The sequence below is a fragment of the Miscanthus floridulus genome, chromosome 6 (assembly GCF_019320115.1).
Source record: "Miscanthus floridulus cultivar M001 chromosome 6, ASM1932011v1, whole genome shotgun sequence".
NCBI lineage: Eukaryota > Viridiplantae > Streptophyta > Magnoliopsida > Poales > Poaceae > Miscanthus > Miscanthus floridulus.
Window position 1 is genome coordinate 105,965,702 of NC_089585.1, and position 71,147 is coordinate 106,036,848.

Sequence of the window (71,147 nt, forward strand, 5' to 3'; positions counted from 1 at the left end):
ACTATAAATATTTATGTGTTGATCACTTTCTGCACCGACAGTTGGCGCCGTCCGTGGGGAAGACACCGTATGTTCACAACTTTGGTCATCGGATGGCCCACTTGTCCACCGTCTTAGGCATGGCAGGCTCAAGCGATATGACTCGCTTCGGCTCGCTAGAGTTTTCTGAGCTCCCACCTATTGGGATGTGGGTTCCTCACATCTTCGAGCCTTCCTAGGCCTTTCTCTTTGGAAGCCTAGACTTCGTCGCCAATCGACTTGACGTGCTTCGCCTTCACGAAAAGGCGCTTGTTCTGGTGCCCATCGGAGGGGCGCCCTCCATCGGCTCTGGGCCACCTAGTGACCTCAACGACGAGGCGCCTACGCTTCACTCCAAGCCTACGCTAGGCTCAAACCCCACTGTAAGTAACGTACATGCTGTTATTTACCGACTATTTACTATTTTCCGCCGATTCTCCGGAGGAACCCTGTTGTCCCTACTGTGACCGCCATATGATCGGTTCCCCTATGACCTCGTGTCCCCCATGGATGCGTATGCATGAGGGCTCCGAAGGATGCTGGCGTTGCCCCCTCTCACATCCAAATTTGTGGGGATGGCAAGCTATGCACTCGCCTCTTTCCATGACCTCATGGATGATGATGTTGAGAGCGATGGCTCTAGCATCGGTGATGTCGTGGCACCTAGCCACCCTCTATCCCATGAGTGCGCTATGGAGGATGCTCTGGGACAGCTGCCGGTGGTGGCAGAGTCTCTTTAGACCCATACCCCTCTGGACCCTCGTGCGAATGCCCTCACGTGTGCCTAGGAGCACGATGAGGAGCTACGACAAAGGCAGTAGAATCAGCAGCCACCTGCGCCGGCGTGCTCGGCACAGCACACCATGACGCGCGCACGTGACCTAGCGAGTGGCGCCCAAGGTCGCGCCCACCAGGTCTAGCACGGCATCATGGAAGGGGGGAACAATCCTCCATAGTTCGCTCAGGCCAGCCAGAACATCACCGCAGTGGCAATGCTTCTGCGCGGCCTTCCCAAGCCTATTGACCCATAGGACGAGGTGGTCCACTGGAACCTCTGGGCGCCGGTGGAAACCACCACCATTCAACAGGCGGAGAGCTTCGCATCACGACATCGACTCGCAGCCTCTCTCCCTACCAGGGAAGTGGGGACACACTAGACGCATCACTCCATCCGCTCGCCTCTACACTCAACGAGCACGAAACAGGAGGCCGCAACTGTGCCATGACCTGACCCGGCGCCTGCTCCATGCCAGGCCAAACCGAGACGATCGTAGCGTCATCAACAACCGACGTCAGGCCTAGTATGATGATGACGTCCACCGGGCGACGGTGAGAACAGGCAGCACGGGCTCTGGCCGAACCATCGAGGGGACTGGTGAGATGCACCCTAGGCGTGGTCACCGACTCAACGACCAAAGTCCTATCTCGGATGGCCTGGGACCCTAGGCCATTGGTCGACACATCCAGAGAGCATCGTTCCCATAGCGCTTCTGACCGCCTACCAACATCGCCAAGTATACCGGGGAGACGAATCCTGACATATGGCTCGAAGACTTCCAGCTCGCCTACCGAGCCAGAGTGGATGATGACCACTTCATCATTCTATACCTCTCCATCTACGTGGGGGAGCATGTTCGGGCGTGGCTCAAATTCCTCTCGCATGACAGCATCCATGACTGGACGAACCTCAAAAGGATCTTCGTTGGGAACTTCCAGGGGACATACGTCTGCCCTGGGAATTCCTAGGACCCCAAGAGCTGCCAACAGGAGCCTAACAAGTCCCTACGGGACTACATCCATAGGTTCTCAAAGTGGTGCAACTTCCTTCCTGATGTTGTTGACGTGGACATCATCAGCACATTTCTCTTTGAGACAACCTGTGAGTCCCTAATCCACAAGCTTGGCTGCCTGAAGCCCCATACCACCCACGACCTGCTCGACGTCGCCACAAACCACACCTCTGATGAGGAGGCGGTCGGAGTGGTCTTCAACAGAGGCTGAGACAAGGGCAAGGCCAAGTGCGAGGACCAAGATGAGGGCCCCACCACGCAGAGGGGCAAAAAAAAAGAAGGATCGACGCTGACTGACCGACTCTGTGTTGGTCGCCGTGGCCGATCACGTGGGCAAGTAGCCCCAGTAGGGCCAGCCTGACCACTTCAACAAGCTTATGCATAGCCTATGCACCAACCACGCCTACCCCATCAAGCACCTCTACAAGGACTGCGAGCTCCTCAAACGTCTCCTACGATAGGCCAGCAGACCAAAAGAAGGAAAGGGCAAGGAGGCAGCAGCCAAGAAAGGAGACGTGGCGGGCAAGGATGGGGATGGCTTTCCTGACCTCGACTGAAGGATGACAACGGCGATGTTCTCACCAACACTTGGAACATGGAATAGTTCTTCCCCTAAAATTCGGTCTTTATCAGTTTCTTTCATTCAATGTTTGCTCCTATGAAGCACCCTGGCCCAAACACTTTTGGCCTAGGTCGCTTGGGAGCTCCATAAGGGTGCGATATCACCTCTCTTTTTTACTATCTTATGGTACATACTTTTCTACTCAAATGAAAGGATAGTCCATTCCTTTAATTACCTTACGTAACTTTTCTTTTAACATTCCGATCGATCGCACCCCACCACTACCTATGGTTACAAGCAGCTGAGCCTTGTGGGCCATGCCTAGGCTCTTAAGGTTGCAGCCTACGGGATAAACGGGCAGGTGTGAAAAAGAAAGAATAAAAAATAAAGCTATGCTAGGGTAAAAATAAGGAACGGATGGGACAAACTTCCCTGAACGAAGTGATTCATCACAAAAACGAAGTTGTTGTGTTTATGGATACACAAAAACATTTACATGAGGGCTCCCCCACAAACTTATCACTTGCATATGCTAAGTACTTCTACTCTATTTTCTACTACGGCTGCCCAGCGGCATCGGCTACTGGCTCTACTAGCGAAGGTAGGGGCTGCTCGCTCTCTGGCTGGATGACGTTTGGCTCAGTCGGAGTTGGGGCGACGTTCGCTTCCAACCCAGGCTCTACTCCATCCATAGGCTGGGCGACGTCCTCCTGGCCTGCACCTTCAGCCATGTTCATAGAACGAGCCTCCATCACCCATTGCACGGATACTTGCTCTGACACCAACTGTGCGTGTGGCAGCAAGCTCTCCCCATGCGCATGGATGGCGTCTGGGCTCTAGCCATCGGTGTACCCACTGTAGATGGTGGCGAAATGTAGCTCCGAGTGGTGCGTCGCCATCAAAGTCAGCACCCTCGATGTTCCATAGAACATCCTATCAGAGATGAGGGCCCAAACCTCATCTGGGACCTCCGCCAGTGGGATGGGGGGCATGCTGGTGCTTGGCGCTGACCCAAACACCTCCGAGATGATGACCTAGGCAACGTTGTGGAGCAGGTCAAGCTCCCCCTTGAGAGCACGTCGCTCCTCAAGAGACTTGGCCAGCGCCTCCGTGCTCTGGTCGATCATCGCCTTGGCTGTCTCCAGGTCCTGCTTCAGCGAACCAACCTTTCCACCCAGTTCTAGAAGAAGGACGACAAGCTCAGAAGCAAGCTAAAGGAAAAAACAAGACATCAAAGATGGAACAAGTACATACCAAGGTGGGTGTTCTCGAGGATGGAGAGTCCCTCCTCCTACCGAGTCACCTGCTCGCGTAACTGGGCGTTCAACTCTTCTGTCCCAAGCACCTGGCCCCGGAGCACGAGCACGTCCTGGTCGACCTCCGACCGGGCCTTCCGCTTTGACTCTAGGGCCTCTAGGAAACTCTAGAGCGCTGCCTCGGTCTCCGCCATGGACTTCTAGAGCACCCCCTCGGTCTCCACCTGGCGGACCTTCGCCGCCTCAAGTCCCCGCTCAGCGGCGGTCGCCCGCTCCACCGTGAGTAGCTCCACCACCTGCGCCTCCGTCCCCTTGGCCGCCTGGCCTTGAGACTCACGACGAGTGAACTCCATCTTGCGCTCGAGCTCGGTGACCCACCGTGACATCGTGGCCTCCCGGGCATGCTCCTCCCGGAGAAAGTGTGTAACACCTCTGGTGTTATGAGCTTGTTTAGCATCGAGATTTAGACATAAGAGGATTTATTGAAATAATTTTCTTGGATTTTAAAATTTAACTTATGTTTAAAAGTGTCAATTTTGGTGAATTATACTGAATAATGGGTTAATTAGTTCCTAGATGTTTTGTTTCTACGAGTTAGTATGACGTATGGACTAGTGCTTAAAAATGTCTCATAGCAAATAAAAGGGCGAATAGCTTGTTTATTTGATTAAGCATGAAAAATATTTTTTATAAACAAAAATAGTTGAAAGTAAAATTTGCTAAATAATAAAAGCTTAGAGCTTTAGTTATGCTTGTAAATGCATAAAGTTGTTTTAGAAAATGAATTTGTGGAAATTAAAATAATATAAAATGTAAGCAGGAAAAATCGTATCATCACTAAGATGTGAACATCGTGAATATGTTGGTATGCTTGTTCGAGAGCCAATGTGATGTTGTTAGTTTTAAAATAATAATGAAAGTGCCGCTGGCCACTCAGCTCACCTACCTCACCGGTACGACACGCGCGTTATGAGATAGGACTGAGCTTACTGGCCTTGCCGGCTGCTTGCTTCCCCTCCCGCTGCTGGTCTTGGTTGTCTCGTGCATCCACATGCCTCATCTCAGCTCGGTTGGCACATGTCCTTCTTTGTCCTTGGGGCCACAGTTTGTGGAGAAGAGATTTTGGTATTGCAGTGGAGCCCATGTTTTGAACGGGTCCATTGCACAGGGGTGTTAGAAAGGGGGCACGTGGTTCTCCTCCTACCCACGTTGTGTCCACTCCCATGTTTGTGCGCGCACAGGCGTGCCTTTGCTGGCCACGCTGTGCCATCCTGCCCTGTCCCCTCGTCGTGCTTGAAATTGGTGGTGAGCTCGCACAAGTTTCCTTGCTTTTCCTATTGCGCCAGTTCGGTCTACCTTTGCTGGCCTCTGTCTCTACTTGCCCTGTCGAACCAAACAACCGTGTGTGGCTACCATGCCCTCCCTGGTCCACACCCCTCGACGCTGCCCCTCCCAACAGTTGCCTTGCCGTCGTCCGCTCCAGCGCCTGCTCCTTCTCCCTCCACTCCGCCGCCGCACCGTGCCTCATGCCCGCGTTGCCTAGAGCCGCCCGGCTAGTGCCGCTGCTGTCGATGTTGCTGAGCCGCTGCTTGCTCATTTCGCTCCCTCTGCTTGCCTCTGCCAAGTCAGCGTACGTCATGCTCGCTACCCCACAACGCTGCCCCTCCTTTTCCCTTTCTGCGTCGTGCGCCCGTACCGCAGCACCACGCTGTCTCCAATCGTGCCATGGCTATGCCCTCCACCATCGGTCTCCCTATGAGCGTGACCCCTCGGCCACGCTAGGCCTGCTGCTCCATGGCGCCATCACTCTCAAGCGCCTCCTCCGCCTCCGACCTGCTCCCATCGCCTGCCGCCGTGCGCGCTGCGCACCCGAGCTGTGTGGACCCACGCCACTCCACCTCCATTGCCTAGCGCCCAAGCCACGCTGCGCCCCCAATGCCACAGCCACAGTTGCCACCTCACCTTCACGCTATGAACGCTTTGGATGCCATAGCCTCACCATCACGTCGTCACCATCGGTGGGAGCCGCCGTGGCCCCTGCTCGGGTCTTCGCCGTGCTGCGTGTGTGGCCAGGCTGCTGTGCCCTGCCTCGACATGTGCAGGGCCTAGCCGGGGGCGTGCCATGTCCGCACGATGCTGAGGAGCCTACCCTCGCCAGCCACCATGCCCTGCGGCATCACCACCGCTGCTACCGCCGGCCGCCGGTCGTTGCACCCACCGCTGCGCGCGGTCGTGTCTCTACGGGCCATGACAGGGAATGCTTTGGCCACACCCATGCGCATCTAGGTCCGCTGGTGTTCCACGGCCGTTCCTCCACCACCGTCGTGCCTTCCCCAGCCAGAAATCGATAGCCAGCCAGATTTCCCTATCCGTGCTCTGCTTGTCTAGAGGACGAGAGGGACCGTGTGGTAAGAACAAATTTTTTCTAGGGTCCCTAGTGTAAATTCCATGACTTGGAGGAATAGTGTTTATGTCCTGCGGGTTGTTTTTGAGAAAACTCAGGGGTGTCTTCGTGAGTGTACCGCCACCGCTGGGTTTTCCATTCATGGGCTGGCCTGCTCGCACTGGGCCGCCCATGCCCATTACTACGTCGCATGTGGGTTTGCTGTTGGGCCGCCACGCACGTTCTCGCTGCTACTGGGCCGCTGCCTACGTGCCTGGGCCGCCGCGCCCCGCTAAGCCGGCCTGTCGCCGTGCGCGCGCCGTGGCCCGCCTAGGCGGCTTGGCTGCTGGACCTAGCCGAGCGGACCGTTGAGCCGATAGGGGGTTGTTGCCGGCCTTTACATTTTCTAAATGTTTTTCTAATAAAGGTTTCTTGTTAACTTGTAAAATCAATATAAAATTGTATAGGAATCCAAAAATTATGAAACTAATTTTCTTGGGTTCCTAAAATCAGGATCTATTTGTTAGTATAATTTGTTCACCTAGTTTTAAGATATTTCTAGGGTTGCTCTAATTGATTTAGAATGCTTAATATTATGAAAATGTAAACTTGTAGTAATTTTTGTGGTAAAATGATGATAGTGTTGACTATGAAAATTTTACAGTAAATTACTAATATTGTTAGTTGCTCACTATAATTATTGTAGCACAATAATAATTAGTTTGCTAGGTTAACTATTGAGCCCTAGTTTAGATATATATATTAAATCAATGAAATGGATAAAGAAATGCCTTGGGGTTTCATGACTAAAGCAATTGTTGGGGAGTAACGCCTTATTCGACGACATGGATACGTAGTCTAGGTATGGTCATCGTTAGAATTGGCTCGTTAACCTGAAAGGCGTAAATCATATTTTATGAGTCACGGTTGTAGTTGATTAATTACGTCTTTGCATTGCATCGCATTGCATATCATAATAGGGACGTCGATGGATCATGGAGTCATCGGGAGTTGCTGGAGAAATGGTGCTTTTGGAGATCATGTCGCCATGATGGAAAGCTAATTTCTGATTATATTTTACCCAGACAAGCCCCGGTGCATAACTCCTACTTTTCTGCACTTTAAAGTATATTTGTGCATTAAGTTTTAAGGAGTTGAATGAAACCCACTTGCATATATATATATATATCTTTATCCTATGAGTCTTACTAGTATGATAGGATCGTGTAGATTGCTATGCTATAGGACTTTGGTAGAAGTCGAGTGGTTGCGTGTCACTCGCGAGAGATAGGAAATATATTACTGTATTATTATCACTTGGAATATATAAAATGGTGAAAAGGAAAATAGAGACTGAACAGGGACATGATTTGGGTATTGGTGGATGTTAGAGGTTGTGTCCTACGGCCAACAGGGCATAGCTTGGTTACACTATTTTCCTATCTGTATCGGTTAAGGACCGGCCATTGTATTGGACGATAGGCAAGTCACAGACTTATTATCCTGAGCACATACTTGGGTATGGACGCAGGGAAGACTAGTTACTCTTTTATCATGGGTTCTGGCTCTTTCTGGACTGACTGTCAGGGTGGTTTCTGGGTATTAGAGGTCCTTGCACCGCACTGAGTCTAGGACTCAGAGGCAGGGGCTTGGAGTCCTAGTTTGGATGGGGATCTGGACCCCATGACAGGAGGGTAGTGGGTTGGTCCTGCTTGTGCTTGGGGTATAAGCGGGGCGTATATTTTTGGGGTACCCAGTTTGGGGCATTGATTCGTGAATCACCGGTGTTCGGGTACGACTTGTCTAAACTCTAGCATCATAGTACGAACCGGAAGATAAAAGATGGTAAAAGGAAATCTGATTGCTTACCACATGCTTGAAAGTAGCACATGTGCTTACATACAATGGTTAGTTAATGAACTAATGCACTGCTAATAATCGAATATAAGGACGCACTTTTAGTAATGCTCCTGCAGATGCAATTAACCCACAAGCCAGATAGCCTTGTATATCCTTGGAGTCTTTTCTTTCCTCCTATTGGGTAAGTCTTGATGAGAACAATTGAGTACTCAGGGTTTTATTTCTCTCGGTTGCAGGTGATAGGTAGATGCTAAAGCTAACTCTTATGTGTGGATACCTCCAGGTGAGCTCAGCGAGGATTCCTTTACGCTGCGATCGTAGTTTTTATTTATAACTCTCACTAATTATTTTTATAAATGAAAGTTTTATAATATGTTGTCATAGTTTATATACCAATGCTTCATCATGTCATGAATAGATATTTATTTCCGCTGTAATTCTGATCACATGTTTATATTCTACTGTTAAATTAAATTATTAAAAACTCTGATAACATGATCATAGTCCGCTATTAAAATCAATAAATACTATACTCTGATGTTGTATTAAAAGTGATATAAGAAATGGTTAATAATGATGTAAGCTTTATTCTCTCATTTGTGATTCTGATGGAAAAATATGAATTTTCGGGTTCTCCCTTGGGGTGTGCCCGACGGAACTATGTAATTTACTGTTCTCCCTTGAGTGCTTTGTGTCTAATGAAAGACAAGCACTCCTAGGAGGCATTAGATTAGGCGTTTCTGCCACAAAGTGAGACTTGCGGCTCGACATCTCCTCCAAGCCCTATAAAGCAAGAGGCAGGCGTGCTGAGACAACCGATGGAAAACCAAGGAGCCAAGGACGAACGTAGAAAACTTACCTCTGCGACCCAGGGTAGGTCGACCATGACCACCTGTTGGACGACCTTGACCCGCTCTAGGGCCTCCTCCAGCTTCACCCTAGTTTGGGCGAGATCAGACTCCATGGTGAGTCCTCTCCCCCTAAGTATGTCCCAGAGCTGCACCTCCTGCTCATCCCGAAGGATGAACCGCACCTTCTTCGGGTCACCGGGGCAGGGCCACACTAGGTCGGTGATCGTCCCTAACCCACTGGAAGGACCGACCTCCGATCGGACCACCGCCAGCTCCTACGACGGTTGAATGACCGGCGGATCCACCCTTGTGCCTACTTCATTGGGACAGGGGATCTCTGCCTCCTCAACCCCGCGGCCCACCGCCGGATGCTCTGCCTCTGGCCTAGCCGCGTCGTCTCTCGACATCGACAGCTTCGACCAGGAGGGTGAGCCGTGCGTCTCTCCGCCAGGCGAGGCAGGGAGCCCAGTCTCCTCCCTCTCTTTCGCTGCTACCAGTGCGGGAGGGATCGTGAGGGTCACCTCCAACCCCGCCTCCGCCGTCGGCGCCAAGATCACCGCCATCACCTCCGCTGCCGCTGCCGGCATACTTGCGACCGGCCGAGAAGGCACCACCCCCGGAAGGGAAGGACGCACCGCCGCCACCCTGCTCTTGCCGCCGCTCATCACGACGCGCTGCAAAGTGGGTGTCCACTCCTCCCGCACGGGAGGCGGGGCGATGCTCAACCCCGGCAGTATCTGGCCACTGTCGAAAAAATATAGGTCAGCCGCACTCCAAAAACTCAACTTTGAGATCGAGAAAAGAAACGAAGAATACAGACCGGGACGCAAGCGGCAGGGCTCTGAAGCCCCGACCCGTTGGCAACGGGCCCGCCGGACGAAGGTCGCTTGCAGGTAACCAGACCTCTTGCACCCCTATCTTACTCCCTCTCATTTGTAACCCCACAACAAACTTCGAGCGCCTGGGCTTGGGAATAAAGTCTTCGACCGACTCAAACTGGACGTAAGACATGTTGCCTGAACCAGTATAAACCCCCACGTCATTGAGTGCTAGGCCACATCCGATCACAACGTACGACAAAACTACAAATATTTACGTGTTGGTCACTTTCTACACCGACAATACTACTCTAATTATCATACAAACATGCGCTAATTAACATGTGGATATCCCCATCCGCTAGATTTTTTAGGGCCACGATATCCAATATCTACCCTGAATATTCCCTATTATGGATATCCAAGTTCAGCTTGTCCATCTAACCAAACACCCTGTATCCATGGATATCCATATCCCATCCATTGATATTCATCGAACCAAACACATCCTTACATGTTCAATTCATTTTTTCTTTATAAAAAAAAGTTCGATTTGTTTTTCAATTGGAAAGGGTCATTTTTTATTTTAACATTATTTTTTTCTCAAATACGCATGAGATCTGTGTCGCATTTAAGAAGGAAAAGAGTTTAAGTTACAAGATTAGCCGGCCAAGCCGGTGGCAGGAACAAAATACATTTTCATTAAAGCAACAACAGACATAAAGGCGAGGCGCTGCTAGCCTGCTTCGTCTTCGATCCACGATCAGCCTGCATCTTGATGATATGGAGCATTTCCGCGATTGTAGCAGCGGATTTCCGGAAACATCTTGCATTCCGTTCTTTCCGTACTTGCCAAGACACAAGCGCAAACAAAGAGTCGAGCCCCTTACGCTTCTGCCCATCGGAGAGCTTCCGCAACTTCCGCCACCAGCTGATTGTAGATTGTGCTACTTGGGGAACTTGGAAGCCGAGCGCCTGCAAGATGAAGTACCAGAGCTCCCAAGTGAAACAACAGTAGGCGATGACGTGGTCAATTGTTTCCGGGGCTTGGTCGCAGAGGTAGCATTGGTCTCTCGAATCGAGCCCGTGGCGAGCCCGCCGGTCTGCTGTCCAGTGCCTGCGGCGCAAAGTCAACCAAAGGAAGATCTTAACTCGTAGCAGGGCCCAAGTCTTCCAAATCAGCTGGTGTCCTCGGAACGTAATTGCGCCGCTGCGAAGCATGGTGTATGCCGACTTGGCCGAGTAGACACCATCAGGTGTCCATCGCCGCACCAGCTTGTCCGGTTGATCGGTCAGGTTGATCTGTTGCATGATGTTCCAGATTTCTAGGTATTCTTCAAGAGCCGTTTGGGAGAGGCCGCCGGAGATGGCACGCACCCACTGTCTGTTCTGCAGCGCCTACCTTACTGATTGCCGTTGGCGAACTTGGTTTGGGATTAGCTGGTAAATGCATGGTGCCAGGTCACTGATGCATTCCCCCTGGATCCATCTGTCTTCCCAGAACAGGGCCGTACGTCCATCACCGATGGTGAAGTAAGTTGAAGCACGGAAGAAAGCCTGTACCTTAGGAGCTGTTTTGATCGGCAGCGCGCACCACGCGCGATCATGACCCTTCTTTTGCAACCATAGCCATCAAGCCTGGAGGGCGAACCCCAGGAGTTTTTAGTTCGCTGATGAATTTTAACATTCTATAGTAATCGAAGTTTAATTTACCTCTGCAATTGAATGCCGGATTTGTTTATAGTTACTTTCGTCCTGTTCGCTTGGCTTATAAACCGTATTTTTTCAGCCAACTAACAGTATTTTAATCTCATAACAAATCAGCCAATAATATTTTTAACCATGGCTTATCATTCAAACAAACAGCACATTTAACTTTGAAACCAGTCGAAATTGCTCCGTAGGCGGTTACAATAACTGTTTTGTCCGACGTGATGTAATGTCAGCCATCCTTTCTTGGTTACGTCAGCTAAAAAAAACGATATTACGATAAATCAGACTAGGCCTTTTTTAACTAGGGTTAGGAATCAGTATTTGGCACTGCAGTACTTTCGTTTGTATTTGATAATTATTGTCCAATCATGGTCTAACTAGGTTCAAAAGATTCATCTCGTAATTTACAATCAAACTGTGTAATTAGTTATTTTTTATCTACATTTAATACTCCATGCATGTGTTCAAAGATTTGATGTGATGGAGAGAGAGCGAAAAAAACTTGCAATCTAAACAATGCCTACATTTATAATTTAAGAGTCAGATGATTTTATCAAAAAAATTATAGAAATATTTTTTCTCTTAAAATTGTCTAAATATCCTTTTTTACAAAAAGTTGTGCAAAAAAATCAATAATGATATGGCTCGTCCGTCCCGTGACTTCCTGTCCGGACGTGGGTCATCCTATCCACTCGCCCGTGTCGCTCGCGTGACTTCCTCTCCGGACCTCATGGCTCATTCTCATCCATTCGCCCACGTCGCTCGCGCCGCTCTGTGCTGTGCACCCTTGCTTGCGGTAGTAGGACAGGTTCTACCCGCGCAGCTCGCCGGCGCCGCCCCGTCCGAGCCGCACGCCCCCCGCCCATACTCGCGCCTCCCATCGCGGCTGCTCTTCATCCACCTGTCGCGGCCACTGCCGAGGTCCATACCGTCGACGAGCTCCGCACTGGCGACCTCCGCGCACGTCGTGGCATCGAGATCCACGCCGGTGTCGAGTCCACAACAACGAGCTCCATTCGTCCAAGCCGCAAGGTACATTATGCTTGTGCTAAAAGCGCATGTTGCAAGCGTATGTTTTAAGTTTTTCTTATGTCTCAGAGGTATATTGCAAGGGTTTCGTATGGATGCTGCATATGTTGCAATGGTTGTACACGTATGTTGTGAACGTCTGTTCTCAATGTTTCATCTCTTTTTTCAGACGTATGTTGCAAGTGTGTTTATCTGGATGTTGCATATAGTCACACATATGTTGCAAGCATTTTATCTAGATGTTGTGCATGTGTTGCACTTGTTTTCAAGTGTTTTTCAAACGTTTTAGACTCATGTTTTAAATGTTTCATTGTTTTCAGACGTATATTGCAAGGGTTGTATCTGAATGTTTTAACAGTAGATCGGGTGTAGCATTTCTCTCCTCGCTTTCTACTGCCTCGTCTTGGTGTCTTCTCCTCGCCTTCTGCTGCCTTGCATCCTTCTTAGGCCGCGAAGGGGGCACAGGGAGGGCTGGCGAAGGGGGTGCGCTTGGGGATTGTGGCGTGGATGCGAGCGCACACTGTCCCCTTCTGTTATGCGGGCAAGTAGCTCTTCTTTCCCCTTTAGTTTTCTATTTTACGCAGGATGCTGAGATGGTCCCGTTGGTGGGCCATGATGCCAGCCCATGGTTCCGTTGGCTGGCGTTGGGAATTGATATTAGGGATACCCAAAGCAAGAAAGTTAGCGCCCACGCTGACTTTCTCGGATGGATCAAGATGTATTAAAAGGTCTCGCCCGACCTCGAGGCCACAGGCTCCGTCTCGCCCGACCCCTTGGGTGCGGGCTCTAACTCACCCGACCCCAAGGACACGGGTTCTGTCTCGCCCAAGACCGCGGGCTCTGTCTTGCCCGACCTCGAGGCCGCGGGCTCTGTCTTGCCTGACCCCTTAGGTGCAGGCTCCATCTCGCTCGACCCTAAGGACACGAGTTCCATCTCGCCCAAGTCCGCAGGCTCTGTCTCGTCTGACCCCTTTGGTGCAGGCTCCGTCTCGCCCAACCCTAAGGACGCAGCTTCCGTCTCATCCAACAGGGACCCATACCGCCGCCAACCACTCCAGGTCTAGCGTATGGGCCTGAGTCAAAACTCTGACACCAAGGAAAAGACCGGCACGCCTCGATGTAACCTGTGGCCATGACGGGCCATACCTAGGGATTCACATCAAGAACAATGTTGGGCGTGCCAGTGCTGTTCTGCCTAACCCTTGTACGGATGCTGATAGGCGCATCAGTTCACCACAACGTCCGTCAGGACAGAGTGGAACGCCATGACCGATAGACGACGCCTGCACATAGCGCTAGTGATGAACAGAGCCACGACATGGAGCCATCCCTGTTGACATCTACAGGAGAAGAAGGACCCGACGACCCTAGAAGCCTTCTTCTCTCTCGCTCTCGTTCTTCTCCTTTTTCTCCATTGTAACCCACACTTTCCCTTTGCCTATAAAAGGGAAAGCAGAGCGCCCCATGAAAGGGGACAAATCGGAACACAAGAGCATGACACGAGCACACGATTGAGCAACAAGCGAGCTCTCAGCACCCGTTCACTCCTTCCATCAGAGACCTAGGATCCTCTCCCTCTCTCGCCTGTTTGTAACCCCTATAGCAAACCAAGTGCTGGTAACATGAGCAACAGTGAACTAGATGTAGGGATGTTCTGCCCAAACCAGTATAAACTCGTGTGTCCTCTGAGCACACCATCCGAGCCAGACACGTAAATACAAATTTACTCGTCGGTGGTTCGAAAACACCGACAGTTAGCGCGCCATGTAGGGGTTTTTGCACGTCTCGACATCCACCTCAGGCCTCAGATGGCTAGTCATGGTGTCAGCAGGGTCTTGGGCACACACGTGCGCTTCAAGAACCTAGACTTTATTATTATGATGGAGGGAGAGTTGGCGTTGGCTCCTGCCGCCGTCCAACCTCTCCACTCCATCAGCTTTGACGAGATCACCGAGACGCTTAAGGAGCTATAGCTACACATGCCAGAGGCTCATGCCCCCCAGAGCAATCAGCTCCTCAGATTCAATTACGGTAGGTTAGAGCACTAGCTCGGCGCCTTCCTAGGACCCTGACCGTCCTAGGAGGACCTGGGCTATCTTACCTTCTCGTTCACCAATGTTATGATATAGCTTGCCGGAGGAGAGCTGCTCTTCCTACAATACCTCATCCAGAGCGCCCCAACAGCATTCCTGTTCAGTCTGCGCAACACCACAAAGACCGTTGGCCACCTTGTAGTGCAGCGTATGCCCCCATCCCCTATGAATGATAAGTTAATGGGGATGACCAAATACATCGTAGAATCTTTCCATGACCTTCTTGTAGGAGAATCAGAGTCGCCTTCTGACTCTGACTCCAGTAGAAAGATCCATCACCCCTCGCGAGAGTGTTTCAAGGCGGGTACCCCTGAGGGGTACATCAAAAGCATCCATGAGGTAGGGGCTACCCTAATAGATGACATCAATGATGAGGTCGAGGGGGATGTAGGGGCCCTACCTCGCTTATGGGTAGAGCAGCTAAGGCGTGGCACCAAGAGCTCGAGGAAGCACGACTCCAGCTCGAGCAGGAACACGCGGAGCTCGAGCGAGAGATCGAGCGCCACGGAGACGGTGGGCGTGCACATGCCGTGGCCCATGACATGAATCAGAGGATCATTGAGGACGATAAAGCTCTCCCACACTTCACCCGGGCAAGCCAGAACATCACTACCACGTCGACCTTGCTTTAGGGGCTTCTAGATCCCACGACACTAGAGGATCATTGGGCCCGTCATGAGATTCACACGCTACTCGAGCGTGCGGTGATGTAGCAGGCTAAGAGCTCGCTGTCCCAATGATGCAAGCTCAATGCTAGCTAGCGCACACCCTTAGAGTGACCCAACAAGGATGTGTCAGTCCACCAGCCACAGCGAGGCAGTAGGCCACGTGTCGCGATCCCGATGCATGAGCATCTGGGCCTCCACCGTGACGCGCATGACACCCTAGATGCCCACAGGCGTGCCTACAGCAATATAAGAGAGGAGGCTAGCTGTGGCTACCACCCTTGTCGTGGAGGACGCTACAATAGCAGCAAGGACCAGATCCCAAGCCCCGACTTGCCGGGACCTCATGCCTTTGGCTGACACATCCTCAACTCCATCTTCCCACCATGATACTAACTGCCAACCAACATCCCAAAATACTCCGGGGAAACAAACCCCAGACTATGGCTCAAGGATTATCGGCTTGCTTGCCAAGCCAGTGGAGTAGATAGTGACGATTTCATTATTCACAACCTTCCATTGTTCCCGGCTGATTTGGCGCGAATATGGTTGGAATACCTTCCACCCAACTAAATCCATTGGGCAGACCTAAAAAAGATCTTTGTAGAAAACTTCCAGGGCATATACGCACATCCTGGGAACTCATGGGATCTCAAAAACTACCGATAGAAGTCTAGGAAAACTGTTCATGGGTACATCCGGTGCTTCTCTCGGTAGTGCAATAAGCTACCCAACATCGCCAACGCCGATGTCATAGGAGCTTTCCTATCTCGGACTACCTGAGAGTCCCTTGTTCACAAGCTAGGATCTATGGGCTCGCGAACCACCAAGGAGCTCCTCGACATCGCCATAAGCCATGCCTCAGGCGAGGAGGCATTTGGGGCGATTTTTGACTGCCCTAAAGGCAAGGCAAAGTGGGACGATGATACCGGTGAAGACGCCTCCAACCGCCCCAACAAGAAGAAGAACAAGCAGCGGCGCGAGGGCTCGTTCATGGCCACTACCGACCGCAAGGGGGCTCCAAAGCCCACCGAGGGTACACTAGACCACTTCGAGAAGCTACTCAAAGGGCCATGTCCGAACCATGCTTTCCCCGTCAAGCACCTATACAAGGATGGCATCCTCATGATGCAGTTCTTGTCTAGAGGCTCCAACAAGAGGAAGCATAGAAAGGAGCCCAAGCCAACCGTAGATGACACCGAGGGGAAGGATGGCAGATTTCTAGCACTGGATGGCTACCTCATGATCTTCAGAGGGTCGGCAGTCTATGACTCCAAGCACCGCTAGAAGCTTGCGCGCCGTGAGGTCTATATGGCCGAGCCGACCATGCCTTCCTTTCTCCGATGGTCAGAGTCCGCCATAACCTTTGATTAGACTGACTACCTAGAAAGCATCCCATAGCTAGGAAGATACCCGCTCAGGGTTGACCCGATCATCAGCACAAAGTGGCTCACCAAGGTGGGGATGGATGGAGGCGGCGGCCTCAACATCATGTACGCTAAAATGCTCGAAGCCATGGGCATCAACCGATCGCGTATCAAGCCGATCAAGGCGCCTTTCCACGGCATCATACCTAAAAAGTAGGCCATGCCCCTTGGACAAATCGATCTGCCCATCACCTTCGAGAACCTAACCAATTATAGGACGGAGACCCTTACCTTTGAGGTGGTTGGGTTCCACGGGACCTACCACGCCATCCTAGGACATCCATGCTATGCGAAGTTCATGGTTGTCCCCAACTACACCTATCTAAAGTTGAAGATGCTGGGTCCATGCACAGTCATCACATCAGCACCTCCTTCTAGCGCGCCTATGAGTGCGACATCAAGTGTTGCGAACACACCACAACAATTGTCGCCTCTAAGGAGCTTGCGGCCATCAGAGAGGAGGCCATCAAAGAAGCGCCCGACCCCAAGTGGTCGGCCAGGTCTTTCAAGCCAGTAGAGGGTGCCAAGTAGGTCCTCATAGACCCTAGTGGCTTTGAGGGCAAAGTGGTGTGCATTGACACCACGCTTTCCTCCGAATAGGAAGCGCACTCACCTGTGGCAGAACCACCTAATCTAATGCCTCCTAGGAGTACTTGTCTTTCATTAGACACTAAGTACTCAAGGGAGGACACTAAATTACGTAGTTCCGTCGAGCACACCCCAAGAGAGAACCCAAAAATCCATATTTTTCATCAGGATCACAAAGGAGAGAATAAAGCTTACAACATTCTTAAGTCATTTCTTACATCACTTTCCATACAACATCAGAGTATAATATTTATTATTTATAACAGCAGAATATAACCATGTTATCAGAGTTTCAGCGGAAACAAAATCATTTAATGACAAGTTGAGCATTAACATGATGATCTGTTATAAACATCATAACATGTTATAAGTTTTTCCATTGTAAAACATTTTGGGTTGGAATTTTCAAATAAACTCTATATCCACAACGTTAAGGAAATCCTCGCTAAGCCCACTAGGAGGTTTCCACGCACAAGTGTCAGCTTCACATGTTCCTATCACTTACAACGGGGTAGAATAAACCCTGAGTACTCAATTGTACTCCGCAAGACTTACCTGTCAGGAGGAAAGAAAAGACTCCAAGGATATACAAGGCTATCTGGCTTGTGGTTTTATTGCATCTGCAGGAAGCATTACTAAGCGTGTATCCTTATATTCAATTTCATTAGCAGTCATCATTAGTTCATTAACTAACCATTCTATGTAAGCACCTATGCTACTTTCAAGCAGGTGGTAAGCAATCAGAACTATTTTACCATCTTTTATATTCCAGTTCATACTACGGTGCTAGATCATAGCCTAGTCATACCGTATCACCTGGCGATTCATGAATCAATGTAGCCCAGCTGGGTACCTTGAAACACATGCCCCGCTTATACCCCAGGCACAAGCAGGACTAACTCACCACTCTTCTATCAAGGGGTCTAGGTCTCCGTCCAAACTTAGACTCCAAGCCCCCACTCTTGAGTCCCAAAATCAGTGTGGTGCTTAGACCTCCACGATTCCCGCCTCTAATCAGTCAGTTCAAAAATAGTCAAAATCCATAACAAGAGAACAACGAGCCTTCCCTGCTCCTATAAACAAGTATATGCTCAGGATAATAAGTCTGTGACCTGATTAGAATCCAATACAATGGTTGGTCCTTAATCGACATAGACAGGAAAAACAGTGTAACCAAGCTATGCCTCATTGGCCACGGGACACAACCTCTTACACCCACCAATACTCGTACCATATCCCTGCTCGGTCTCCATTTCCTTTCACTATTTTATCATAAGAGTGATAATAATAATCACCTATTGTGAGTAACGGTATGTTACTCACGCTACCGATAGCCTTAAGTATAGCAGCTACTCGACCTATGCTAGTAGGACTTCTGGGTTGGTATATCTATGCATGTAGTTTCAAAATAAATCCTGTAATATAACGTAAATGCACATCACACGCACACACACATATATATATATATATATGTATATATATGTATATATATATATGTATATATATGTATATATATATGTATATATATATCTAGTGATCATTCAAAATATGGGTTATGCACCTGGGCTTGTCGGGGTAAGATATAACCAAAAGTTAGCATTCCATCATGGTGACACGATCATCAAGGCATCATCTTTTTTGCTACTTTGGTCATCTCCATGATCCATCGTTGTTTCTATTATGATATACGTGGATGCAACGTAGAGACATAATTAATCAATGGTAACTGCAACTCTATAATACGATTACGCTCTGCAAGCTAACGAGCTAGCTTAATGACTAACGTACTAGTCTACGTATCCACGTCGCTAAGTAAGACTTGTTTCTGGAAAATGTTTTCATTCTATAAACCCCCAATTATTTTTGACATTTGGTTGATTAAATATATATTTTTGTACTAGGGCTCTTTTAGTTACCTTAACAAACTAATTTCTATGGAGTCATAAAAATTACAGTGAGCACCTAATAATGCGAGGAATTTATTGTGAAAGTTTTAGAGCCAACACTCTCACCAATTTATCACAATAATTCCTACAAGTTTATATCTTATAATATTAAGCATTTTGAATTAATTAGATAACTCCTGAAAATATTATAAAACTATGTGAACAAAATATACTAACTGATGTATCATGATTTTAGGAACCTAACAAAATTGGTTTCATAATTTTTGGACATCTATACAAATTTATCTTGAATTTACAAGTTCACCTTAGAAACTAAATTAGAAAATACATTAGAAAAAAGGAAAGGGTCGGCAGCAACCCTTTAGGCCCGACAGCCCAGCGCAGCGTGGCTGCGCGTGCATCGTAGCGGCCCAGTACGGCTCAAAGCCGGGGCGCCCGCGTGCGTAGGCCATTTTGTAGGCTCGGATTTTCGAATAATCACACGGAGCAACAGAACATTATTACTGCAGACTCATGCTTTGGAGTAAAGACCCTAGAATGTGGTACCATTGGAATGGGGCAGTCCTTGGCCTACCCACGCGTGGTGGCGTGTCACACTGGCAGCAACGGCGGTTACGCTGGGCCAGCTAGGCTCGCTACAACGGAAGTAAGGGGCCGACAACCATCTATAGCTAAACGCATAAGAATGGGTGGCTGTTAGAGACTTAGAGGCGCACTATCACGAGCTGCAGCGGCGAGCGGCTATCTGTGGTGGTGGCATGACTGTTCCGGTGAGCCTACACCCTCACGGCTAGGTAGAGATGGCGGAAAAGCATTCGTAGCTCACTATGGTGTACACCCTATTGACGGTTGAACCTAGGAAGCGTTGTGGCGGTCTGGCCATGAGTGACTGTGTGGGGCAACGATGCTCTACGATGGACACAGACGCATCACCATGTCGCTGATGAATTTCTTGGCCAAAATAGTGCAAGCACCGGATAGAGGGAGTCAAGACGAGTGCTGGGTTATGAGCAATCAAACTGCTACCACTCCTACATGCCTTACCTCCCAACCTACTGATTCAGCGGCACCCACGGTCGGCGATGAGCAAAATGCCAAATTGGCCGACTATAAGGCTTGTTTGTGCTTTGGTGCGGGTCGGTTTGCTAGCTAGCTTCAATCCTAGCCGCTGGGGCACTAAGTCGAGATGGGATATCATGGACCACATGTTTAAAGCTTGCGAAGCGGCGCGGCTCCTTCGGCAGCAAGGCAATGGGGCAGCGACTTCTAGGCCTAGCCAACCTTAGCCGAGGCCACGTTTAATGACCGAGAGTGTCCGCATGGTGTGACAGAGATGGAGCGTGTCGTGGGGTGCTAGGATGGGACGTCTTGGTCTGGGTAGGGAATGAACAGCGACAGCGGAGATATGACCACACAAGCGAGCGGCACGTCGGTGAGCGCCTACGTGCGGCAATGCAACGGCATCGAGATGAGGGCGTGGTAGGTGGTTTGAGAGGCGGAGGGCGCATGCTATAGTGTTGAGATGAATCAGAGGGTGGAGAAAATGCCACGTTGATTGAGCGACGATAGTCGCAGCCTCGCCTTAGCGCTGCGCGCGGCACAGCGGCTCGGCGTGACTTGGCTAGCAAGAGGGCAGGCGACGTGAGAGGCGTGTCGCGGCGTCATCCTAGTAGGCGGCACTGGCCTACAGGGAAGGGCTGTGACTAGCCCAGGGCCGAGCCTGATGCTAACTGTGCACGCGCGTGAGGCGACTATGCCCATGGGGCCAAACGAACGAAACGGTGATACACACACATTTTAAAGCGGGCCAAAAACTACTTACCAACTCGATGAAGATGTAACCAACTCCATGAACCCAAAGTCGATAGTAACACCTAGCTAATGAAGCAAACCTCACGTCCAGAGAGCGACCAGTGAGAGAGATAGGGAGGTGCCCACATGGGTTCATCACGCTGAACGCCAGTTCACGAACCGAGCACCGAATCAGGGTTCGCAGGGCGTTCTAGTGAAGTTAGGGCAATTTTAGAGCGGACAACGTGACATCCAACACAATGACGACCTATGCCATGCTCAAGCAGTCACTTTGATGCAATCAACAATATCAAAACATGCAACTTGTGTTTAAATATTTTTATTAGAAATTAAATGTCAAAATAGCATTGTCTTACTACTTTTCCATACTTAAGAACATTAAGGATTTCAACTGATGCTAAGTAACCATTAACTCTTTTGTCGTAATTTTTAATAGATCCAAACCTTGTTAATTTCAACCACAAATACTTCATACAATAGTCCATACCTTATACTAACCCATAGGAGTAAAATATTTGAGCACTATTTAACTATTTTGCTCCATATAATTCATCAAAAATGGTATTTTTACAATAGTTCAAGTGCTTGCGAAAAAGAGCTTATCTTAATGTCAAGTTTGATTTTTGGGCTCCCAAAACACTAGTTAACAACATCTATTTTCCAAAAGTTAAAGTTGCATTGGCATCTACCAAATTTGTACTTCCAACTTTATTTAGGTGTAACATACATGTTCTATAGTATTTTTGCTTAAGAAAAATTGGTTTTAAACCCTAAGTGATATAACATGACTATTGAATCAACTTTTGTTTAGCATTCCTGTTGATCGTTTTGAGTTACAGAAATTGATCTACACACTTTATCACATGCATTGACACATAAACAAGATGCTCATAACATAGTTTAGCAAGTTGTTTAAGCGGTAACATCGAGAGTGTTACATCGCCAACTTTCTCCGTGCCAATAGAGACATCTTTGCGTGGAGACCCTCCGACATGCTAGGCATTCCGAGAGAAGTCGTCGAGCATGCCTTGAAGATTAGACTAGGCTCCAAGCTTTGACGAGGAGAAACGTAGGGCCATCGACGATGAGATTGCGAAGCTTTTGGCGGCCGGGTTCATCAAGGAAGTATACCACCTCGAGTGGTTAGTCAATCCTGTTCTGGTATGAAAAAAGAGTGGGAAATGGAGAATGTGTGTTGACTACATGGGTCTCAACAACGCATGTCTAAAGGATCCATTTCCATTGCCACACATAGACTAAGTAGTCAACTCGACCTAAGGGTGCGAAACCATTTGCTTCCTTGATGCATACTCTGGGTACCATTAAATCATGATGAAAGAGTCTGACTAGCTCACGACATCTTTCATCACCCCATTTGGATCATTCTGCTACGTCACAATGCCGTTTGGCCTGAAGAACATGGGGCTACGTACCAACGCTGCATGCTCAAGTGTTTAGGAGATCTCATCAGGCAAACCGTTGAGGCCTACATAGATGACATCATGGTCAAGTCCAAATGGCCTGACTAGGTCATAGCTGACCTAGAGCAGACCTTCACAAAACTTCGAGCAAACGACATTATGCTCAACCCCGAGAAGTGCATTTTTGGGGTCCCAAGAGGTACGCTGCTGGGTTTTATCATCTCCAAGCATGGCATTGAAGCCAACCCGGAGAAGATCTCATCCATCATGAGGATGGGACCGATTCAGAATATAAAGGGGGTACAACGAGTTATAGGGTGCCTCGCCGCGCTCAGCCGCTTTGTCTCACGCCTTGGCCAACGAGGTCTCCCTCTCTATCGGCTTCTAAAGAAGGCCGACCATTTCAAATGGACACCCGAGGCCTAGGAGGCACTTAACAAGGTCAAGCACCTCCTAACGAAGGCCCCAATCCTGCCCCCCCAACCGATGAGGAATCGCTTCTGCTCCACCTTGTGGCCACCATGCAAGTGGTCAGCGCCGCCCTAGTGGAAGAGCGAGAAGAAGAGGGACACGCCCTCTAAGTGCAATGTCCCGTGTACTTCATTAGCGAGGTCTTGTCCGATTCCAAGACTCGCTACCCCCAAATCCAAAAACTCCTATATGCCATCCTTATCGCTAAGAGGAAGTTGCGTCACTACTTCGAGTCACATCCGATGATGGTCATGACGTCCTTCCCTCTTGGTGAGGTCATCCAAAACTCGGATGCCACACAAAGAATCGTGAAGTGGGCACTCGAGCTGATGGGTCAAGGCATTTCATATGCCCCTCGGATGGCCATCAAGTCCTAAGTGCTGGCTAATTTTGTTGCAGAGTGGACCGAGGTCCAAATGCCACCAGTAGTCTCGACCAAGAGTACTGGACGATGTACTTCGATGGATCGCTGATTAAGAAAGGCACCGGCATGGGGCTGGTCTTTGTTTTGCCCCTCAGGGTATGCATGAGGTACATGGTTCACATCCATTTCCCCTCCTCCAACAATGTGGCTAAGTATGAGGCACTCATCAACGGCCTACGCATCACCATCGAGTTGGGTATCCAATGGCTTAACATCTGGTGCGACTCCTAGCTGGTCATCGACCAAGTCATGAAGGAATCAAGCTACCACAACACCAAGATAGCAATGTATTGCCGAGAAGTCCGCCAACTGGAGGACAAGTTTGATGGTCTCTAGCTCAATCACATCTTGGGGCATCTCAATGAGGCGACCGATGCGCTAGCAAAAACAACGTTCATCTAACCCTGAAGTCATGGAGCTTGACAAGGATCCAGCGACAGAGCCCGACCCTCTAGCCAACTGGAGGACGCCTTACCTCAGCTACCTCCTCCATGAGGCACTGCTGATGGACAAAACAGAGGCTCGGCGGCTCACATGTTGCGCCAAGTCCTTTGTCTTTATTGAGGGTGAGCTCTACAGGTGAAGTCACACCGTGATCCTACAGCGCTGTATCCCCATCGAACAAGGAAAGCAGTTGTTGAGTGATATCCACGCTGGGGTTTGAGGGCAGCATGTCGAGGCGAGGACCCTGGTCAGAAATGCATTCCGACAAGGCTTCTACAGGCCTACCGTAGTTACCGATGATGAACAGAATGTGCGCACATATGAAGGGTGTCAATACTACGCTTGGCAGACCCACCTATTGGCCCAAGCACTCCAAATGAGCCCCATCACATGACCATTCATGGTCTAGGGGCTTGTTCTAGTCAGACCTCTCAAGAGGGCACTCGGGGGCTATACGCACTTGCTTGTCGCTATGGACAAGTTTACAAAGTGGATAGAGACTCGACCGATCTCCGCGATCAAGTCCGAGCAAGCCATGTTGTTCTTCCTTGACATCGTCCATCGCTTTAGAGTCCTGAACTCCATTATCACGGACAACGACATGTAGTTCATCAGGAAGAAGTTCCTCCGATTCTATAATGAATACCACATCCGCATCAATTGGGCCACCGTGGCGCACCCCCGCATGAACGGGTAGGTCGAGCACGTGAACGACATGGTCCAACAAGGCCTCAAGCCTAGGATCTTCAACCATTGAAAAAGTTTGGTAGACGATGGGTCGTAGAGCTTCCCGTGGTGCTCTAGAGCCTAAGGATGACCCCTAGCTAGGCCACCGACTACACGCCATTCTTCATGGTCTACGGTTCTGAGGCTATCCTTCTGATTGACCTCGACTATGGAGCACCAAGGGATACGGTGTACGAGGAATAGGGGCTGAGGCATCCCTCAAGGATGCCATGGACTAGCTAGATGAAGTGTGTGATGTTGCCCTCCTTCACTTGGCCAAGTACCAGCAAGCGTTGCGCTGGTACCACAGTCGTCGAGTGTGGGGTCGGGCCTTCAACGTTGGGCTCCTGGTGCTTCGCCTCATCTAGAGCAACAAGAACTGCCACAAGCTCTCTCCGTCGTGGGAGGGACCATACGTCATTGCGAAGGTGTTCTGACTAGGCACCTATAAGCTCAAGACCATCGATGGCGAAGTCTTTGTCAATGCCTAGAACATCAAACAGCTAAGTCATTTTTACCCTTAATTTACGCACGCTTTCTCTTATCAGTTTCGCTATCGACTCCTCAATCTTTAGTGACACCCGACACTAGCAGCAGCAAGGGGCTTAGGACCATCAACGGTGAAGTCTTTGTCAACTCCTAGAACATCGAATAGCTATGTCACTTTTACCCTTAATTTATGCACTCTTTCTTTTATCGGTTTCACTATCAACTCCACGATCTTTAGTGACACCCGACCCCAGCAACGATAAGGGGTTGGGCCTCACTCAGGGGCTAATAAGAGCATATCTATCTGGTAGACATTGTCTATGACTGACCCTTTCTCATGTTAAGATCGATAAGAAAGGGTTGTGGAAAGAAATACTGAGTAAAACTGGTCGGACCTCAACAAACCTATGCCCCAGTGGCTATGGCATTTTTGCTCACCAGCGTGATCAGAGTTTTGTGCCCGTACCCTGAGCTTTTTAGCCTTAACTATGGAAAGAGTAGGAATGCATTAAAGAGTATATCTACCCAACAAACATTCTTTGTGCCCAACCCTTTCTCACATTAAGAACTAGAAGCAAGGGTTGCAGAAACAAAACCTGAGTAAAACTGGTCAGACTGCAAGAAAACTACGCCCCTGCGGCTATGGTGTTTTCGCTCACCAGCATGATCAGAGTTTTTTCACCCGTACCCTAAGCTTTACAGCCTTAATGATAGAAAGGGTCGGAACACTTTAACCTTTTTATACAAAAAGGGGAGAAGAGCTAAAAATCTGTTTGGCCATAATGAAATTTAAGAGTTTGTCCTCTTATTATAAGTTCACTACCTGGCTTATCTACCTAACTAATTTCTTAGGGGGATAATCTCATCCTCTATCTCCATAGGTAAGTCCTATGCTAGAGGGGCCACCTCCTTCTCGATGTTGTCTAGCTCGATCTAAGAATCATCACAGGTAAGGCGAGATATAGAGTTGGAAATGCTCCTATGGCCCAGTCAGGCCTAGGAGTTCGAAGACTAGCCCTCCAATAGGTTCACAGCTGCTACGTGCCCCTTTTAGAGTGAGGGGTGGAAAGGGATAGGCCCACTAGCAGCCAGAACCTAGGCGCACGAGCGCCATGGGCATCCTCGCCCACGTTTGAGTCTTGGCTGGTTCCCAGTCCATGTTTTTTCCCCGAAGAAAGGCAACGAGCCCTCGAGACCGATCGAACGGACCGAAGAACAAAATGAATTGGCCACTGAGAATCTAGAATCAGTCACCAGCTAACCCATGTCAGACCCCCATGAATGGGAAGCTGGGTCCCCACTCAGACTAGCCTATTAATAGCTCACTGAGCACCATGTTTCATCCATCGAGGAAAAACATGACACGGCTCAACCCCTCTATTTTATAAAAAAATGCTTGAGGGATGACAATCACAAAGATGAGCCGACCCTCGATCAGACCCCTACTATGCATGGGGGCTCAAGGGAAGTTGGACTCATAAGGAGACCGAATGCGTGGTCGTAGGACGATGGCTCAGATCCTAGGGAGGGGGTACGCACAAAAATTAAGAATAACATTTCTGAAACAAAAAAATGCTTTCTCTTACTAGTTTCGCTGTCGTCTACTCGATCTTTAGTGAAACTCGACCCCAGCAACTCGGGGGCTGATAAGGGTATATATATATCCTTTCTAAAACAAACGCTGAGTAAAACTCATCGGACTGCAAGAAATCTATGCCCCAACGGCTATGGCACTCTTGCTTACCAGCGTGATCAGAGTTTCTCGCCCACACCTCGAGCTCTACAGTCTTAGCAACTGGAAGGGTCGAAACACATTAACCCTTTTTACACATAAAAGGGAGAAAGAACAAATTTGTTAACCAAAACAAAAGAACAAACTTGTTTAAATAAAACAAAAGGGATGGAACTTATCCACTTATTATAAATACGCCGCCTGACCTATCTGACTAAACTAACCCCTCGGAGGGATGATTTCACCTTCTATCTTGGTAGAAAGGTTATGCGCCAAGGGGGCCACCTCCTTCTCGATGTCATCTAGCTCAGCATCGGTATCGACGGGCACGAAGCCTTGGCTCATCATCACCAGATCGATGTTCTAGCAGTGAGAACGTGCGATTGTGAATGATCAGTGAATGCTAAAGCAAAGCGTGCCCCTTTCCATATCATGTGCCTGGTCGGTGATCCGGGTGGCATGAACCACGAGCGAGCTTGTCTCCTACTCTGGGGCCAGCTTGAGCTCATCACAGACCAGCTAGATGGTGACTCGCAGGTTGTCATGTTCGTCGCTCTCCTTTTAGAGGGTGTCCTCCACCTCGCTGAGCACCTTCTCTAGGCCACAGCTCTTCACCACCTCTGCCCCGAGCTTGTCGTCAAGACCTACCTAAGTCATGTATCGATCGTGTCAAAAGGCTTACCATAGATTCTAGGGAGAAAGACAAGAAGGGAAACCAGAGACTTAACGTCCATGTCCGCCCAAAGCCTGTGCACCTCATCGCGCTGTCGGGTCATCTTGGCCTCCAGGCGCCGGACCTCTTCTTGGTGCTGATCGACCTCCATGGCAAGCTCAGCGAACACACCCTCAACTGTAACCTTTAGGTCCCTCTCCCTCTAAAGCTCACCCTCGAGGTGGTCGATCTGTTGCCAAGCATCGACGTGCTCTTGGTGAGCTAGCTCAGTCCCCGTGTGGAGCTCCTCTACGGCCCAAAGCAAATTGTCCTGCTCATTCCATAGTCGCTCGGCCTCTACGACATCCGTGCGCACCCTCTTGATTAGGGCCGCAAGCTTTTCCTCAGCCTCATGGGCATCATCGCGAGCATCCTTCTCCCTGACTTAGAGGTTGGCAACCTCCCGGGTGGCAGGGGCAAGCTCAGCCACCTCCTAACGGGCGGCAGCGAGGTGAGCTGCCGACCCCTCACTCCACCATGTCTCCTTAGCAAGGAACTAGGACTTCTCCTAGCTACGGGCCATAAGGATCTATGAAGAAGACAAGACTTAGTGGCGTGAAAAGAAAACATGAGGGTCAAAAGCATGGTCATATCATACCTGGCCAATCAGGGTGACAATGTCGTGCATTGAGCTCAGCATGGTGGTCAGGGCATGAATCGCGTCCCCAACCTCCGTATGGACGCTCCCCCATTCCCTCACCTCTGCTGTGTCATCGAGGACAGTCACCCAGACCAGAGACCTAGACATCCCCATGCTGACCTCAAGTGGCATGAGCTCCTCTAGAGCGGCTCCTCTAGCGATAGAGGGGGCAGGTGACATGAACATGTAGACTTGCCCTGTCGCTACATCCGCAAAGGATGCCTCGGGTGCCCTCCCTTCTGTTCGTCCCACCATGGACATGGCCACTTGCAAGGATGACGGCTCCGACCGTGCCACCTCCATTAGTGATGTTGAGGACACAACCGGTCGCACTGCGCTCACCACGGACGTTTCAGATGCGCCCTCCTCCACCTGCTCTCCCATGGACGTAGCCATCGGCTGTGCCTCCTCGGTTGACGCCACAGCCGCCCCGACGCCACTCACTCTCACCACCGGCGTGGTGCCAGCTGGCTCCTAGCAAGTTCCTCAGAGGAGGATCTTTTCAGAGCGAGCCGCAGGAGAGTCCCACGTCCTCCGACGCTGCAAGGGACATGACAGTCAGTTCATAGCAAAAATTAGTTAGGACAAAAGGATGACAAAAACTCTTGACTCACCTTGACGCCATCATATGAGGATGTTTTGGGGCTGGCTTGCCCGACCATGGCTGCTACTCATCGGCACATTGCCCCTTTTGAGCCCACCCTCGGCTCGGAGGGCTCGAACAAATCAGAACGGCTGCCTCCCGCTGACTCTAGAGGCACCACCGAGGGCCCAAATGGAGCAGGGCGACCTGTTTCCATAAGCTTTGGGGCTGCCGTTGAAGGCCCGAATGAGGTGAGGTAGCCTGACTCTGTCGGTTCTAAGGCCGCCGTTAAAGGTCCGGACTAGGCGGGGCATTTTGATTCTATCGGCTTCGAGGGTGCATCCTCCCCGTCCTGCCCCATGGCATGACACAGGAAGGGCCCCGCCTATGGTGAAGGTGGGTCCTCATCCACGATGGCCAGATCATCCCACGGGATGGGCGACATGGAGTCCTCCTCCTTCTCCTCTTCTTCCGATGAACCTTGATGCCGCTTCCCTCGCTGCAGCTTCGCTCGCTGCTTCGATTGCCGTTTCTTCCCCTTGTCATCCTTTTTCTTCTTCCTTTGTTCATCCACGGCATGGTTCACTGCCCTCATGGCCACGTGCTCTAGTAGCGGCATGACTGAGTCCTAGAAGACTGACCCTACCGGTAGCTCAATGAAGCCCGCATCCGGCCGCATCATGGGATGCCTCAAGGTCAGGAACATGGCGTCGGCCTCTGTTGTGGCCTCCTTGATGTGCTATGCGACCTCGCTATCGTGGAGCAGCCCCTGTGCAAGTGTTGTCCTGACGAGCTGTGCACCGGGCATCATCCCGTACAGCGGGAGGACGCGCACCATCAGCGGTGCCACCCTCCTCACGTGATACCCCCCGATGACACCAGCCCCATGGAGGCCGCGGGTCTTCAGGAATGCGATGACCTCAAAGAGGTCATGCATCCTCTTCTTCTCCTTGATGGGTGGCCCCCACGACCATATCAGTGGTACCTCTCTGATCAGACACCCAGAGAAGACTGGCAAGGTAGCGGTGGGGTCGTTCTTCAGGTAGAACCAATACGAGTGCCACCCCTTTTTAGATCTAGAGAGCTGGCAGGGCATGTACTCAGCCACTCGTGCATCCCATCGGCACCAGGGTCTCCCGATGTCTCTCCTTCTTCTTGATCATGGAAATGGAGAAGAAATATCTCCAGAGCTTGAAGTGGGTCTCAATCCCTAAGTACCCCTTGCACATCACAATGAAGGCCGTGATGTGCTGGATCCCGTTTGAATCCAAGTGCTGTAGCTCGATCTGATAGTGGTGCAGCTGACCCCAGAAGAACGGGTGGGGAGGAACTACGAGTCCACGCTCGTGGAAGAGCACAGAGGAGATGATGTAGCTGTCAGGCGATGCCGGTGCATCCTCATGGCTGGGCACAAGCCACTCCACCACATCGGTCCTCCTGTGGAGAAGACCATGCATGATGAGGCCCTCCATGTGTGCATGGGTAACATTGGAGCAGTACCACAAATCCATGGAGGATGGAGGCGGCTATGAAGAATCAAAGGTGGCGGTGGAGAAACAAAAGCTATAGATCTAGGGCTTCGGTGGTGGATTAGCAAGCACGACAGATCCAAACGGCGGCGGCGGATAAACAAAAAAGGTAAGGTTGTGGTTTTGGTGTATAGAAACATGATGGGGGAGGCCGCTATTTATAGGACAGAGTGGGCGAGAAGGAGAACCGTCTACCTAGATTCACGCACCCGCTGCACCGCGTCACGTTACCTCCCTTTGGAGATCATGCGCAAGCTATCTCTGGATGCTCCCTCGAAGGACATGCCATATGACGGTTTGCCTAGTCGATGGGCCAAGAACCATCGTAGGTAAGGAGAGATACAGAGCTAAAAATGCTCCTACGTCCCATTCAGGCCTAGGAGTTCAAAGGCTGGCCCACCGATAGGTTCACAGCTGCTCCGGGGCACCCTTAGAGCGAGGGCTGGAAAGGGATGGGCCCACTAGCGGTTAGTACCCGGGCGCATGAGCGCTGCAGGCATCCTAGCCCACGTTCAAGTCTTGGTCGGTTCCCAGTCCATGGTGTTTCTTCGAAGAAAGGCAACGGGCCTTTGGGACCGGCCGAACGGACCCAAGAACTATATGGACTAGCCCCCAAGAGTCTGGAGTCGATCACCAACTGACCCACGCTGGACCCCCATGAACAGGAAGCCAAGGCCCCACTCGAACTAGCCCGTTAATAGCTCACGAAGCATCATGTTTCGTCCATCGAGAAAAACATGGCACGGTGCTGCCCCTCCGTTTTTATCGAAAAAACTACTTGAGGGATGACGATCATAAAGATGAGCCGACCCTTGATCAGACCCCTGCTACACGTGGGTGCTCGAGGGAAGTTGGACTCGCAAGGAGACCGAACGCGTGGTCGTAGTACGACGGTGGACCAATCGTATCCTAGGGGACTGGAATCAAGAAAAATCTTTTTGACCTCTCGAATCCTACGGTTACATGCCCCAATAACACCGATCGTGACAAAAGGTAATCACTGTCCTACCCGGTCACGCCACTAACTACAAAAAGAAGGCCAGGACCCTTAGAGTCCTCCCGTCCGGAAAAGCCTCTAAAGGAGTATTCTACTCCTCCGCAGGCTCGAGGGCTACTATCGAGTATCGATATTAGGGATACCCAAAGCAAGGAAGTTAGCGCCCACACTGACTTCCCCGGATGGTTCAAGACGTATTAAAAGGTCTCGCCCTACCCTAAGGCTGCGGGCTCCGTCTCGCTCGACCCTAAGGCCGCGGGCTCTGTCTCGCCCGACCTCGAGGCCATAGGCTCTGTCTCGCCCGACCCCAAGGACGCGGGTTCTATCTCGCCCAAGGCCGTGGGCTCCGTCTCGCCCGACCTCGAGGCCGCGGGCTCCATCTTGCCTGACCTTGAGGCCGCAGGCTCCGTCTCGCTCGACCCCTAGGGTGCAGGCTTCGTCTCGCCTAAGGCCACGGGCTCCATCTCGCTCGACCCCTTGGGTGTGGGCTCCACCTCGCCCGTCTCTAAGGACGTGGTTTCCGTTTCGCCTAAGGCCGCGAGCTTTGTCTCACCCGACCCCTTGGGTACAGGCTCCGTCTCGCCCGACCCTAAGGACGCGGTTTTCGTGTCGTCCGACGGGGACCTATACCACCGCCAACCACTCCAGGTCCAAGCGTATGGGTCTGGGTCAAAACTCTAACACCAGGGAAGAGACTGGCATGCCTCGATGTAACCCATAGTCATGACGGGGCATACCTAGGTATTCACATCAAGAACAGTGTCGGGCGTGCCGGTGCTGTTCTGCCTAACCCTCGTACGGACGCTGACATGCGCGTCAGTTTACCACAACGTCCGTCGGTATGGAGTGGAACACCATGACCGACAGACGACGCCTGCGTATGGCGCCAGTGACTAACAGAGCCGCGACGTGAAGCCATCCCTGTTGATATCTACAGGAGAAGGACCCGGTGACCCTAGAAGCTTTCTTTTCTCTCTCGTTCTTCTCATTTTCCTTCGCTGTAACCTGCGCTTTCCTTTTGCCAATAAAAGGGGAAGCAGAGCGTCCCATAAAAGGGGACGAATCAGAACACAAGAGCACGACACGAGCACACGGCTAAGCAGCAAGCGAGCTCTCAGCACCCGTTCACTCCTTTCATCAGAGACTTGGGATCCTCTCCCTCTCTCGCCTGTTTGTAACCCCTACTGCAAACCAAATACCGGTAACATGAGCAGTAGCGAGCTGGACGTAGGGACGTTCCGCCCGAACCAGTATAAACCCTTGTGTCATCCGAGCACACCATCCGAGCCAGACGTGTATATACAAATTTACTCATCGGTGGTCCGAAAACACCGACATCTGGGGATTGGGAGATGCGTCCGAACGCGCTGCGGGCGCTAGTGCCCCTAGAAAAAAAAATCTTCCTAAAACCTGATTCAATCTTCGAAGGATCATAGAAATTTTGTTCCAGCTCAAAACAAATACTAAACCTGTTTAAAGTTTTTTTTACTAAAATCACGGTCTATATTATGATTTCTAACTTTTAGTTATTTTAATCTTATATATAGTCTCCTTTTGGTGTTTATTTCCTCTCGTTATCTGTGACATTATGAATCCGTGTCCTAATCAATCTGTTCTTTTTGTCCTAGCGGTTTTTCCTTTATTATCGTCATCAAGGAAAGGTTAGCAATATTGGAAGTGGTCGCATGGTGGGTGTTGAATCGTACAAGCTGAGACGTAATAGTGTCGATCGAAGCGTATCGTCGAAGTGGTGACTGATGAATGGTGATTGGTGAACGTTGCTGTCTTGCTTGCACCTTCGATGTATGTCATTCAGCTGTGCCACTTCTTTCCGAAGTCGGAGTCCAGTGGGCATTGCATGCATTTCACTTTCCAGAGACCTTTGAAACTTCATCTTTTCCACAAATCTGCTACTATTGCATTATTGATATTTAACTAAGCCAAGGCGACGGGGCCTTGCTGCAACCAAAGAAAGAACAACCATCAAACACTCCCACTACCACTTCAACATCGATTTTTTTTTTTTTTTTGTTGAACGAATATCATGCAATTATTACACGGTCACTTCACATTCACATGCCCTTTTTCTTCTTCTCGAGATCGACCTCCAAATTCCTCTGGCAGTTTTTCCACATGACGGGCGAACAATTTCTTCTGATCACGAAACATCAATTAATGTAGTACAAAGTAGTACCCCCTCAGTGAAGTCCATGGATCGACTACGGACACGTCTTGTAAGCTTTTATTTACTCATTCACCAAGCCGCTATCTTCTTTGGGTGCTGGTTGATCACTGTGGCTTCCCGGGGTTGAGGAAGGGGCAAGCTTGCGGCGGCGGGACAGCACCTGTCTCCGACACGGCAGCGGCCTCGGTGAGCCTCTCGGCGAGCGCCACGACCTCGCCGCTGTCCTCCTCGGAGGAAGCCACCTTGGGGCCCTTGAGAAGGCCTCCCAAAAGCTCGCCCGGGTCGTAGTATACCTCCACGTCCTCCGCCCGCAGCTGCTCATCCACCTACTCAAACTCACACAATGAGTCAGTGACCTAAAGACCGCTGGTAGCGTCATCTACATATCACAAAATCGTCACTATTACTTTTGTAGTGCTAATAAAGAAGAGATAAGGATCAGCTGTGTCTTGCTGCGCTACATAACTATCGTATCACTTTTATTACTAGTATATCGTATTTTGGTGAACATGACAAAATGGTCAATTATTCATCACTAGCCATACACTAAACTACTACTAAGGGATTTTTTTACCAACACGTGAACCGAATTGTCGATAGCTACGTGCGCGTACACGCATCTTGCAGCTGCTCTAGTAACCTAGTAGTAGCATAGCATTAACTGAGGCGGGGCAAGGCAAACGAAGTACCTTGAGGACGGCGACGCCGTGGAACTCGACCTTGTCGCCGGTGGCGGCGTGGCCCTTGTACGGTCCCTCCTTGTGGCCCCAGTGCCGGAACTTGAAGGCGATGACCGGCGGGCCGGAGTAGACCTTGAGCACCTCCCACGCGAAGCCGCGCGGGAACGCGGCGCGGAACAGGTCGTGCGAGGACTGGAACGTCTCGGCGGAGGCGTCGTACGCGCCCGCGCTCGGCAGGAGCGGGCCGTCCAGCAGCGCGTTGTAGCTGCCCATGGCCAGCGTCTCCTCCCCGGTCCGGGGACGCCCGCCGTTCACGAACAGGCGGAACTTGCCCGGGCTCACGGACTTGAAGTCCGACAGCCGCGCCTTGTGCGACAGCTCCATCTCCCACGTCTTGATCGCGTTCTGCACCACCTCCTCCAGTGAGCCCGCCGGCCACTCCTGCACGCCACGCCGTCGTCAGCAACCAAGATGCTATCTGTGCATGTGTGAAGAAGAAACCAACACGTCGTCGAACCTGAGTGCGCTCGGCCTCGAAGAGGGCGTTCACGGCGTCGTACGAGGGCGGCGCGCCGTGCCGCCACACGGTGTGCTTCTCGCCCTCGCCAGCCAGGTGGGACCTGTAGCGGTCGCCGCCGGAGGAGTCGGCCGCCGCCGTCGCCTCCATCTGATCAATCTGGGCCACGCGCAAGGTCACAACTCACAGTCACAGCGTCCGACGGTTTGCACGGCCGGTCGTTCGTGGGGGCTGTCTGGTGCGCGATAGCTCGCCCTGGAACGGAACGGATGTGCCGGTGGTTTTAAAGGGGTGTGCGTACGTCAGTACGCTCGCGCATTGGTCCACTCCAAAACCCACGGTGTGCTGTGTGTGAATTGGGATGCGCGGGCCGTTGCGGGTTCTTATAGATCGACGTACATTGCTTTCGGCCATGGATACACACGTATTCATCTTAATCGATATCCATATGTGTTAAAAGTGGATTGAAGCGGAATTAATCTAAATTCTATTTCAATCAACTCCAACACATGTTAAAGCCTTCGTGGATACGTCGTAACTCTCACAACGAACAATAGATTCATAGGCAAGTCTAATTTACTGCGTGGTTTGGACTTTGTCCAGGTGCAGTCAATGAATTCGATTCATCCGTCGCTAGTGTCGGCTGTGTGCCACGATGAGTCGGACTGATGATTATGGTGTGCTACTGCGAAGATATGCATGGAGGATGGCGCAACTGGATGTATATTATCCAATCTACGAAGTAGACTGAATTGTTTCTTGCCCCGCCTAGCAACAACACCGGTCGTTGGATTTTATAGGCTATTTATGATTATCCGAGCATCTCCGAGAATTTCCTATTTTTTTCACCTAAAAACTTGTAGTTTAGCAACTTCTAAAAAGATTTAGGGAGAAAAAAAGAAAGTCATCTCCAAGAGTTTCTAATAAATGACATCTAAAAAAATCAAATTTAGGACCCACATGAATTACGTTGCCGATCTGTACCATCATCTGATGGACAAGCATATCATCAGTAGCCGACCACAACCAACCTTGCAGGGCACAACAAGCCATGGATGGCCACAGCCACAAGAATTCAGAATGTTGCTACTGGCAAGCAAGAGTTGAGACACCGACATGGGTGGATACACTGCCTGCATTCGTGCAGGAGCTGAGTCTTCATTCATGCAGATTCACGTTGACATGCAAAGCCTGCAGCTTGGTGTCGAGCACCTCGGAGCAGATCTTGCCCATGGTCCTGAAGGCGGCGAGGTCGGAGAGCTGGTTGACAGTCATCTCCGCCATGAGCGCCCGCGCCGCCACCTCGCGCACGCCGCTCACCTTGAGGCTATTGAGGTACCCCGACGCGTTCCGCACCGTGGCGCCCATCTGCTTCAGCCGCTTCTCCTGCTGCACGCTCAGCGACGCCGTGTTCGACTGCACGCACGAACGTCCACACAGGTGTACCTGGCTTTGCCTGGTGCGAGCGCAAGCGAATTTGAGTGATATTACCTCGAGGAACTCGGCGCCAGCTTCGAGGTCGCGCTGCTCCGCCGGGTTGGTGCGGCCGCTGGAGAGGTACATGTCCTTGGCCAGCGAGAAGCTGCGGGAGATGACCTTGCGCCGCCTCTCCATCTCCTTGCTCAGCTTCGGCGGCGTGGGGACGGGGGCGCCACGAGGCAAGTGCGGACCCGCCACCGTCTTCTCCTGGTACGCGACCACGGCGCGGATGAACTCCTGGTACGCCCTGGCGCAGCCGGGGTAGTCGAACTCGTCGCCGGAGCCGCCGGGCTTGCGCATGCGCTCCGGGTGGAACCGCGCGGGAGAAGATCAGCGCGACTCAATACCCTCGTAAAGTTACGCGAAACTGGCTCACTTTTTTTTTAAGTGCCTAAATATTAGAAAGATGGATTAGGAACTGAGGAGAGATTTTTTTTCTTAATTTCTTAAAAACCAAGTTTTAGAAAGATAAATAGAAAACTCTTGGAGATGGCTCACAACCAAACAACCTTATTTCTATTTTTATTATTTTATTATAATTTCAAACACTTTTCTCTATCTCTATCGTTCACCGGCAACGGCAGACGAAACGAACCCAGTCCGTGCGACATTTTTTTCGCGTCGTCGGCTGCCAGTCCGTGTGATCCCACGCCCGCCCGCTCCTCCCCGCGCAATCTCCACCCCAGTCCCAACTCCCACGAGCTCCAGAACCTTCCTTCTGATATCTCCTCCCCTCCGGTACCTAGAGATGGCCTGCTATCCCATCGCTCCACCATCGCCCGCTGGCCTCGCTCCTTTGAGGTCGCCCTCGCCGCCCGCCAGCCTCGCTCATTGCGCGCCGCCGTTCTACGCCCTCCCTCTTGCACCCGCGCCATCGCCATCGCCCTCGCCGTCGCACTCCGCAGCCGCCCTCGCCAAGACTCAATTGACCGAGTCAACCTCACCGTTCGCGCCTCCACAACAAGGAGACCTCGCAGACGCACGCGCCGAGACCGCGGCCCGCCGCTACACCGACGCGCCGGCTAGCCGTTCTGGTTCCTGTGCCGCCCGCACTTGGTCCGCGGTTGAGGAGTGCCGCCGGCCAGGCTCGCGCGGCAGGGCCTGGTGGGCGGAGCGGAGGCTTGGGGCGGCGGCGGCGGCAGCGGCGCTCGCTTACCCTTCCCTCACCGCACGAGAAGAAGAGGCCGCCCTCTGCTCCTGGTTGATCTCCACTCGACCCCAGGTAGGCCGCCGCCGGCGGTCGGGCGGCAGAATCCGCCAGACCGTACAACAGGCGCGTCTCCAGGTCTCAGCCTCGCTCCTGAACAATTTCCTTATCTTGGAAGCACGAAGATAACTGGCAGAAAGGAACAAAGATGTAATTTTATTCCCCCTTGAATCCTTTTGATCTTCTCATCCTGTTTGGTTTGAGTAGAGGTTTCTTTTAATCTTCTAATCTTTTTTGGTTTCAGTAGATGACTCCATTAAGCTGGAGTTGGTAACGAAGGTTCACAAATAACATTCAGGAGGTCTTCAAATCAACATTCAGGCCATCAAGGTATAATCTGTAAAATTGCCCTGGCATCTCCATTTTCTATGCAGCCAAAAAAATATCAAAGCCTTAAGTAGTCCCTGAAGATTTCAAAACCTTAAGGCCTTTGCTGCAGTAACCCTTTGCTTCTACAAACTGATTTCAATAGCATGGATACAAATGTGAGACATCAAGGTATAACCAGTAAACTAGCCCTGGCATTTCCATTTTCTATGCAGGCAAAAAAAATCAAGCCTTAAGTAGTCCCTGAAGATTTCAGAACCTTAGGTAATGCCTGAATGTGAGACACAAGACAATAGCAAGGATACAAATGTTCAAAACAATTATGCCTACCTTCTAAAGTATTCTGAAATATTGTCTTGCTTTTCCTCAAGAAGCGTCCAATCGAAAATAGATTTATTTCCACCAATTCTTTCAAATTTGAGTTAGCAGGTAGTTAGTGGATGATGGGCCATCTGGCAGCTGAAATTGACAGTGCCGAGGGAAGTTTGGATGAATTCCAAGAAACCGTGTTAATTTTTTTTTGAAACATCAGTATTGATATACTCTCTGTTTTTCCATTTGGTCAAAGTTGTTAACTGTGGTTTGTGGGCCGATTTGGAGGGGAAACATGAAACATAGGAGCAAGATCAATTGCGGCGCTTGAGAAAAAAAAAAACTTGTGCTTGAAATCTCTTGCATAGATTGCAACAGTCAATGAGATATCACCATTTTCACTTTCTCTTATCTGAGAAATATGACTAGCTTTTTTTTGCAATTATCCTATTCTCGTCCTCTTATTGAGAATGCATATGCTTGCCATTGTATATTATTTTCAAGCATCAGGTATGGAGTTATAGATGAAGTTGGATCCAGTCATACTGTAATTGGGTATGCAATTTGTGTGAACAAAGGATTCCAGGACTCTTTAACTGAATTCTTTCTGCTGTCACAGTTATGTACCTTTTCTCATCTCCTGGAGATTAGCTGCTTCCATAGTTGTATGATTTCCAGCTTAACTTCCGTTCAGTCACAAAGGAAATGAACATTTTGTAGAGTTTATTATGGAGTGGAATTTAACATATTGCAAAAGATTAGACCGAAGCCATGGTGATTGTTTTTTCCACTAACAAAAGGGTGTGAATAGCATGGTGAGTTAGAAGACTTAGATAAACGATTGATCCTAATCATGTGTCTGATGCAGATTTTGGCCTATTTGAGGCACCTAGGCACATATAAGAGTTTGTTAAATGTATTTATTCTCATAATACAGTGTGTCGATCATGAATTAATTTAAGGCTTACAGCGCAGGTGACTAATAAGTGCGCTTTCACCTATGGGAGCCAAGTCGAAACAACTGGAACATAGATGCATTCTATTTATTGGACAGTTTGCAAGTCTTAAAGTGTACTGGGAACAAACATTGTATATCTGTCAATGTCTGTAGGAAGCCGATGTGATTTGTATCTCATGGAATAGGTATATCCAGTAGAGAACTTTGTAATAATATTAATATTATGAGTACTATCCACTAGAGGGACGGGAACATTGATGAAGATGTTAGCCATAGAATCAAAGCAGGGTGGATGAAGTGGCGGCAAGCGTCTGGTGTCCTATGTGACAAAAGGGTACCACAGAAGCTAAAAGGCAAGTTTTATAGGACGACGATTAGACCTGCTATGTTGTATGGTGCAGAATGTTGGCCTACGAAAAGACGACATATTCAACAGCTAAGTGTCGCGGAAATGCGTATGTTGCGTTGGATTTGCGGTCATACAAGAAGGGATCGAGTTCGGAACGATGATATACGTGAGAGATTAGGGGTAGCGCCAATTAAAGAAAAGCTTGTCCAACACCGGTTGAGATGGTTTGAACATGTGCAACGGAGACCTCTAGATGCACTGGTGCGTAGTGGAATCCTAAGTCAGGATAGTAACGTGAAGAGAGGCAGAGGAAGACCGAAGTTGACTTAGGTAGAGGCAATAAAAGGAGACTTGAAATGATGGAATATACCCAAAGACTTAGCCTTAGATAGGAGTGCTTGGAAGACAGCTATTCACGTGCCTAAACCTTGACTGCTTCTGTTGGGTTTCAACTCTAGCCTACCCCAACTTGTTTGGAACTTAAAGGCTTTGTTGTTGTTGTTGTTGTTGATATTGTCAGGCTTGCCAGTTGCATCGTAGGATCAGGATGTGGTGGTGGCAGTTTCTCAGTTCATGATCTTAGATGAATTCAGGTATTTCCTGGATAAATCAATTTTTCGCTTGCTTATATGTATTGGATGGAAGCTTGCTTATGGCATTTTTCATCGATTTGTGTTTCGACAGCGGTGCCCCCACGAAGCAATTGGCTGCGCCACGACATATTCATTACTCGCTGACGACGCAAGCTATGCGACAATATTTCTTCCTCACTGGAGGAGCTACATCCCTGATCTGGTCAAAACCCATGCATTTCGTAAGAGTGCGAAAGCAAGAAGCTATTCTTTTACTGGTTAGTATAATTATCTGACCCTGACATTTGTATATTTGATCACCTGTTTGACTTTTTTTATCTCCTAAATATCTTCTAAAACAGTGTAGCGCCACTTATGAATGGTATCTAAAAACCTCTTGCAGTTTTCTTGGTAAAGATGCGATTATTCGTGCTCACAAATTATCGAGGTCCACCATCCACAAGCACAACCATTGGTCGGGCCTAGGCACACAGCAATCATCGGAATCAGAATCAGTTTTTTTCATGTTTCTTCGCAATTCTTTGCTTCTCTGGTGGAATGTTATAGTTAGTCTCTACAAAAAGAAGCAACAATGGTAGCAACTACCTAATTGGTAACTACAAAAGGTATTTCATTTAATAGTTAGTCTACTCAACAATTGTTCTTGGCAAGAAAATGGAATCAGTGCCAGTTGTCTATTCACTCGTTACCTGCTAAAAATTTGCATTACACTCCATTCCAAATTATAAGACGTTTTGCCTTATTTAGATACATAAATTTTGCTATACACTTGAATATACATTATGTCTAGATACATAATAAAAACAATGTACGTAGAAAAGTTAAAACGTCTTATAATTTAGAATGAAGTGAGTAACATGCAGGTGAAGGTAGAGGAGAAGCTGTTGGAAAACGGACAGTGATGCCTTCATCATTTATTGGAGGCCCACGTGACATGAGGCGTCGGTACATGGACGCCATGGCTTTGGTACGAAGGTTTGGTAAACCGGACATCTTCCTAACTCAATGTTTTCCTAAACGGTAAACGGTCTTTACACGGTCGCCCTTCGTTTAGCGTTTAGGCTATTTACACGGTGTTTAAATGAAGTTAAACGGTTTTGTACTTTAAAAAAATACATATAATTATATATGTGCATGTAAAAAATCAAGTATTCTAGCATTTATACATATTTATCCGAGTAAAAATTAATTATTTTGGTATGTATATATATTTATGCATGTGAAAAGAACAAAATATAGATATTTATGCATGTAACATATCAAGTGTACACATTTATAAATATAATAAACTCAAGTATACGAATTTATCCATACGAACTAGATTTACCTCGTGTTCGCCTAAACAGCCGTTTAAATAGCTGTTTAGCCCGTTTCATACTGTTTATCTCCGTTCCGTTTAGACCGTTTAGACCGTTTTTTCGTTTTTTGACCATTTAAACGGTCAACCGTTTAATTTCCGTTTACTCCCTAAACAAAACAGTTTACCACCGTTTATCATTTAGTGTCTGTTTAAACGTCCGTTTAACCCGTTTAGGCGAACTCTGTCCTAACTATGACATGTAACCCAAACTAGGATGAGATCAAGCGTGAACTCTACCCTGGCCAGACACCACAAGATCGTCTAGATCTCGTTGTTTGGGTCTTTAGAGCAAAACTAAAAGAGCTGAAGGATAGACTACTAAAAAGGGATATTCTTGGAAAGGTGCGGTCACATGTTTTTGTTGTGGAGTTCCAGAAGAGGGGTCTGCCGCATGTACATTTTTTGCTAATCATGGATACGAAGTACAAGATCACGTGTTCAAAGCAGTATGATCGCCTCATCTCAGCTGAGCTCCTGAACAAGAAGTACCCAGTCTTGTACAAGATGGTTACCAAACATATGATGCATGACCCTTGCGGAGTGCTTAATCGCAATTGTCCATGCACAAAGGGTCGTGATTCCTACAAGAACCGTTACCCTAAGCTATGATATCACAGTATAAGGCAAGGATTCATATCCAATTTACAGACGACGTGAAGATGGCCGAAAAGAAAAAGTTCGCAGACACGAGCTTGACAACAGATGGGTCATGCCTTACAACCCGTATATCCTCCGTCTATTCAACTGCCACATCAATGTTTACACATGTGGGAGCATCAAGGCAGTCAAGTATTTGTTTAAGTACATTTAAAAGGGTCATGATCGGGCGTTTGTGGCTATGAGAGAGGCTGACAAGGAGGATAGTGAAGGAAATGTTGATGAGATCAAGCAGTATAGAGATGCTAGATGGGTAACCCCCAGAAGCCTTGTGGAGGATATACGTGTTTGATTTGAGTGATAGGTACCCTTCTGTTTTATCCCTACAGCTACATCTTCCAGACATGCATATGGTGTCATTTCATCGGCGCCAGGGGATTCGACGAGTGCTTGATCGTCTAGATGCTAACAAGTCAATGCTTACAACGTACTTCGAGAAGAACAGGATAGATGAAATAGCTCGAGGTACATTGTATCGGGACTTTCCCGAGTTCTATACGTGGCAAGCACAGAGCAAAGTTTGAAAAATAGGGTACGTCGTGATACATTACGATAGATTGGAAGCATTGTGTCCGCCAATCCAGCCGAGGGGGAGTGTTACTATCTTAGGGTTCTCCTGAACCACGTGGCAAGTGCAACCTCCTTTGAGTGTCTAAGGACCGTAGATGGCAAAATCCTATCGACCTTCCGTGAAGCTGTAGAAAGAAGGGGCTTAATCGAAGAGGACAACACGCTGAACGAGAGTCTCATTGAGGCAACCGGGTGGATGATGTCATATGCGCTACAAAGGCTCTTTGCAACAATACTGGTATTTTGTGAGCCCAGTGATGTGTTTGGACTGTGGGAGAAACATAAGAAGGCAATGTCAGAGGACTACAGGTGCAATAATCAATCCACCTTCATGGTGGAGCAGATGGTCCTCATGGATATTCAAAAATTGCTACAATCAATGCAGAAGGATATAAAGATGTACCCACTTCCTGATATCGATGACACATATGATGCCTCTCGTGATATTCCTAGAGAGATTTTTGAGGAGGCTAGCATTGAGGCTAACGATGATGATGTGGCTCTATCAAACACCCTTAACGAGGAGCAACGGACTGCATACGATGAGATCATGTCATCAGTTGATACCGAGGACAAGGTTCTCTTCTTTATGGATGGTCCTAGCGGGGCCGAAAAGACTTATCTGTACATAACACTTCTCGTTGCTATACACAGTTAGAAAAAGATTGCTATGGCAACAACTACATCTGGTGTCGCAGCCTCAATAATGCCAAATGGTAGAACCGCCCACTCGCACTTCAAGATTCCCCTCACTATTGATAATGGGGCCTTTTGCACCTTCACGAAACAGAGTGGTATTGTTAAGCTGCTTCGAGCATCATCTCTTATTATTTGGGACGAGGCTAGCATGACAAAGAGGCAGTCTGTCGAGGTGCTGGACAACAGTCTCCATGATATAATGGACCGACCAGAGCTGTTGTTTGGTGGAAAGACCATGGTGTTCAGTGGAGATTTCAGACAGGTTCTTCCAGTTGTTCGGAGAGGGTCGAGGGCTCAGGTGGTCGGTGCCTCACTGCGTATGTCGTACCTTTGGGATTCCATGCGACACCTAAAATTGGTGCGCAATATGAGGGCAAAGAGCGACCCTTGGTTTGCAGAATACTTCTTGCGCATCGGTGGAGGATCTGAGAAGGCGATTGTTGATGATGAAATCCATTGTGGGGGGTACGACCCTGGATACCCACGGCAGACCACATGGGCTACGCCCCCAGGGGTGGCCTAGCCCACAAGACGAAGCCTTGCGGGGCACGACTCTGCTCGGCGTCTCCGGCAAGACATCGAAAAGATATCCTGAAGATACTATGAGATCTGTTAGGATACGTATGATATCAAGATTCCTGTAATCTATTATTACTTTCCGGTTATCTCTCAGATGTAACTGACTTGTAACCCTGCCCCCAGACTATATAACGCGAGCAGGGACCCCCTCCAAACACACGCAATATCATATGACAGCTAATACAAACCAACAGACCACAGGAGTAGGGTATTACATCATACTGATGGCCTGAACCTGTCTAACTCGTGTGTCTCTGTTGCCTTCTTTTTCTTGATCACACGCTTCTCTGCCGATCAATCTACCTTCGTGGGATACCCCTTGGAGGACTGCCGATGATATTCTATCGACATCTGTCTTCCTCATGATATATGCGTACCGCACACCAGAGAAGATAGTGACCTTGATACTTTAATTGACTGCATATTCCCTAACCTCCATGCGAATATGTCAAGCAAAGATTATATCACCTCTCGAGCGATCTTATCTACGCGGAACGACTAGGTTGATATGATTAACATGAAGATGATATGTCGTTTCCACGGGAAAGAGATGGTGTACCATAGTTTTGACGGTGCGGTGGATGATTCGCACAACCACTACCCTGAGGAATTCCTTAACACTTTAACACCCAATAGTCTACCTCCACATGTGTTGAAGTTGAAGATTGGTTGTCCGGTCATATTGCTTAGTAACATTGACCCTGCGAACGGACTTTGTAAAGGTACCAGGCTTATCATATGGGGGTTTCAAAAGAATATCATAGACGTGGAAATTGTGTTGGGACAGCACGCTGGAAAGCGGGTTTTTCTGCCTCGTATACCCTTATGCCCGTCAGACGATGAGATGTTCCCTTTCCAATTTAAGCGAAAGCAGTTCCCTATACGGCTCAGCTTCGCGATGACCGTTAACAAGTCATAGAGGCAAACTATCCCTAACGTCAGGGTATATTTGCCGGAACTAGTGTTCTCGTACGACCAATTTTATGTGGCACTATCAAGAGCTACGGCAAGATCGAACATTAGGATCCTAGCCGTGCCGGCTGCTGAGAAGGACGTGAACAAGGGGAAAGAGAAAGGGAATGGAAAGAAGAAAGCGGCAAATGATATATTCACAAAGAATATCATATATAAAGAGGTTCTAACTCCATAAAAAGGTAATGCATCACATGCCGATACATATTTTTTTAGGATATCAATGGTACTTTAACTTTAAAAATTAACAAACAACTTATATACAGGATACTTCTAACTATAGCTTCAGCCATCTGCATGCTTTAGCTATAAGAAGTCAGACACCGCATCTTGGACTTGAAAAATCTTCTAGATCATCATTGATTGGTAACCAACTGCAACTTGGTATTTGTGCAAAGCACGTTCTCTTAGTCGAACTATTGAGAGATTAGATTCTTAATTGTAGAATAGATTGTAAAACATGTATTGTGAAATACAAACTTGTTATGATTATCTTTCCGTAGCACTTGATTCCTAAAGAAGTGCAAGCTTATCTTTCACGTATCGTAGGCATGAAGTGATGCGACAATTGATGTTGATGTTTCAGTTTTGCATTCAAATTTAGAGTTATATTTTAACTATCTATCTTTCATGAAGACTTATGTAAAATTGATTGGAACATTATGATTGCGGTATCTATTTTAGATAATAGTATAACACACACTCATATATATGTAATCGTGGTATTATGTGTTCTCGTTGCAATGCACAGGCATTTACCTAGTAAGTTTACTAAGTTTCTACAAAAAGATATCTATATTTATAATACCAAATAACTATTATCCATAACATGAAATATAATTTTATAGTACATCTAAATGGTTTTATAATTTTATAGTACTTCCACCATAGTTATTTTTGAAACAAACACGTAGAGTCTATTAAATCATTCACAAGAGGTTCAACCAAGTAGCAAATTGTCGGGTATCGATATTAGGGATACCCAAATCAAGGAAGTTAGCACCCACACTGACTTCCCGGATGGAGCAAGACGTATTAAAAGGTCTCGTTTGACCCCAAAGTCGTGGGCTTCGTCTCGCCCGACCTCGAGGCCACGGGCTCTGTCTCGCTTGACCCCTTGGTTGTGGGCTCCGTCTCATCCGACACCAAGGCCACGGGTCCGTATCGCTCGACCTTGAGGCCGTGAGCACCCTCTCGCCCGATCCCTTGGGTGTGGGCTCCGTCTCGCCCATCCCCAAGGCCACGGGCTCCGTCTCGTCCGACCCCAAGGTCGCGGTTTCTGTCTTGCCCAAGGTCGTAGGCTCCATCTCGTCTGACCCCTTGGGTACAGGCTTCGTCTCGCCCGACCCTAAGGATGCAGTTTCCATCTTGCCCAAGGCCGTGGGCTCTGTCTCGCCTGACTCCTTGGGTGCGGGCTCCGTCTCGCCCGACCCCAAGGACATGGTTTCCATCTCGTTCGATGGGAACCCATACCGCCACCAACCACTCTAGGTCTAAGCGTATGGGCCTGGGTCAAAACTCTAACACTAGGGAAGAGACTAGTATGCCTCGATGTAACCCGTGACCATGATGGGCCATACCTGGGTATTCACATCAAGAACAGTGTCAGGTGTGCCAGTGCTGTTCTACCTAATCCTCGTACGGACGCTGACAGGCGCATCAGTTCACCACGACGTCCGCCGGGACAAAGTGGAACACCATGGTCGGTAGATGACGTCTACGCATGGCGCCAGTGACGAACAGGGCTGCGACGTGGAGCTATCCCTATTGACATCTACAGGATCGGCAGGACCCACATGAAGGAGAAGAAGGACCCAGTGACCCAAGAAGCCTTTTGCCCTCCCTCTCTCTCATTCTTCTCCTCTTCCTCCGCTGTAACCCGCACTTTTCCTTCACCTATAAAAGGGGAAGCAGGGCGCCCCATGAAAGAGGATGGAGATCCGCAAGAAATTGGAACACAAGAGCATGACATGAGCACACGGCTGAGCGCCAAGCGAGCTCTCAACACCCGTTCACTCCTTCCATCAGAAACTTGGTATCCTCTCCCTCTCTTGCATGTTTATACCCCTAATACAAACCAAGTGCCAGTAACACGAGCAGCAGCGAATTGGACATAGGGACGTTCCACCCGAACCAGTATAAACCCTTGTGTCCTTCGAGCACATCATCCGAGTTAGACGCGCAAAATACAAATTTACTCATTAGCGGTTCGAAAATAGCGACAGTTGGCGCGCCAGGTAGGGACTTTTTGCATGTCTCGACGTCCACATCAGGCCTCGGATGGCTAGTCACGTGCGCTTTGGGAACCTAGACTTTGTCATTATGATGGATGGAGAGTTGGCGCAACTTCCCACCGCCGTCCAACCTCTCCACTCTGCCGGCCTCGACGCGATCGCCAAGGCGCTTGAGGAGCTACAGCTACACGCACCAAAGGCCCACGCCCTAGGAGCGATCAGCTTCTCGGCTTCGATTATGGGAGGCTAGAGTGCCAGCTCGGCGCCTTCCTAGAACCCCGACCGTCCCGGGAGGACCTGTGCTGCCTCACCTTCTCGTTCGCCAATGTCATGACGTAGCTTGCTAGAGGAGAGCTGCTCTCCTGGAAAACCTCATCAGGAGTGCCCTGACAGCGTTCCCGTTCGGTCTACGCAACGCCGCAGAGACCGTTGGCCACCTTGTGGTGCAACGCACGTCCCCATCCCCTACGAATGATGAGTTCGTGGGGATGACCGAATATGTTGTGGAATCTTTTCACGACCTTCTCGCGAGAGAATCGGAGTCGCCCTCCGACTCTGACTCTAGCAGGGGGAGTTATCACCCCTCGCATGAATGTTTTATGGCAGGTACCCCCGAGGGATACATCGAACGTGTCCACGAGGGAGAGTCTACCCCAAAATACAACCTCGACGACGAGGTCGAGGGGGATGCAGAGGCCCCACCTCACTTGCGGGTCGAGCAGCTGAGGGCCCAGCACCAAGAGCTCGAAGAAGCATGACTCTAGCTCAAGCAGGAACGCGCGGAGCTCGAGCAAGAGATCGAGCGCCACAGAGACGGTGGGCATGCGCGCGCCGTGGCTCGTGACGTGAACCAGAGGATCATCGAGGATGACGAAGCCCTCTCTGATAAGGACACGAGCTCCATGCATACGACCATGCTTGGAGATAGAGGACGAGGAGATCAGTGAGGGTGTCCTAACCGAGAAGGAGGCCCGGAGCTCATCCGGTTCGAGTCACCAAGGTGGAGGCCCAAATCAAGTTCGAGCCCATCTCAGGTTTTAGGACCAGTCTGTCATAAAACTGGTCACACAGGCACGTTCGGGCTCCGTTTTTTACAATCCACATATGGATGGAAAGCTAATTAGATAAAGAAGCCAATGTAAGTGGTCTCACATCAAAAGCCCTTCGGAATCAACTGGAATCATTGAAACAAATCAGCATCCAGAATCTGCCAGGGTGTTACGACACCGTCTTTTGATCCGTTGGACCATGTATCGTGTTTAGGCCCATTAGGGAGCACATCCAGGAGGTGACGTCTGGGGATCTGAATTTTTGGTCATAAGCTTTTTGTCAATTTTGAGCACGTCTTCTGAATTTTCCATAGGCCACGCCATTCACTTGTTTAAGCTCATATTTTCTGTGGTTACTTCTTTTGAGCTCCTAAGTGAAGAAAAAATATCAAAAAAAGAAAAAGAAAAAGTCAAAGAATCCTAAAAAAACAACGACAACCCAAAAATAGAGAAAAAAGAGAGGGGCAAAAGTAGAACAATATCTAGAGGAGCACATAGAGAGCGCCATTTGAGCTGTGTTTGCATGTGCTGATTTTTGCCTTGTTCCTAATCATGTTTCTACTACTCACACCACTTGATACATCTGGTACTTGGAACGTGAATATGCCAGCAACTAAGACAAGTACTCGGGATACTTATTCAGCTTTGTTATTTAGTTGTGAATATTGTTATTCCTTGCTACTATATTGTGCCTGTTCAAGCTTCACTTTATTCTAACCAAGTACATGTTCGCCTTGCAACTGTTACACTTAAGCTACAATGGTACCAAAACCACCGACCGATTGCATGGTCTGTTGCTTTGGTAAGAACACTTGTAAGACCGTAGTAATACGCTTGAGAGTGTGTGACTTTACTTCTTGACCACATCCTATAATAGCTGATAGGAAAATACATACTTGTGTGTTTTCTTGTTTGATGCTAATAATGACAGGTTACAACACGTACCGATATGAGACATCAATGATGCATGAGCCACACACTATTGCTGCTACACCTCCTCCCGTAGGTCAATCTATTCTTTCTTCCCCGTCTACTTATGATGGTATTAGTGCTAATGAGTACATTGAGTGGGAAACTAAAATATATAATATTTTTTGCACAAAGTTATATGTGCGAACGGAGGAAAATTAAAAATGCAACTAGTGTTTTGAGACAATCTGCATCAACTTGGTGGGAGTCTTTAGGTTTTTCAAATAAACCTCATACATGGAATGATATAAAAGCTCTTATGAGAGAATTTTGTTAATCCATCTCTTATAATTAATTCAAATGATGAGGTGCATTAACTAGATAAATCTCTTGTTATTCCTCCTGCTATGCCTAACCTTTTGCAGGACAATGTATAAAAGAGCGAGGATGACATGACAGAAAATGAGATGGTTACAGCCTCATGTGAAAATTCAGAACCATCAACTCTTGCTAAACATGAGAGCAAAGGTAATGCCCATGATGCTAAATTCATAAAAGGTGAGCGTTCTCTTGATGTGCTGAATTCTTCCATGAATCATGCTATAATAGAGCAAATATTAGTGGAACCTTCCCTTGATTTACCTTTGTCACAAGATGCTTTGCTTCATGTTCCTTGTGACAAAGATGACTTGCATGATGAAATTTATGTTATACCCATGCAACCATTAATGAATGATCATGCTATATGTGTGTTGGAATCGAACATTTGTGCTAAAAATAAACATGTTATTCATAATGCTACTGATGTTGATGAGCTAAAACTTTTATCTTCTTTAAATACTTTGGGTTACATTGAATTTGATGTTAGTTATTTGGAGGAGAAACTTAATGCATATGCTGATTTTTTATGGTTGTCTAGACATACATATCATGTTTTTGGCAAATATAACAAAAAATGACAATATATGATGGAACGAGTATATATTTGTACAAATCTGAATTCTTATTTTATTGTGCAAAGTAATGATCAATTAGAGGACAGTAAAATCAACGTTGTTGTTATGCCATATTCCTCTAGTTTTGCTTTTCGAACACAAGTAGAATCCAAAGAAAGGGAGCCTAGATTTCTTGTTGGTACTAATCTTTTACATGATAGTATTGGCAAAGATCGTGTGTATTTCAATCGAGCAGACTACATGTCTGTAGGACAAGACATGCTACAAACCTAGACATGTGGTCATATTCTTTCTCACAACAATGTTCATTCCCATTATTTTGGAAACCTCGTTTGTCCTCATATTCTGCAGGATCGACTTCAAGCAAAATCGACGCCGAGGATGACTTTTCATCAAGAAAGGGAGGATGATAAGGACACGAGCTCTATGCATACGACCATGCTTGGAGATAGAGGATGAGTAGATCAGTGAGGGTGTCCTAAACGAGAAGGAGGCTCGAAGCTCATCCGGTTCGAGTCACCAAGGTGGAGGCCCAAATCAAGTTTGAGCCCATCTCGGGTTCCAGGGCCAGTCTGTCATAAAACTGGTCACACGGGTGTGTCCAGGCTCTGTTTTTGATGATCCACATATGGATGGAAAGCTAATTAGATAAAGAAGCCAATGCAAGTGGTCTCACATCAAAATCCCTTCGAAATCAACAGGAATCATCGAAACAAGTCAGCGTCCAGAATCTGCCAGGATGCTGCGACACCGTCTTTTGGTCCGTTGGACCGTGTATCGTGTTTGGGCCCATTAGAGGGCGCATCCAGAGGGGTGACGTCCGGGGCTCTATAATTAGCAGTCGTCGCTCTCCTTAGGGTTTGGGTTTTATTTAGTTCTTGATTTCCTCGTGAAACAGACTTCGTTTTGCTGCAACTGTGCCGCCAAGGCCGCTTGCTGTAAACTAAGGCCCCAGTTCTTGATCTTGTTCGCCTATGGCGATTAGTCCGTTCGAATAAAGACTTAAACTCCTTGTTATCATAAGCCTCATATTTATTTTTGCAATTTCAGATTGCGTTCATCTCGTTCTTGCTTGTGTTCTCGATTCGCTTACAGGAAAGCCTTCTCGGCGAGGTCAATCGTGTTCGCGTGGTTGATAACCAACGGAGCAGTGGTATAATCGTTGTGGGGGTCCGAATCAGTCTTGGTTCGAAGCCTAGATCATGAACATCGACTCTCCACCAATCGACGCGATTGTACTTATCAGAAGATCGGGCTGTGTCTACATCACTCCCACACTTCACATGAGCAAGCCAAAACATTGCTGCCGCGGTGGCCTTGCTCTAGGAGCTTCCGGAGCCCACGATGCTAGAGGATCGTCGGGCTCATCATGAGATTTGCATGCTACTCAAGCGTGCAGCGACGCAGCAGGCCGAGAGCTTGCTGTCCCAACGACATGAGCTCGACACTAGCCAGCAAATGCTCTCAGAGTGACCCGACAGGGATGTGTTCCACCAGGCACAGCAAGGCGGTAGGCAGCGCACCGCGGTCTCGGTGCATGAGCATCTTGGCCTCCACCATGATGCGCGCGACACCCTTGACGCCCATAGGCGTGCCTACGGTGATGAGGGGGAGGAGGCTAGAAGTGGCTACCACCCTCATCGTGGCGGACGCTATGACAGCGGCAAGGACCGAAGCCCGAGCCCTGACTTTAGGGTCAGCCTGGGCATTCGATTAACCAATACTGATCGGTTCGGTTCTTCAGTTTTATAGTAAATTTGTTTACCCAGAAACTACGAACCGATTGGTTCTTTTGAAAAGTGAGAACCGAGCAATTCGGTTTTGGTTCTTTTCGGTTCGGTTTTGGTTATCAGCAAACTAACCGATTCTAAATTGAACATCTAGAAAATACATAGATTGATGACCAAATTCAACAAAAAAATAGAAGATGTAGATCCATTCGCCTCTGTCGTGCACACAGGTGTCGGTCGCCGGGGGGAGAAGGAAGCAGCGGGCACGCGCCGTCGCGTCGGTCGCTGAGGTAGGGAAGGAGGCAGGGCTGGCCCGCTGTGCCGACTATCGAGGTGGGGAAGAAGGAGCGCCGTGGGTCGGGCCAAGGAGCAGGAGCGCCGCCCCGTAGTTTGCCTTGCCCTGCTTCCTGCGGCGTGGGGTAGGGAAGCAAGGGCCATGCGTCGGTCGCCGGGGGGAGAAGGAAGCAGCGGCCAGCGGGCACACGCTACCGCATCAGTCGCCGGGGTAGGGAAGGAGGTCGGACCAGCCCACTGCGTCAGCTTTCAGGGTAGGGAAGGAGGAGGAGCACCGCGGGTCGGGCCAAGGAGCAGGAGCGCCGCCGCACAGTTCGCCTCGCCCTGCTTGCTGTGGCACAGGGTGGGGAAGCAGGGGCCATGCGCCGGTCGCTGGGGGAGAAGGAAGTAGCGGACCAGAGGGCAGGGGCCACGCGCTGTGGGGTAGCGAGGAGCCAAGGAGGGGAGTGGGGAGCGGTAGCGGTGGGATTGGGAGTGGGGACTGGAGAGTGACTGAGGACTTGAGGAGAGTGAGTGAGTGACTGCTGAGGACTTAGGGTTTACCTTGGGCTGGGCTGTATTCTATGGGCCACGGCCATCAACGAGCGCAGAGGCAGAACTCAGCTTCAATTCGGTTATTTTAGGTCATTTCGGTTAACCGAGTCCTGGAACCAAATTAACCGTAATAATTTTGGTTCTTGGGAATCTAGAACCGAACCTAGAACCGAATATTTCGGTTTCGGTTAGTTCGGTTTTGGTTTCGATTAGTTCGGTTCGGTTCTCGTTTCTCGATTTTTTGTGCCCAGATTGACTTTAGGGGACCTCAGGCTTTTGGCCGACACATCCTCAACGCCGTATTCCCAACGCGGTATCGACTTTAGACCAACATCCTAAAATACTCTGGGGAAAGAAACCCCGAACTGTGGCTTGAGAATTATTAGCTTGCTTGCCAAGCCAGTGGAGCGCATAGTGACGATTTCATTATCTGCTACCTTCCATTGTTCTTGGCCGATTCGGCGTGAACATGGTTGGAACACCTTTCACCCAACCGAATCCAAAGTTGGGTAGACCTAAAAGAGATCTTTGTGGAAAACTTCTAGGGCACATACACGCGTCCTGGGAACCCATGGGTTCTCAAAAACCGCCGACAGAATTCTGAGAAAACTCTTCGTGGGTACATCCGGTGCTTCTCCCGGCAGTGCATCGAGCTGCCCAACGTCGCTGACGCCGACGTCATAGGAGCTTTCCTATCCAGGACCATCTGTGAGTCCCTGGTTCACGAGCTAGGACATAAGGGCCCACGAAGCACCAAGGAGCTCCTCTCGACATCGCCACCAGCCACGCCTCGAGCGAGGAGGCAGTCAGGGTGATTTTCGACTGCCCTAAGGGCAAGGCAAAGCGAGACGAGGATACCGGCGAAGGCGCCTCCAACTGCCCAACAAGAAGAACAAGTAGCGGCGCGAGGGGTCGCTCGTGGCCACTATCGACCGCAAGGGGGGTCAGAAGCCCGTCGAGGGTAGCCCAGATCATTTCTAGAAGCTATACAAAGGGCCATGCCTGAACCATGCTTTCCTCGTCAAGCACCTATACAAGGACTGCGTCCTCATGAAGTGGTTCTTGTCCGGAGGCTCCAACAAGGGGGAGCATAGGAAGGAGCCCAAGTCGGCCACAGACGAAGTCGAGGGGAAGGATGGCAGATTTCTAGCGCTGGATGGCTGCCTCATGATCTTTGGAGGGTTGACGGACTACAATTCCAGGCGCCGCCAGAAGCTTGTGTGCCATGCGGTCTATACAATTGAGCCGACCGCGCCTTCCTTCCTCCGATGGTCGGAGTCCGCCATAATCTTTGATCGGACCGACCACCTAGAAAAGCGTCCTACAGCCAGCAAGATACCCACTTGTAGTCAACCCAATCATCGGCACGAAGCGGCTCACCAAGGTGCTGATGGATGGAGGCAGCGGCCTCAACATCATGTACGTTGAAACGCTCGACGCCATGGGCATCGATCGATCGTGCATCCGACTGACCGGGATGCCTTTCCATGGCATCGTACCTGGAAAGCAGGACGTGCCACTTGGGCAGATCGATCTGCCCGTCACCTTCGGGGATCCAACCACTTATAGGACAGAGACCCTTATCTTCGAGGTGGTCGAGTTCCATGGGACCTACCACGCCATCCTAAGACGTCCATGCTACGCGAAGTTCATGGCCATCCCCAACTACACCTATCTGAAGTTGAAGATGTCGGGTCCATGTGGGGTCATCACCATCAGCACCTCCTTCCAACGAGCCTACAGGCGAAGCCACACCGAGATCCTACAGCGCTGCAACCCCATCGAACAAGGGAAGCGGTTGCTGAGTGATATCCACGGTAGGGTCTATGGGCACCATGCCGCACCTAGGACCCTGGTCGGAAACACATTCTGACAAGGCTTCTACTGGATAACCGCAGTAGCCGACCCTGAAGAGATTGTGCGCACCTATAAAGGGTGTTCATACTACGCTCGACAGACCCACCTGCTGGCCCAAGCACTCCAAACGATCCCCATCACGTGGCCATTCATGGTCTGGGGGCTTGATCTAGTCAGACCTCTCAAGAGGGCGCCCGGAGGCTATACGCACTTGCTTGTCGCCGTAGATAAGTTTACAACATGGATAGACGCTCGACCGATCTCCACGATCAAGTCTGAGCAAGCCGTGCTGTTCTTCCTTGACATAGTACATCACTTTGGAGTCCCAAACTCCATTATCATGGACAATGGCACGCAGTTCACCGGGAAGAAGTTCCTCCGATTCTGCGATGAATACCACATCCGCGTCAATTGGGCCACCATGGTGCACCCCACACGAACGAGTAGGTCGAGCACGCAAACAACATGGTCCTACAAGGCCTTAAGCCTAGGATCTTCAACCGGTTGAACAAGTTTGGCGGACGATGGGTCGCAGAGCTTCCCGCGGTGCTCTGAAGCCTAAGGACGACCCCTAGCCGGGCCATCGGCTACTCACCATTCTTTATGGTCTACGGTTCTGAGGCTATCCTCCTGATCGACCTCAACTATGGAGCGCCAAGGGTTAGGGCGTATGATAAACAGGGAGCCAAGGCATCCCTCGAGGATGTCATGGACCAGCTAGATGAAGCGCGTGACGTTGCCCTCCTCCGCTCGGCAAAGTACCAGCAAGCGTTGCACCGGTACCACAGTTGTCGAGTGCGAGGTCGGGCCTTCAACGTCGGGGACCTGGTGCTCCGCCTTGTCCAGAGCAACAAGAACTGCCACAAGCTCTCTCCACCGTGGGAGGGACCATACGTCGTCGTGGAGGTGCTCTGACCAGGCACCTATAAGCTTAGGGCCATCGATGGTAAAGTCTTCATCAACGTCTAGAACATTGAACAGCTACGTCGCTTTTACCCTTAAATCTACGCAAGCTTTCTCTTATCGGTTTCACTATCGACTCCTCGATCTTTAGTGACACCCGACCCTAGCAACAGTAAGGGGCTTAAGACCATCGACGATGAAGTCCTCATCAACGCCTGGAACATCGAACAACTATGTCGCTTTTACCCTTAATTTACGCACACTTTCTATTATCAGTTTCGCTATCTACTCCTCGATCTTTAGTGACACCCAACCCCAGCAACGGCAGGGGATTGGGTCTCACTCGGGGGCTAACAAGAGCATATCTATCCGGTAGACTTTCTCTATGTCCGACCTTTTCTCACGTTAAGAACTAGAAGCGAGGGTTGCGGAAACAAACACTAAGTAAAATTGGTCGGACCGCAAGAAACCTACACCCCAGCGGCTATGGCATTTTTGCTCACCAGCGTGATAAGAGTTTTTTGCCCGCACCCGGGCTTTTTAGCCTTAACTACGGAAAGAGTCAAAACGCATTAAAGAGTATATCTACTCGACAAACATTCTCTGTGCCCGACCCTTTCTCATGTTAAGACCTAGAAGCGAGGGTTGCGGAAACAAATGCTAAGTAAAACTAGTCAGACCGCAAGAAATCTACGCCCCAGAGGCTACGGCATTTTTGCTCACCAGCGTGATCAGAGTTTTTTGCCCGCACCCGGAGCTTTTTAGCCTTAACTACGGAAAGAGTTGGAACGCATTAACCTTTTTATACAAAAAGGGGAGAAGAGCTAAAAATGTGTTTGGCCATAATGAAATTTAAGAGCTTGTCCACTTATTACAAGTTCGCCACCTAGCTTATCTAGCTAACTAATTTCTTGGGAGGATGATCTCATCCTCTATCTCCGTAGGTAAGTCCTGTGCCAGAGGGGCCACCTCCTTCTCGATGTCGTCTAGCTCAACGTGAGAAACATCACAGGTAAGGTGGGATACGAAGCTAAAAACGCTCCTATGGCCCATTCAGACTTAGGAGTTTAAAGGTTGTAACATCCTCGGTGTTACACTGTACAATCTTTTGCTAAAACACTGCATGTGCATCATGTTTACGTGATATTGTATGAATTATAGAGTGTAAATAAATTATTGTCACTCGAAACGTTCATCGGAAACCAGAAACAAATGTTATATTTCATGTCACGCTGTGTCACTTAGGGTTCTAGATGATTTTTTATTGAACGAAAATGCTATAGAACGCATACATAGCACTTTAATAAAGTTTATAGTACAAACTTCGTAGGTGGCGATGAAATACTTGCGATCGAGAACGTGAGTCACTAGCTAGCATAGTTGGTAGCGTGGAAATCAAAGTTCACGTGAATCCGAATAAAAACTGAGTCAATTTTCGTAAGTCGAAAAATGGTTCGACGAAGCTAAGTTTGGGAATTTTTATAGGAGAATCGGTTTAAATAGTAGCATGGTTTTAGGGTTCGTCTTAGTAGCTTGGCATCCCATCTCGAGCGTTAAATAGTGGGTTTAGCAATTGGATCATCGGGTTGGATTTTCAAGCAGCTTTAAAAAGCGTGCAAGTCACATTTTTGAACGGTGCCAGCGCCTGGCGCGGTCACCCTACCCAGCTCTTGGCATTACCGTGTCGGTAGCCGACGTGCATGCGCCTGCACGCCCGCGCGTGTGGCTCCACGCTGCTGGCTACGGCCTCCTGCTACCGCGGTCTGGCACACGACGCGCGTGCTGGGGTCCAGCGAGCCTGGCTGCTCTACCCGTCATCACGTCCTCCTGAGCTTTCTACTCACCATCGCCGTCGCCATCGCGTCGAACTGCATCCACGGTCGTGCTGTGCTCCGACCGTCGCTGTCGCGCGGTCACTGCTGTCGTTGAGCCTTTGCGGCTGTAAGCGGTGGGCCTGCCCACCTGCCCTCGCCATCACGTCCGCGCGCTGCGTCGCCACGCTACTGCGTCCCTGAACTGCGTCAGCCTCTACGGCGTGTTGTGTCGTGCCATCGTCGTCTTGCGGGTCGTGGCATTGCGGTTGCACGTCATCGTGCTGGACTCGTACGCGCACGTGGATCCATCATCATCGTGCTACCGTCCTTCCCCAATTAGAAATTGCGCCATGCCAAGCCCTTCGGCACATTGCCTTCAATGTCGCCGCGCCGGCCGTCCAAGTTACGCCAAGGCAACCCGCGACACTGGCCCATCTTCATAATTGCGTACGTCTGGAGGTTGAGTTGGAGTCTAGCTTCGCGCCAAGCTTGCCACTGTGGCGGCCGTACGGTGTCGGGGCTTCAATTGGAGTTTTCCCCCGCCGTCAACCCCCTTAAGTCCGAATGCCATCGTCCATCAAATTAGCCTTGCGTAGTCCACCTCCTTCCAATTCACTGTGCACCCAACTAGACCTGTTAGTTAGCCAGCGATTGTAGTCGTTCCAGCGAGCTTCCATCCTACAGTGAGGTAATGCGACGCATTCTCCTCGCGGTGGTCTGCCATGGCCATCGAAGCGGGTGCTCAGCCAGGGTGTCGCTCATTGCTTCGTTGTCTCAATTGAGCAGTGCTTTTGCGTCTCCTTGACTTGGTTACCTCGCCCGTGTAGCAATTTTGTCGGTGGAGCAGTAGGTTGCCAGGGACGTCGTCGCCGCACTTACCGTGAACCAGAGTCACCCCGCGCTTGTGGCCAACCACCTTGCCGAGCCCCATGATTTTGTCCCATCTGTCCTACGCGTCTCTCGTGAGGCCCTCTTGCTCCTAGGATAGGTGGTTGAACCATTTGGGGGCTAGGTCACTCGGGACACGTTCGCTACCGCCGGTGAACTGTGTTGGAGGCCGTTCCCACGGCCGACACGCTGGACTGTAGTAGCGATTCAAATAGGACTTCTACATTGTTGCCCGTAGTCTGTAGATGGTTAAAGAGTAGCGATAGAAGCGTTGGGCTAGGTAAACTCACTGACACCGGTGTTGCCGCGGCCTAACCCCACCGTGGCGTATGGCCACATCTACGCGCTGCACCATTTTTTATGTTTGATACCTCTATCAATTGCGCTTCGCCCGTAGAGTGCTAGGGAGGTGATGGTTGAGGTCGATGAGGTCCGTGCTCGCCAGTATTGGCCAGCAATGCCACCGCCTTATTTAGTTTCAGCCTAGGACCTTGAAAAAACAAGAATTCGGGTAAGAACATGGTGCTAGATGCAAAGGCTGTGACTCAATTAAAAAGTGTTTGAGTGAGCTTCGCGAATAGGAAAGAGAACGGGGGCTCTTTAGCAAAAGCACTAGTTCACGCGCGGGTTCCGCCATGGGCCGCGTCCGCGCGCCGCGCACGTGGGCCGCGCTTGTGGCTCGCGTTGCGCGCTGCGGGAGTGGGCCGAGCCACGTGTAGTGGGCCGCGTGGTGAAGTTTAGTTCTTTCTTTTCAAATGAATTAACAAATGCTTATTCAATTTAGTTTTGATCTGAACTTTGATAATTTATAGTAAATCTTATAGATGTACAAAAATAGTGAAACAAAATTTGTTATGTTCACAAAAATATCATCTATCTATTAGTGTAGTTAGTTTATAGTTAGCTGTGATAATGATAGGTTTATAAATTCAAATTAGAGAGTTTAATATTATGTAGATTAATATTTGTAGAAACTTTTGTGGCAAATTGATGATGAGTCATAAATTTTTTACAGTAGGTTCATTAGATTATTAGGCACTCACTGTAAATTTTATAGCACTAGAGTAGGTAGATAAATAGAATAGCTAGTACCCATTGTGTTATTATATATATAGTAAATCGGTATTAAGAGTAAGAATACCTTTAGTTGCTAAGGCAATAAATGTCATGCTTCATACTTGTTATCGGTAACAGTAGGTAACTTAGCACCTTAGTCGATAGGACCAGCTTAGTAGCTTGATAAATGTATTTTGTTTTAAGAGCTAGTGTTGCCATATTACTAAGTGTTGCATCATCATTTCATGCATGTAGATCACGAGTTGGTAGAATTCGTGCACATGGATGAACAGGACTACAAAGAGGTCATCGAGGAGTACGAGGAGATCCTCGTGCAGGAGGGAGCCCTAGAGCCTTTTGGTGCTGACTTTGTTGACCCACCACCTACCAAAGGCAAGCCTCGGTGCATAACCTATATTTTTAATTATCACTGAATATATATATATATATATGATATGCATTTATGTTACAGACATTTTATGGAAACTACATGCTTAAATATATCTACCTATGAGTCCTACTAGTATAGGCCAAGTAGTTGCTATGCTCAGGATGTCGGTAGTGTGAGTAACCTACCGTTACTCACAACAGGTGAAAATTATGATCCCTCGTGATAAAATGGTGGAAAGGAAAATGGTGATCGGGCAGGGATATGGTTTGGGTGTTGGTGGGTGTAAGAGGTTGTGTCCTGCGACCAACAGGGCATAGCTTGGTTACACTTTTTCCCTATCTATGTCGGTTAAGGACCGGTCGTTGCATTGGGCTCTAGGCAAGTCACAGATCTATTATTCTGAGCACATATTTGGGTATGGGCGCAGGAAAGACTTGTTACTCTCTTGTCATGGGTTCTGGCTCTTTCTGGACCGACTGATTGGAGGCGGGGATGGTGGAGGTCCTTGTACCGCACTAAGTCCGGGACTTAGAAGCGGGGGCTTAGAGCCAAAGTTTGGACGGGGACCTAGACCCATGATAGGAGGGTGATGGGTTGGTCCTACTTGTGCCTAGGGTACAAGCGAGACGTGTGTTTTCGGGGTACCTAGCTGGGAGCATTGATTCACGAATCGTTGGTGTTCTAGTACAGCTTATCTACGGTCTACCACTATAGTAAGAATTGAAAGATGAAAGGTGATGAAATAAAACTGCTTGCTCAACTCTTCCTTGAATGTAGAACAGGTGCTTACATAAAATGGCTAGATAATCAATTAATCATGGCTACTAATAATAACATAAATAAGGACTTACTATTAGTATTGCTTTCTGCAAAAGAAACACAGCAAACCATAAAGCTTTGCATATCCCTTGGAGTCAGAAAATTATTACCACTAGTCGGATAAGTCTTGCGAGTACATTGTGTACTCACGGTTTATTTACCCCAGTTGCAGGTAATGCTTGAGGAGTACCATTGTGTAAAGGATTCTTTTGGTGGGCACAGACGGATCCTTGTTTCTTGTCGATAGATGTTTATTTACATTCTGCTGTTTAATATTCCGCACTCTGACATTTGGCAATGCAATAATGAATTTCTAAGAACTCCGAATGTATGAAATGTATTAAATATTGTAATTCGTTCTCATTATTGGATCCTTGGGGAAAAATGTGGATCTTTCGGGTTCTCCCTTGGGGTGTGCCCGACGAATACCGCCCGTTGTAACTTGCTTTCGGGGTGCTTAGTGTTTGGTGGAAGACGAGCGCCTCCATAAGTGTGTTATTTCGGACGGTTCTGCCACAAAGGCTGGCCCTCTGACAGGTTCACAGCTACTCCAGGGCGCCCTTAGAGTGAGAGGTGAAAAGAGATGGGCCCACTAGCGGCTAGTACCTAGGCGCACAAGCGCCGCGGACATCTCGGCCCACGTTCGAGTCTTGGTCAGTTCACAGTCCATGGTTTTTCCTTGAAGGCAACGAGCCCTCGGGACCGATCGAACGGACCTGAGAACTATATGGATTGGCCACTGAGAATCTGAAGTTGGTCACCAACTGACCCATGCCGGAACCCCACGAACGGGAAGCTGGGGCCACACTCGGACTAGCCCATTAACAGCTCACTGAGCACCACGTTTCGTCCATCAAGGAAAAACGTGGCACGGCATTAGCCCCTCTGTTTTACCGGAAAAACGTGGCACGGCATTAGCCCCTCTGTTTTACCGACCCTCGACCGGACCCCTGCAACGCGCTGCTTCATCGAGGGCAGCCACCCGGACCAGAGATCGAGACATCCCCGCGTCGACCTCTCTTGCAGCGGCAGCTCCTCCAGAGCAGCTCCTCTAGCGATAGAGGGGGAGGGTGACGCGAACACGGAGGCCTGCCCTGTCGCCACATCCGCGAAGGATGCCTTGGGTGCGCCCCTTTCTGTTCGCCACACCGCGGATACGGCCACCTGCACGGACGACGGCTCCGGCCGTGCCGCCTCTGCCCGCAACGTCGAGGACACGACCGGCCACGCCGCGGTCGCCACGAGCACCCCGGACACGCCCTCCTCCGCCTACTCTCCCATGGATGCAGCCATCGGCTGCGCCTCCCTGGTCGACGCCGTGGACGCCACTCACGCTCACCACCGACGCGGCACCAGCCGACTCCTAGCGCGTTTGCTGGAGGAGGATCTTTTTCGAAGCGAGCCGCAGGAGAGTCCCACGTCCTCCGATGCTGCAAGGGACAAGGCAGTGAGTTCACGGCAAAAGTTCGTTAGGACAAAAGGACGACAAAAACTCTTGACTCACCTTGATGCCATCATACGAGGACGTTTTGAGGCCGGCTTGCCCGACCCCGGCTGCTCCTTGTCGGCATGTTGCCGCTTCGAGCCCTCCCTCGGCTCGGAGGGCTCGGACGAATCAAAACGGCCGCCTCCCACCGACTCCGGAGGCGTCGCCGAGGGATCGGATGGAGCGGGGCGACCCATTTCCGCCGGCCCCAGGGCCGCCGTCGAAGGCATAGACAAGGCGAGGCGGCCTGACTCCACCGGCCCCTTCATACTAAGCTAATCTTTAGCCCTAGGCTAAATTTTAGCCCCATGCATCCAAAGATGGCCTTATCTAGTTGGAATATAAGGTGTCGACATGCATCCCAACCACCTAGGTCTAAGTCATCATTAACTCAAATTTGTGTGCCTTTTTTCTTCTTAATAGAAATCATGGATTTCCAGTACTACATAATGGGCCAATTGCTACGGCTCTTACTGTTGCTCCTAAATGGCTTCCGTTTTTGTTTGAGTGGGAACATATTAGGCCATGATGGCCAATATATGTCTGAATTCTAAGAATCAGATTTATAATACTATGATGCAAGACATAAACAAATCACTTGTGTCACCAGAATGGTGCATATCAATGACTAATTCAAAAATCCAGATGTCCATCCTGGCACAACAAGGGAAACTACAACAAATAGACAGAGTAGAGATGGAAATGCATGTTCCAGCAGATAGTTGTGCATTCTGAAAGCTGGTAAAGTTCTGAGTTATTTTTCATTCTCTTTTATATGTCCTATTTACACTACTGATTGTGCAGCTCACTTTTCAGAGTAAAACCATATACCAGCTGGTACTGGTAGCAACAAGAAACCGTCTGTCTGCATTTTCTTGTTTCACAACCACACTGGTACAACCCTGTTTGTGAAAAAAAAGAGAAGTCCAAAGGGGTAAAGAAAGTCAACATGGTGGTAAGGCATATTGCGTGTGGTTTCATAAAATAATTACCAGAGTCCCAAATCTCCGAGAGAGTGACATTTGGATATCTCCTAGTCAGATCACTCTTCATTTTCAGAACAATAATAATAACCTATCTCATGACAGCAATGAAGATTGAATAAAGAAACAGAGTCATAGAAGCAAAGAAAAGTACAAGAGGTCAATGAAGATTGAATAAAGAAACAGAGTCATAGAAGCAAAGAAAAGTACAAGAGGTCTTCACGAAATATATCATGCTCATAATATGTAAGGTAAAAGGGCAGTTCAACAGGCTGCTTCATTGAGCCAAACATAAGTATAATGCATTTGTGAGACCTTATTACCTGCCAAACTACTTGAAAATTCCTCCGAACTCATGCGACTCATTGGATTTCAGCTTATATCCTCATGCACACAGAACAAAATAGTTAACCAACAAAGAAGCTGATTGACAAAAGGAGCATAGCAATATAATAGTAAAGATTTCTGAATCCCAAACAACTGAGATGCCAGGCCGTCAAACTAGGTACCTCATACTTCTGGAATTGTTCACCCAGCAGTCATCGACCCTGCACTTTTTAATTACGAGTTCCTGTCGTCAAGTGTCCAAGTCAAAGTAATCTTTCAGTTGATTAAGCATCCAGGAGATTAAAATGTAAGTATATCGAAAGGGAATTTCTTAAAAAATATATATTTCAGGAGCTGTGCTGTGGTTGTGCCTATGGATATCTACACAATCCATCCTTAGGATGGTAGCCGAGTTAACAAGCTGTGAATCCACACAGCCCAATAGTGGCATCAAAATCAAAACAAATTTACTCGGAGAAACCAGGGCAGCATGAAAACAATCAGTAAGCTTGCTAACAAGAAATTACAAAAGGGCTGCTGTCTCCAACAACAATGACTTTCTCTCTCCTCAGTAGTTTGGGTGTGTGCCACTCTTCGGCCATGCCACTGCTCCATGAATTTTTTCACTTCCAACCCGGTAATGTTTTTGGCATCTGAACCACATATTTCACAGCGCCTGCAGGGAAACTGAAGGTTTAAAATGCTTGGTCACTTGACACAAGTTCCAGAGATCTAACGACAGATCAATAAGAGACTGTGAAAGCATGAAGATGACAAATCAATAAGAGATTGTGAAAGCATGAAGTGTTGCTAGCTGCAAACTTCGAAAACCTTGCTCAATCAGTTGGTCTTATAACAGTGTACTCCCTCCGTCCCAAAATATCTGTCGCTTTCGCTTCCCGAGAAACAACTTTGATAAAATATATATTAAAAAATATTAATATTTATGGTACATAATTAATATTATTGGAAAGATCTTTGAATCTAGTTTTTTAATAAATTTATTTGGAGATACAAATGTTATACATATTTTCTACAAATGGAGTCAAACTTGTGGCACGGAAACTGGAAACGGCAATTAATATGGGACAGAGCGAGTACGTGAAAAGGTAAGCAGCTTGCACATGAGAGTGACATAAAGCCTTAAAGCAGTCACAGATCACCGATACAAAAACTGAAAAGTACAGGCCCAGCAACCAAAGCGCACGAATATAGTTCTTTGCTTCATCTACGCCATCATCTTTTCCCAAAAAAAAAAAATAAAGGAGGCCTCATCAGGTAATCAATGTTTTTGCTTTCATGAGTATAATTGGATGCTCCACATTTGAACCTGCGGCTTCAGATATAAATAAATAGTCGACCAAGCCAAAGGCATGCTAGTATTAGTGTAGGGTTGCAGTAAAATAGCTGCATTGTTCCAGCGGCCCAATGTGAATTCTAGAGTTTGCCTGAGAAACTGGTATGACCCTAGAACTATTCAGATCAAAATACTCCCTTACGAGTTACTACGAGTTAAGCCATCACCATTCACCGTATGTGCAGTCACAACGCCTCTACAGCCCCTGTACCGTTGCAGGCTTGCAGCACTCGCTAGGGAATTAGCGCAAACACCCATCCCGCATCCCAACCCCAGAGCACTGCACATATATGTATATATCAAAGAAAGCGAGCAACAGGATCCAGATGATCCAGCGCAGGATGGAGCGAGGGATACCTATCGCCCTTGATCCTAAACCACGCCTCGGCGCATTGCCGGTGCGCGGCGCCGAGCTCGTCCTTGCAGCCGCAGCCTAGACGTATCACCTCGGAACCTGGCACCGCCGGCTCGCCGTCCTCGGGACCGAGGTGGCAGATCCGGCACCCCAGCCCGGCGGCCTCCGCCTGCAAAGCCGCCCCCTCGATATCGATGACCACAGCATCCATCGGGAGGGGGATCGGCGGCGAGGCGCCTGCCGCCGTGGGCGCGGCGGCGACGGCGTCTTGCCGCATGCGCCGGAGCTGGTCAGGCCAGCGGTTGCGTGTCGGCCGCGGCGGTTGCGGACGGAAGCTACGGCAACGGGCGGGCGGGCGAAGCGGAGGAGGCAAGGGGCGGTATATGAGGGGGAGGGACGCGTGGATGCCGCGGGTTGGGTTGGTCTGGCTTCGATATGGGCGCGGGGAGCGCCGAGCCACCGGCGCACCACACGGGCGGGCGGGTGGTGCCCGACTGCCCGGGCCTGCACGATTTTTTTTTTTTAAGACACTGGGCCGGCACGACACGGGAGGCAAAGCCGAAGTGCCGGACGCCGGGACGGAGGCGGGACGCGAACGGTGTGGGCTCGGGGATGGATGCCTGCCGACGCACACATAGGTATATCATCAGTCCTGACAGTATCTGCCGGCTTGCCAAATCCTTATTGAGCGCGGCGCACACGCGACTAGTGCCAACGCACGGACATGCATAGGAGGCTGGCACGACATGAGGCAGCGGCGTTTTCCTCCCTCTAGTTCCAGTTAGGGGAGAGAGGTCCGCCGTTGAGCGGGCAGAGAAAGACAATGGGTGGACGAGGTCAGGTTAGGAGAGGGCGACATAGCGGCGATGAGTGGTGGGCGGTTAGGTCGTTGGCTGCCAAGGCGACATCCGAGGCGACGATAGTTAGAGGTAGCGATACAGATAGTCGATTGAGATTAGGGAAGGACGAGAACAAGCGGCGGGGGGTGGGCGGCGGCCGATGAGATCGTCGACGAGGTAGCCACTGACCAGAGCGACAGTGGAGACCAGCAGTGGGCGGGGCAGTTAGGGATTTGTAGGACGTCATCCAAGCGAAGAAGAACTGTCGTTAGAGAGAGGAACTGCACATCACAATATATATGGACGCGTGCACGTCAGTTAAAAGAGTCGTACGCGTGTCCGCGTCCGTGTCTCTGAGTTTTCATTACCGTTCGGTGAATAGTAGTGCCGTGTTTTCCAGACGCAAGAGACATGCACGTATTAGAGCGGCAAGATTTACCATCCTGCATTATCGCAACGCCGAAACAATGTGCCAATGTGCGATAGAACTAGGGTGTTTGGATCCAGAGATTAAAGTTTAGTAGATATCACATCGGATATTTGAATACTAATTAGAAAAACTAAATATAAGCATATACTGCATTCAATATTTTAAATTAGTGTCAAACATCCCATATGACTTAGACTAAATTTAAATTTTAGAGGGGGACCGTAGGTTGACCGTTTGAGTGGCCATTCATCGAAACCATTTTGTTCGCTCACTTTGAGCCTCTTTGACAGGCTCCTGCAGGGGCTTTAGCTCCGGCTCCTGCAGGAGCTGTGTCAAACGTCTGTTTTGGAAAGGGCTTCGCATGGGGAGCCGGTCAAGAGCCGGAGCCATTTTTTACCTGCGCAGGAGAAGCCTAAAAAACGAATTTCGCGCGGCTCTTTGCTGTGGGTTCACGTCGTCTAGTGCAAAGGAGCCGTTTTGCCAAACGTTTTCCAGGAATGCTTCAGCTCCTCCAAAAAAACTGCTCCTTCAGCCAGAGCCATTTTTAAAGGAGCCACAGCCTGACAAACAGGCCCTTTCTACTCCGTACAATATTGCTACCCTAGCCCTAGCCTACTACAAATTTAAGTTCGGAATAACTGTGATCCGCCTGAACTATTGCTAGCAAAGCACAAAGCAGGAAAAAAAAGTTAATCCTGAAACCCGGTGGGAAATGAAGAGATTCTCAGTTTTCAGAAGAGCGTGGGGCATGCTTGAAATGAGGAATGTGCGATACGAAACGATTCAATCTCTCATCATACAGTTCAATCTTGCAAAACAGGGAGAATGTTTCCATGATCCGAACAAACCTGCTCCTACCTATGACGAACTGAACTTGGGAGATTGTCCAAGTAATTTCTGATGTTTGGTTGAAAGTTTAAACGAACTTCTGGGGATTTGCACTCGAAAGCCACTTCATCCCAAATCCCAAACCCGGGTACAACTAAACTTGAGACCCAATTGTATTAGATCAAACGGAAAGAAAATGGTAAAAATACATACGCATTAGGAACCGAATGCGCTCGCGGCGTGGATCGGAGCAAAGAACACCCGACGGGGAATCAATCGAGCCAGCCTAGATGGGGGAGAGGAGCTGGGCGAGGCGCGGCTTGGGCTCGGAGTTCATGCCGATGAGGATGACGAAGGGAATGAAGCCGTAGTGGGCCACCACCTTGGCCTTCTTCATCGCCCACGTGCTCCACTCCCGCGCCCGCCGCGCCGCGCTCTCCGCCGCTGACTCCGCCCCGTCCGCCAGGGCCTTTCCCTTCTCCGCCGCGCCAGATGCCATCTCCGCCTCCGTCAGTTGAGAAGACGAGAAGGAGAGAAAGAGGAAGGAACAATAGGCTGAACCGCTGGAGATTGCAGCTCGTGATAGGCCAGGAGGCCCCTGAGTCCCTGACGGATGAGTCGCGACAGGGAAGATGCGATTGCTAAATTTGTTGAGGTGCTCCATGTAATTGAAAGGTGAAATAAATAACGGAACATTCGGGGGTCTATTTGAAAAACCGAGTAGTGGCTGGGTAGTGCCTTGCGCGGCCGCACACTCTGACACTCGCACCACCAGATTCGCCGCCGCCGCCGCATAGGGCTTTCCACCCGTCGCCGACGAGCCGCGCGATCCGAGGGGAGAAAGGGAGGAGAAAGAGAAGATGGGTGGCGGGATGGAGGTGCACAAGAACAAGTGGATCGAGGAGTGGAACGCCGGCCGGGAGAACCTCGAGTTCAACTTCCGCTGGACGCGCCGCAGCCTCGCCGTCGTCGGCCTCTTCGGCCTCGCCGTCCCCATCCTCGTCTACAAGGGCATCGTCCGCGAATTCGTACGCACGTTCCATTCCCCTCTCATGGATCATTTTCCTTCGCTGTTAGGGTGGCTCACCTAGATTCAGATCGGGCTCTTGCTGCAGATAAGACGCATTCGTTGCGGTGGAATGATTAAGTTCCTATTTTTAACAAACTTTCATCCAAATCGAATTGTGAAACGAGAATCCCTTTGCGGGTGAGAATGAGAATGGTTCTGAAATCATGTTGAGAGCCGAGCCCGTCCTGATATTGGTACTAATTTGTTGGCTTGTTGCTTAGAAGGCCAAAGCATTGTAGCATTACACACTCTGGTTCTTATATAACCATATATGTATCATTTTTCTCGAATGGAAATGTGAATTGTTAAATCTTGTTGATGGTATTATAACACTTCACCCGTGTTTAGCCAGCCCTGAACCTTCTCAATGACATCAAAGATTTCGTTTCCTTTTTATATATATCGCAGTCTCTGCTGTAATCCAAGTAGAGAATACTGACTTCCCCTGGCCAGTAAGAAAAGTTGGTGACTACTGTCTACTGGTCTCTGGGACACAGAGAATAGGAAAAAATTCTTGTTGTTTTCATGTTTTAGCATCAGTGTTGCTGTTAACTTATGTGTTGCCATATACTTGTACGTGAGATGGGAGAGGTCCATGTACGTGTACGAGCTGTGTGTACTTGAACTACCATCGACTAGTGCATCTATTATCCCAAAAACTATCTTCTTTCATGGTATCACGAGATGGTTAGATTCTTCGACCTTTGTGCTTCCACTTACCCTAAGCCAACGTTACCCCAGTGCAATCGCCATCACGGGATCAGTTTCCCTGGTCACCTGTTCATGTGTCACTGGTTTCTCTCCCATCTTCTATTCCTGTTAACCATCAGCCATGCTGCCCTATTGCTGGTTCGGAATGCGTATTTTTTTTTCTGATGCAACACAACCTGACCCTTCCCGGCCTTCCTCCCTTCACTGACTGTTGCTCAAAACTATTGAGAGCTCGTGAATGCGATGAACTAAAAGGGAGCTGCACGTGGGGGCTAAGCTGACGAGCATGACTCCGAGGTTCATTGCTACTAGTACTTGTGTTACATGGCATGGCAGTAGAACTAATAATCTTTGCAATGGCTTCATGAGCGAACCAAGTCGACAATGCCAAAGTGTGGTCGTGGGTGCGGTAGCAGCAACAGCCTAGGCACAACTGAAGGGGCACAGCTCGCAGGTTCTATTGCACCTGGCAATCATGCTCTGTGTGCGCAGATCCTTCACAGAAAGACCAAAGGGGTCAAACTCAATGGAACCATTATTGTCTGGCCTGAAACGATAAATAGAAATAGGATTCTAATTATGTTTGGAGTAACCAAAACATTTTGAATGAAAAGGGGACCACGCACGGTAGCAAAAGAACAAGCCAGTAGAAGTAACTGGAAGCATAGACCCATTATCTACAATGATGGATGATGGATGAATGAGTGGAAGGTGAAGGTGAGCAAGAAAAAGAGAGTATACTGGCATCTAATGACATGTGCGAGGAAGCACCTGAGTCCATGTACTACTCACCAGTGGACAGGACCAAGTCAATGTCATGGACTCATGGTGTTGAAAGCATTTGCAAGGGACTGTTGATCCCAAGAACCACATCATCGGATGCCAAAACGTTGCAGGCTGCTTCTGTTGTGTGGGAAAACCACCATACTGGAACGGTGCTGCACGCTAGCTGGTGTGAGAAGCTGGGCGTGGAAAACCAGCAGTGCCAGGTAGGCTGCAGTGAGCATATGTGGAACAGGAGGCGTCCACGGTGTTGCACAAGCCCAAGATACCAACAAGCTAGTAGGAAACCCATGCGGCCACACCTGAACCATTCCCATCCATGGGTTGAGAAAGGATGGGAGTGACACAGGGGTGCTGGGAGTGGAGGAGGTCAAATTGTTATTGAAATTATAGCCGCCGCGATCCCGACGGGCGATTATTGGACTGCCACTGATTGAAGGGTGTCAAATACTACTGCTTGGTGTTACCGCCACTGGTTGGTAGCTTGGCGCATTTCTTTGTTCAGCCTGTGGGGGAGTGTTAGCTGATGTGTATCTGTATGTGAGATAGTAGAGAACCGTATACTTGAGGGCGTCGAGCTCATGTCTATATATGTACTTGAACTACCATTCATTAATGCATCTATTATTCCCCAAAAAGTATTTTCTGACAGTTGTAATTGATATTGTTTGATTGCTCAGCTAGTATAACCGCATAAGGTTGATTTCCTTGCCCACTTTGACCCTCAGATTATCTCTCTCTAGAGCATGCTCTATCATTGCTGTCCAAGTCTATCTTGTTTCTTAGTTTAAATATGATATAGTTCATGATATGAGTGATATCAGCCAGGACTGGAATTATTTTTCCCCCCAAAAGGCATCTCAGACATTCCATGTCACCAGTTCAGCATCAAGAAACAACCATATCCATATATAGCATTACCCTGGAGTTGCACTGGAGTGGTGGAGAACATTGTAACACTTTGAGCATCTGGCCCAAATATTACACCAAATGTGTCCCAAATCCCTTAGCTTGTGAATTCATAGTATAACCTTTGTGTAGTAATGTTCGATCAACAAAAGTTATTCAATTGTCATCATGTTGATTACGATGGGTTAAGGGGGATGTCACTCTTAGTTTTCATGTAGCTTTTCACAAACACAACTCTGTTAGTGGAGGGGTGATAGGGTAGTCCCTATCCCTGTTCGCCCCCTTGGAAAGAGGACTGGATTGTTAAGCCTTTTATTGCCTTATTGTGTTTCTTTTTTTTGGTCTTGGTGTACTTTTGTTAAATTGCACAACAATATGACTTACTACATGTTGCTTCAAAACAAAACAGAACCAACATCGTTAATTTGAAGCTGAAAACAATCTACAGCACAGTTGCCAATAAGCGACAATTGCACATTCTCATATTCACTTCGGGTATTGCTTATGAACATGCTCTCTCTCTCTCTCTCTGTTATTGTAATCTTGCATAACATGGAAAAGGTACTTTGTTTGTATGCACTCGTATTTACCTCAATCCACATGTATCGAAGTGGATTGGGGTGGAAAATTTTCACCCCAATCCAATTCAACACACATAGATCGATTCTAATACGAGTGCATCCAAACAAGTCCTTAAGGTGAAAATATTGTCGTGCTAGATTTACATTTTTACATGCATCATTACAGCACTGATTTGTCATAGTTGCAAATGGTTTAAAGATGTTTTACTTGATATAACATCAGTTAAAGATAACCAGCTGAAATTAGGCTAAGCTCTATTCGATTTTTACTTTTGAAAGTTTCTGTATTGCAGCACATGCAAGATGAGGATGCAGGAAGACCACCGAGGAAGTTCTTGTAACCTGCAATATTGCCAGATGTGGTAATGTCAACTTGACAAACATAATGCTACTCGGTTCTTTGTAAGCACTTTTAAGTTGCTACATGCTATGTTCCAGGTGTTTTTCCTTTGAGGAACCTGTGTAACGTCTTTATATGAGTAACTATAACTATGGTTTATTGACATACAATAAATATTTTGTATAAACTGAGAGGACACACTACATTGCGCTGGTGGTAGTTCAGTAAGCTGGTGTACCTCGACAATTTCAAATAGCCTAACCGACCATGTTCAATGGGGACTAATTTCTCGAAGGATACATGAACAGTTGAAATTTCTATGCTCTGAAGA

General features: G+C 49.0%; 3 protein-coding genes and 1 long non-coding RNA gene across 12 annotated transcripts; 1 reads left to right on the plus strand and 3 right to left on the minus strand.

Annotated features, from left to right (window-relative positions):
• Positions 1-32,937: 32,937 nt before the first annotated feature.
• LOC136458930 (pathogen-related protein-like) lies at positions 32,938-34,646 on the minus strand. Its single transcript, XM_066458833.1, has 3 exons — positions 34,323-34,646; positions 33,815-34,246; positions 32,938-33,451 (listed from the first exon to the last, which is right to left on the minus strand). Exons 1-3 carry the CDS (start codon positions 34,470-34,472, stop codon positions 33,230-33,232), a joined length of 804 nt encoding a protein of 267 aa, XP_066314930.1. The 5' UTR covers positions 34,473-34,646; the 3' UTR covers positions 32,938-33,229.
• Positions 34,647-35,480: 834 nt separating this feature from the next.
• LOC136460971 (putative glutamine amidotransferase GAT1_2.1) lies at positions 35,481-36,111 on the minus strand. The gene is made up of 2 exons (XM_066460473.1): positions 35,814-36,111; positions 35,481-35,738 (listed from the first exon to the last, which is right to left on the minus strand). The coding sequence occupies exons 1-2, from the start codon at positions 36,099-36,101 to the stop codon at positions 35,481-35,483; spliced, it is 546 nt and encodes a 181-aa protein (XP_066316570.1). The 5' UTR covers positions 36,102-36,111.
• Positions 36,112-36,474: 363 nt separating this feature from the next.
• On the plus strand, positions 36,475-41,032 carry LOC136458931 (uncharacterized). 8 transcript variants are annotated; one of them, XR_010760095.1, is made up of 7 exons: positions 36,475-37,158; positions 37,253-37,338; positions 38,623-38,790; positions 39,475-39,547; positions 39,639-39,804; positions 39,930-40,152; positions 40,411-41,031. It is a non-coding gene; the product is annotated as an uncharacterized lncRNA (long non-coding RNA). The 8 variants fall into 8 exon arrangements; XR_010760090.1 differs by having other exon boundaries at positions 40,277-41,030; XR_010760092.1 differs by having other exon boundaries at positions 38,618-38,790; positions 39,930-41,032.
• Positions 41,033-62,442: 21,410 nt separating this feature from the next.
• Positions 62,443-64,801, minus strand: LOC136458932 (uncharacterized). Of its 2 annotated transcripts, XM_066458835.1 has the most exons (3): positions 64,329-64,801; positions 63,203-63,290; positions 62,443-62,858 (listed from the first exon to the last, which is right to left on the minus strand). In XM_066458835.1, the coding sequence occupies exons 1-3, from the start codon at positions 64,601-64,603 to the stop codon at positions 62,784-62,786; spliced, it is 438 nt and encodes a 145-aa protein (XP_066314932.1). In that variant the 5' UTR covers positions 64,604-64,801; the 3' UTR covers positions 62,443-62,783. The 2 variants fall into 2 exon arrangements, with proteins under 2 accessions (XP_066314932.1, XP_066314931.1); XM_066458834.1 differs by lacking the exon at positions 62,443-62,858 and having other exon boundaries at positions 62,872-63,290; positions 64,329-64,789.
• Between the last annotated feature and the right edge of the window lie 6,346 nt (positions 64,802-71,147).

Bases quoted from the DNA above. Each gene is read 5' to 3' on its own strand.
- LOC136458932 (XM_066458834.1), bottom strand. From the start codon at position 64,603: ATGCGGCAAGACGCCGTCGCCGCCGCGCCCACGGCGGCAGGCGCCTCG. The intron at 63,291-64,328 runs GTATCCCTCGCT...GTTTCCCTGCAG, and splicing joins TTTAGGATCAAGGGCGATAG to GCGCTGTGAAATATGTGGTT.
- LOC136460971 (XM_066460473.1), bottom strand. From the start codon at position 36,101: ATGCGCAAGCCCGGCGGCTCCGGCGACGAGTTCGACTACCCCGGCTGC. The intron at 35,739-35,813 runs GTAATATCACTC...TCGTGCGTGCAG, and splicing joins CTGGCGCCGAGTTCCTCGAG to TCGAACACGGCGTCGCTGAG.
- LOC136458930 (XM_066458833.1), bottom strand. From the start codon at position 34,472: ATGGAGGCGACGGCGGCGGCCGACTCCTCCGGCGGCGACCGCTACAGG. The intron at 34,247-34,322 runs GTTCGACGACGT...CGTGGCGTGCAG, and splicing joins TCGAGGCCGAGCGCACTCAG to GAGTGGCCGGCGGGCTCACT. The intron at 33,452-33,814 runs GTACTTCGTTTG...GAGTTTGAGTAG, and splicing joins ACGGCGTCGCCGTCCTCAAG to GTGGATGAGCAGCTGCGGGC.